The following is a 72089-nucleotide window of genomic DNA, read 5'->3' as shown; positions in this document are numbered from 1 at the left end:
ACCCCTTTCTGTCTCCTTAGAAAACAAACAAGCATCTAGGGAACAATAATAAAATATAATACAATAAAACAGAAACAAACATCACATTGAACAAAACAAACAAAAAACAGTCAAAAGGAAAAAAGCACAGGAAACAGATAACAGAGACACATATATTCACACACTCGGGAATCTCATGAAAACACAAAACCCGAAGCCATCATGTGTATGCATAGGACCTATGAGGTTAAAAAAAAGTTTTGACTCTGTGTTATGAAACAACCTCCAAAGATGCCATCTAGTTCATGTCGTCTGCTGCTGGGTGTGGGCCCTACCCGGAAGAGTGGTTCCTTTCCCCTGTGAGGCTACGTTTTGGAGAAAACTTGTTTCTCCTTTGTAAGTGTTAATCGGGTAGAGGTAGCTTTTGGGGTTAGGGATGGGAGCCTGTGCACACCACCTCTGGGCTTCAGGAACCTCTGTTGCAGACCTGGGCAGGCCTGGGCATGCTTTCCACCTCCTTCTCACAGGGCTCACTGAGCCCTGAGGGAAACGGTTTCATGGAGACGCCTCATTTAACACTGGGTGTTAACGGAGTGTCTCACTGCATGTTGTCTGGCTGTGAGTCTCTGAACTTTTCCCCATATACTTCAAGAGGAAGCTTCTCTGATAATGGCTGAACAAGGTATTGATCTTGATATCAGTCATTGGGTGTCATTGGTGTTCTGTTGCTGAAGCTTGCCTCTGAGTTTCCTGCTGGAGTTTCAGTTATCCCTCAGCTTGGGTTTTCTATATTTCTATATTCTTTATTTCTCCATCTGTTATGATTAAAAAATCTTATTTTCAACTTTCATGTCTTGAAAAGTTTTTATTTATTTATTTATTTATTCTATGTATGTAAGTACATTGTAGTTCTCTTCAGACACACCAGAAGAGGGCACCAGATCTCACCACAGATGGTTGTGAGCCACCATGTGGTTGCTGGGAATTGAACTCAGGACCTCTGGAAGAGCAGTCAGTGCTCTTACCCACTGAGCCATCTCTCCAGCCCCCGGAAAAGTTTTTTTTTTTTTTTCATTTTATTCCACTGTTTGTGTTTCATTTATTTGTTAATGGGTTTATTCATTTCCTTTTAAAGGACCTCTAACATATACAGACTATTTCAAAGTCTTTGTCTTGTGTGTCAGCTATATTGTATTTCTCAGGACCATCTATGATAGGGTTGCTGGGCTGTAGAGGAGATAGACAGTCCTGGCTGTTACTGTTTCTACACTGGTGTCCAGGCATTTGGGTTTGGGATAGTTGTACTTCTAGATGCTGATATCTGATCTTGTCTTTGTTGGGTTGGTGCTCAGTTCCTTGGTTTCTGTGGCCACTGGGGGTTTGAGGTAGAAACTGTTTCTCAGTATTGGGAGCTGACACTTAGAATGAGGAGCTGAGGGTGTCCACAGAAGGGAGGAAAGCAGAGTGTGCCCTGGATCTACTTAGTCCCCTGGGAATGGGGCTGAGAGAAAGGAAAGGCCACCACAGTTCATCTGCTCCAGAGCTGGAGATGAGACTCGGGGCTTGGATTGGAGGTGAGGAGAGAGGCTGAAGGCTGAAGGTTGCCGACTTGCGACCGTGGTGGGCTCAGGGCTCCCAGGGAGTGGCCCTGGGAGTCGGGTCTGAGAAGAAGAGCAGCAGTAATTATTTAGCACTGCGGCATTTTCTGTGCTCTTCCGCCTCACTTTAGTTTGGAAGGTCTTGTTTTGTTTTTTTCCAGGACTGGTTTAAATTGCAGAAGCAGAGTGATCTACAGGTCGATTCTGGGGCATGTAGCTACATACAGTGGAGTCCCTGCCACCTTGAGTAATACATTAAACAAAATCCATGTGACTCATACTATTTTAATTGGATATTTCAAGATTATTCTGTAATTATTGTATTTGTGAATTTTTTTCTGATATTCAAAGTTTTCCAGAAGAATTATCCAAATAAAAATTTTAATTAACCCATACAGTCATTAGGAAAGCTTAACTATAATTCACATTCAAAGCCACAAGAAATTTAATTTGGGGGGATTTATTTAATAGAAATCAGTATAATCATAAACATTAGACCCCTAAAAGAATACAACGTCATTCTATACAAAATCCCCTCTAGGCCAAAGGCTAGCGTTTTAATGCTTTTAATTACGGAGAAAAGTAAATTGCACTCAAAATATTAGTGTTTTCATAAATTATTGTGTATTATTAATACATTTTATTTTCTTTGAAGACACTCTTTAGCTTACCTAATGAGTTGTATCTTTAGAGACAGGAATTAAAGGAATTAATTTTGTATAGTTAGAATGCTGTCCTGCTAGAGGACAGAAAATGATAGTGTAGCTCTCTACCACTGAGATATAGCCTCCAAACCCAGAGAAAAATGCACTCAAGTGTTTATTTTGATAATGTCTGAAAATTAAGATTTATTTGGGGTGATTTTGGTTTTCCGTTTCTCTATGTTCTTGTGTTTTCCAGGCTTTGTCAAAAAATTTTTTTTAATTTTAGAATTGGAAAGAAAATTAGTATAATGACTTAAGATTTCTGCAAGTATTTGTAGCTTAATTTTTTTCTTTGTTTTATTTAGGGGAAGATGGCTTTACTGGCCTCAAATAGCTGCTTTATTAGATGTAATGAAGCAGGCGATATAGAAGCAAAGAATAAAACAGCAGGGGAAGAAGAAATGATAAAGGTAAACACCTCTACAGACAGCAGGTGATGTCTGTGTAGCCTGGGATAGCCACGGACTGCCACTCTCCAGATCCGATCCGGGCGTGCTTTCATTTTCATCATAAATCCAGTGTATCTTAGAAATCAAAGTGTAAATTGTTTCCTGGCTTTTATCCTTAGAGGCAGTGCTGCATCACATGACTGAATTTGCAAAAGCAAAATTTTATTAACTACTTTAACACCCATGACAGTAGTCACTAATAAGCATAAGTCTTAGTAGACCTATTAGGTCTTTGGTTCTCAGAGTTTGCCCTCTTTATGAATGCATGTCCTCTGTCCATGAGAAGAAGCAAGAAACACATAAAGCAGTTGTTTGTTCTCCTTTGCTGTAAGTCACTAACTGGAAGGGAAAGCCCTTCTTTGAGGCAGAGTTCCTTAATGCAGCTCGTTATTTTACTTAATTATAAAAGTTATACAGATACATTTATATCACGGTAAAGTTCTCAATAAACTCACAAGACTGTCAGGTAGCTAACTGCAATCTGATGGAGCCTTGTTTCAGCTGACATACAGTTCCAGCACTTTCTATAAATGATACGTGTATGAAATAAAAATCACACACCACTTTTCTGAGCTTGTCTTTTCCTAAATCTAATTGGTGAGTTAATTGTTTTCTTGGTTTGCATGAGAAAGCACTTAGAGTGCTCTTGCTTAGCAAGTGGGGAGAGGATGATGAATGTGTGACCTGTTGGGTTCCCTCACTATCCAGATCAGATCCTGTGCAGAAAGAGAAACCAAGAAAAAGGATGACATCCCAGAAGAAGACAAGGGAAGTGTGAAGCAGTGTGAGATCAACTATGTGTATGTACTCTATTCTAGCCTCACTCTGACACTCTGGGCTGCTCAGGACAGGAAAGAACCTGAAGGACCACAACAACCGATAATGAAAACTCAGGAAACAGAGCATTGAGCTCAGTGCTTTTCTTAGGGCCTCAGTTTTCCCAGTTATTTTTCCAGTGCTTAAAGCTAAAGGCACTTGGGTTAGTCAGCTCTCCCTTTAATAGAGTTGCTGTCACACTACCCAGGGGCTGTTTATGTTCCAGACATGAGGGCTTCAACTCACCAACATTCCTAGGAGAAGGAGGCTTTGCAATGCTACCTAAATGGCAGCCCTCTTGATGAATCATAAAAAAAATCACCTTTGTTGCAGAAAAACTATCAATTTTTTTAAAGAAATACAATTAGGTTTATTAAACAAGTATGTTGGAAAAACTTTTAATAGTATTTGGAATTTGATAAGGAAACACAGTAAAAGTTTGAGATTTTTTTTTCAATGAGAGATCTTTCTTTACAGAAAGAAATTTCAGAGCTTCCAAGACCACAAACTCAAAATAAGCAAAGAAGATAGTAAAATTCTTAAAAAGGCTCGGAAAGATGGATTTTTACATGAGACGCTTCTGGACAGGTAATTGTATATTTACATAATTACAGCAGTTTTCAAAAGCAGTGTGTTCTTATATCGAGTCTGGGGAAAGCATGCTGAAAACAAATTTCTAAGTTACAACTAGAGTGTAAATACATGCATTCTTTTAGCTTTTCAGGTTTCATTGAAACTTTCATAAATGTACTGAGCCACCACCAGGACATTTCTATGGTTAACAGTTACCAATGTTTGCCTCACATAAATTCGCTTCCCTTAAGAATTAGGAACAGGGCTAGAAAGTTGTTTGAGTAATATTAAGATTCTGTGTATTCCATTAGAGTAGTAGAGGCTACTAAAACGGGGGGGGGGGGGGGGGGGGGGATGTTTCATGGATTTGTATCCAGACCAAAAGTTTAGTAAGGGAAATCAAACCTGTTTTAGTAAGCTTAGACTCAGCAGTGTACAAGATACTTATCATATAGCACATTATTGATATTTGTTCCAATTTATTTCTATTTCAATAAATAACAGGCTACAGCTACCACATGAAAAAGCAGGCAAGGAAGTTAGCTGCTGCTTAATGCAGTCAGTCAGAAGATGCAAATTACTCCTAATCCTTTCCATTATCTGATAAAATATACGTAATTATATACTTTCTGTTAACTGGTTTATAGAGTTAGTAAAGTGAAATCCACTAATGGGAGAATATTTTTCAACCTGAAAAATTAATATATTTAATTATGTGGTTCTAAAAAGTCAGAAAAGGACATAAAATATAGGTAGACTGTGAACTCTAAAATAGAGTAATCTGTGAATGTAGCAACTTTAAAACAGGTTTTTAAAAAACACACCATTGCTGCCCAGTAGAAACTTAGACTTAAACTTACTTAACTCATAAATAACTATCATATCTCTTATGAACTGAAAAAGCCCTTAAGCCACCTTTGTGAAATACTACAAAATATGTTTCATAAGACTAGAATCAGTTTTATATAAAAAAGAAAACTGAAGGGTAAAATTTTAATAAAATCTTTACTATGAATGCTTAATAGTTATGAAAATAGAACAATTTTCAAGAATGAATTTTCTTTGTTTTAGCAATTGACTCTGTATGGTATTTTACATCTATGGTTCTTTGTCTTAAACAGGAGAGCCAAATTGAAAGCTGACCGATACTGCAAGTGACATGAACATTATGTTTTGCTTTTGGGTTTTTCATTTTTTTCTTTTTCTTTTTTTTTTTTTTTTTTTTTTTTTCTGAATAAATATATTCTGAATAAGTGCTTTTACAAAGAGTTCTCGAGTCCTCTTGAAATTATTGCTAAATTTAGTAACTGGTTTGACCTGACTGGTCAAGGTTAGCCCTGGTACTTCAAGGGATTTACTTTTCAGGTAAGCGTCTCCTCTTAAAGGACTACAGGACTCTTCATTCTCCAAATTCCCTGTCATGTTACTCCTGGACACATGTTCCCGATGCTGAGGACTGACTGTTGCTGTGTGCCTCTTTTCTCAGTCCATGCTTGATCTGTACAAAGTTAGAAACCTAAAGTGAGTAAAGCTTTGACACTCTTCCCTTTTTCTTTTTCTTTTTCTTTTTCTTTTTCTTTTTCTTTTTCTTTTTCTCTTTCTCTTTCTCTTTTTCTTTTATTTTCCTTGTATTTTTGCTTGCTTGTTTGTTTTGTGGTCTGGTATCATAACAAGTATTGTCCTGTTGTGTAGAAGGACATTTCAAGGCCAGTCTGGGGTGCATAAGACCCTGTTAACACCCCCCCCCCCCCAAAAAAAAAGTGTTTTAGGCAGAGTCTCTTGAGGAAGAACACCAAGGAGAGAGAGGGAGGGGGTATGGGGAAGAAGAAGAAAGGGAGAGAAAATCACTGTATTAAATGAACTTCATCATGATGATGGCCATATCACTCCTGACTGGGTGCCTCAATTGGAGTAAGTGCCAAAATAGCCATGTCTCTCTGAGGTGATGACTCACAGTAACTCATTTCACAAGTTGAGTTGCCACAGGAGTTCCAGTCTGTCACCGGAAGCCCAGGGAATTCTCATAGAGCCTGTGTTCATTCCCTGTTCAGCGATGGAGGCTTGGTGAGGCTGCTGATGGTGAAGGAACCAGTAGTGTGAATCAACGCAGTTCAAGAGGGAGAGCCAAGTGACAAGAGAGTAACCCTCCCCCTGAACTAGACTTTTAACTGGGCTGCTACCTAGAGGTGCTGCCCACAGTCAGGGTGGGCCTTCCCACATCAGTCAGGGAAATCAGGACAGTTCTCCAGGTAAGGCTCTATTCAGATGATTATAATTTGTGGCAAGTTAACATTAAAATCAACCATAATAGAAAATATTTGCTAACCTGCTAAACCTGGCCTACTCCTATAGTTTATGTTCCATACTCTTAAAATCAAGACAGTGTTCTGTCTGTAAGCACAGTACCTAGTGTCCACTTTACACAGGAGCCCTTGCAGGGATGTAGCCCACCTATCTCTCTCACCACAACTGGGAATTGCCTCACACTGTTCTCCCACATCTGAGCTATAGACTGGGAACCAGATCTTACACTCAATCCAGGCTTGGCTTTGTAAGGGACATGTTTCAGTATCTCAGACAGCAGGAAGAGGGCAAGGGTGCTAATAAACATATTTCCCACACAGTGGCAGTCTGCCACAACCAGAAATCATCAAACCTAAAATGCCTACATTTCAAGGCTGTGAAAATCTGCAAGCTGACATGATCATTTGGGCTTTTCCTCCTCAGCACCACGAACAAAGCAGTAGCTCAAAGTTACAGACTAAAATGACCTAGCCCACCTGTGGTCTTCAGTATAGATTCCCAGGAACTATCCTTAGATGCAGGGCTTAGCAAATCTAGTATTAGACCCCAATTTTGCATGTTAAGAAATTCCAAACAAGCCGGGCGGTGGTGGTGCACGCCTTTAATCCCAGCACTTGGGAGGCAGAGGCAGGCGGATTTCTTGAGTTCGAGGCCAGCCTGGTCTACAGAGTGAGTTCCAGGACAGCCAGGGCTACACAGAGAAACCCTGTCTCAAAAAAAAAAAAAAAAAAAAAAAAAAAAAGAAAGAAATTCCAAACAAGTGTTAGAAAGTACATTGGTAGAGGGAGAAGATATTAAAAGATAGAAAGATTTCTCATGTTGAAGAATTAGCAGAATTGATGCTATAAAAAGTAGTTGTATTACCCCATGCAATCTAGGAAGTCAATACTATCCTCATAAAAATCCCTGTGATATTCTTCACAAAATTAGAAAACAACAGTCACTAATTTGTATGAAGGCATAAAAGATGAGTATAATGCAGTCCTTGGCAGTATCACAATACCCAGCCTCATACTGCAGAGCCATAGTAACAGAACAACACAGTCCAAACACACCGAAAGACTTCGCCAACAGAGAACGGAGCACTGAGAATTAATTCATGTACATATAGCCACCTACTTTTGACAAAGTTTTTTAAAACACTTGGAAAAAATACCGCCTCTTTAATGATTCTGGGGAAACTGGGTTTCCCACACTTAGAACAAAAGTAGATTAATGTAATTTTCACTACATAAAGGTAAAAAGTGAACTGAAGCTCAAAGACTGAAACCAATGGGGGAAAACACTTTAAAATTTTTTTGAAAAGGATTCCAGTACCACAGGAAACAATCCCAAGAACTGATAAATGGAATTACATGAAATACAAAATTCTGCACAGCAAAGGAACAATCACCTGTCCCTGTGAAGAGAGCTTACTGCATGAGGGGAAAACCAAAAGAACACAGCTGGCCATATACATCAGACAGGGTTAATTGCTAGAGTAATAAACTTCAAAAATTGTACAAGTCATATGTTCAATAAATGGAATAAATATCTAAATAGTTCTCAGAAGAAGACGGCAAGTGGCCAATAAATACTTGGAAAACATTTCAACATCCTGAACTAAAGGGGAAATGCAAATTACAACTACTTTTGAGATTTCATCTCTAGTGAAGCTTATCATCAGGAAAGCAGGCTCCAGATGAGGCAAGAAGAACCCTTATACACGGACGTGTATGCAGACTGACGAAACCACTAAAAAGTCATATGGAGGAGCTGGAGGGATTAGTGGGTAAATGCACCTGTTGCCCTTGCACAGGACCTGGGTTTAATCTCCAGCGGCCACATGTTGGCTAATGACAATCTGTAACTCCAGTTACAGAAGATCGGATACTTGGCCACACCTAAAGTACAGGCGGGCATGCAAGCAAAACACCCATATATGTAAAAATGCACCATGCTGGGTGTGGTGGCATACACTACCAGTAAAGGCAGAGGCTGGAGGATTTCTGAGTTCTATGCCAGCTTGGTTTACAGAGCGAGTTCCAGCACAGCCAGGACTATAGAGAGAAACCCTATCTCAAAAACAAAAGTAATAATAAACTCTTTAAAACACTAGTATGGCAGTTCCTCAAGAAACTGAAAGTATAACTACGATGACTTAGCCATACCACTGAGTATATACATATATACCAACAACTATGCAACATGCCATAGAAATAGATACCTTCACACCCATGCTCATTGCTTCATTATTCACAGTAGCCAGGAAACTGAACCAGCCTATGTACTCATCAGTAGGTCAGGAGATAAAATGTGGTGCAAAAACAATATGGAATTTTAAACAGCCATACAAGAAAGTGAAGTCATGGCATTTGCAAAAAAATGGATCCGAATGGAAATCCATTGAAGTTTTGAAATGAGCATTTGCACAGATACATGTTTTATAATGCTAGAATTAAATTTAGAATTTGTTTATGTGTTTGAAGGAGGGTGTCATGAAACAAAGATGATCATGAAATGAGAGGATGAGAACGTAAGGGAAGTGGGAAGTTAATGGGATACTTCTAAGAGGAAAGCAGAAAGTGGAGACCAATAGGAGGAAGTACAAAGTGTAATAATATGTATGAAAATGCCGAGGTCAAACTGATTCCTGAGCTAACCTAAAAATTAATTGTAAAAAAGAAAACCGTTTTGAAAACTACTACCATCAATACATCAAAAGACAGACTCTGATTTCAAATACTTGCTTGGTATTCAAGACTGCCTGTGGCTGGTTTTCCTAGAATAAACATTCCATCTGTTTGCACTTCTGTATATAAATAGTGTGTTCAAAAAAAAAAAAAAGTGTGTTCCCAGGCCCTTTGACAGCCTTGTGGTCTCCATTTTCCTGCCCTTATTACAATAAGTAGATCTAATAACAGGTTCTGAGAAGATAAAAATTCATAGTGTATTAGAGAGGAAATATACCAGTGAGTGTGGGCAACAAATGTAGATAAGACGTGCCTGGTTATCTATATCAGTGCTCCTATTTTTTTTTTTTTTTTTTTTTTTTTTTTTTTTTTTTTTTTTTTTTTTTTGGTTTTTCGAGATAGGGTTTCTCTGTGTAGTCCTGGCTGTCCTGGAACTCACTCTGTAGACCAGGCTAGCCTCGAACTCAGAAATCCGCCTGCCTCTGCCTCCCAAGTTATATCAGTGCTCCTAGAATAGCAAAGTCAGTCTGGGAGAGTGGCATAGGTTAAATCAACTGTCATAGAGCACCAGCCTATCACACCCAAGGTCCAAGATTCAGCCCCTACTTGTAGTGTGGAATAAAGGCATCTAAGTGTTCCCCTTTCTACATCTCACATCTCAGGTTATTGTGAGAGATTCTGTTTAAAGCATTACAGAAATCCCCGACTAATATTTCTCTGATTTAGCAGTGCAGTAACCGTATCAGAAATAAGATAAAAACACTGACCTGAGAAACAGTGCCCACCTTTTTCAAATGAGGATATTTCTAATCTAAATTTCTAGAAGTTCGTTTGGGGTATAAAGACTTATTTCTTAGAGGAAATATATTTGTAATGTAAAATATTTCTATTGAAAATAATACTTTATGTACTCTGAAATCTTTATAACTACTAAGTATTACATGTTTAAAAACTAGTAACTTGCCAGGTACCATGGTACATACCTATAATCCCAGCATTTGAGAGGTTGAGCCAGAAGGATTGGAGTCCAGTCTGGGTTATAGGAGACTCTTATCTCAAACAAAACAATCAAATATTTAGTAACTTACTGAGTTTTTTTTTTTTTTTTCTTTTAACCGTTTAGTGTCTGGACAAGGTCTCAAATAACTCAGGCTGAACTCAAGCTTGCTATTTAGCTAAGGTTGGTCTTGAATTCCTGCTTCTGCTTCCCAAGTACTGGAGTCGCAGTCACGTGCCATCATGCCTGGCTTCCAGCATCTAAAAGTTAACCTGAAACCATTGAAACTGAAGATGTGAGTTAGTGAGGAGGGAAAGAGTTAGGCCTCAGGTTGGAGTGGGGCTGCCGAAGAGCATTGCTGTGGCGATGGGTGTGTGTGGAATCCATCCTGACAGACAGGGACAGTAAGGTGTTTCAAAACCAGTATTTGGAACCCTACATGATTCTCTAACTTTGAGTACATAGGAATGAAATTTGAACTCAACACTAGAAACAAATCAGAAGGCATTATGTAGAGGGGACAGAGAGAAATGGTTTTCCAAAGGATTTCTTTGGGAAATTTATAATATTCTATTTGTTCTCCAGTCCAGCTTAGAACTCCTGGAAAAAGATTATTCTTCCTGCCTGTTTTCCGTGTAGCTGGCATCAGAGGTCTAAAGGCATATTTATTCTTCCTTTTGTGGTCTGTCCCTACTCCTCTGTAACTGCTGTACTCAGGAGCTGAGAGGAATCATACTCATAAACCCTCTGTTTCATTGCTTAGTGTCACGCACTAGTATTAAATGCAGTGGCATTTTCTTTTCGGGGATTCCCATGTCAAATCAAACTCCAGAGATAAGAAAGCTTTCACAACCCGGTCTTCCATCCCCAGCAATATGGTAGATTTCATACTATGTATGACACTGTGCTGGCTAGTTTTATGTCAACTTGATACAAGTTAGAGTCCCTGGAAAAGAAGGCTCCTCAATTGAGAAAATGCCTCTATGAGATCAGGCTGTAAGACTCTTTCTTAATTTCTGATGGGGGCTGGAAGAGACCGCTCATTGTGAGTGGTCCTGGTTTCTATAAGAAAGCAGGCTGAGCAAGCCAGTAAGCAGCACTCCTTCATGGTCTCTGCATCTGCTCCTGCCTCCAAGTTCCTGCCCTGATTAAATTCCTGGTCTGACTTCCTTCAGTAATGAACAATGATGTGGAAGTATAAACCAAGTGAATCTTTTCCTCCCCAAGTTGCTTTTGGTCATGGTGTTTCACAGCAATGATAGCCCTAACTAAGACACACTTCTTGTTGAAACAAGTAGTCTATTTGGATTAAGTGTTAAAGCACAGAATGTATAGAACCCAGAAAGATAGCAGGAATCCTTAGGGATGAATTAATACTAATCAAGATTATACCTGAAAGCCTCAACCAAACCTAGGATACCTGCAACTTTGAAAAAAAAAATGCCAGAGATAATTCTATTTTCCCCCACCCTTCTCTTCTCCTTCTCGATCCAGCCCTGCTGCCTCTGGCCCACAGGTTTTTATTTATTTATCATATGTAAGTACACTGTAGCTGTCTTCAGATACCCCATAAGAGGGCATCAGATCTCATTACAGATGGTTGTGAGCCAGAGAATCTGAGTACAATGGCTACATTTCTGGGAAACTGTAAATAGGATAAGCTCCATACGAATCCATAAGCAACTCAATCATGAGAAATAGGCAGGCATGTTAGCATATGCCTAAACCAAGTCCCAGTACTTAAGAGGCTGAAAAGAGAGTTCATGAACCTACAACATGAGCCTGAGGACCACAGTGATATATTGTCAACAAAAACAAAGAAAAGAAAGAACATTTAAAATTTCCTGGCTTAAGCTAAGAATATGACTCAGTGGGAGATCATGTGATGATTTCTAAGCCAAAGAAGCATGGAGAACATAATGAGAATGCCTAATATATATTCAGTTAACGTATGAGAGAATAGATATAAAAGAAACCATAGAGATAGCAACTGAGAAATTAAAAAAAAAAAAAACAAATCTTGGCATACCAGAGAAATCCAAATACAAACATCACATATATACATTATGGGGAAACTATTATTTGAATTTTTTAAGGCCAGAAAATTATAATATAGGAAAGTTTAGCAGTTTAGGTGACTGTTGGATTTTTGCCAAGAGCCATGACTCTAAAAGACATCAAAAGAGTGTCTTCTGTAAGTTGAGAGAAAACAGTTGTCAAGCCAAGTGTCTCCACTTTATGAGACTGTTTTCCATTTTCCAGGAAAAGACTGAAATGATCCACACGAGATGGTTACTGACACACAACCATGCTGATTAAGTCAATTCAGATTTCCCAGTCCTCTATTAATGTCCAGAGCAGAGCAGGCTCATACCTCTGGAAAGTCTCTTCATGCCTAAGCTCAGGGGTACACTGTTTTTAAGGACAAACCATAATTACATCAGTGCTGGGGATGAATGCAGTCCATAGTGGGGATCTAGAGTTGCCTAGTGACTTCTACTTTCTTTGCAAGGCTCAGTGATATCTTCCAGACTTTCCGTAATATGTGTGGACCATGATCAAGATCATGGACAGTCCCAGAAGTATGGCCAAAGTGGCTGTGGCATTGGGGGTGGAAGACTGAGAAGTGATCAGGCAGGCACAAAATAATGTTGGGACAAGATGTCTTATTATTCCAATATTTAAAAAAAAGAGTTAAAGCAAAAAGAGAGAGGAAAAAGGGATGTAAAAAGAAAAATTATCGATTGGTTGAAATTATGGGCTAGGAGTATGCTGGGGGTTGGGGAAATGTCATAGATTGGAGCAGCGGACCAACCAGAGTTACGTAATGAGTTCCAGGTCAGCTGCAGGTACATAGTAAAACTCGATCTCAATATACCAAGAAGAAAAGAGAAAAGACAAAGAAATAATAAATAAAGCCTAGGATTCTCTAGGATTCCCTAAAATCAAATAGCATTTTACATACCCCCATCATACAATGGCACAGTACATATTTTCATGCCAAAAAAGAAGAATGGGGCCACAGAAAGGAAAGATTGGGTCAAAGCAATTCCAAAACACAGCAAGGCAAACATCAGATCCTACACTCTATAGTCTGGCATCTCAGGATCTTGGTGGCATCATCTGGGCTCCCACGGCCCTGAGTACCATGAGCCCATCAGTTATGCCACACACGCAGCCTTTCTTGAGCCAGCTCTACTATGTCTTCACCACTTTCTTCACCAGGGTCACCACAGTCCCAGCATTTCCAGCATCCTGGGGTCTGTACCATAACTTGTGCTTTACTTTCACATTTTTACACAGTAACCCTCTCAAGGACTCCTTTTATGGAATTTGAGCCTGACACACATCGCCTGGTCTTCGAACCCTCACTAGAATTACCCATTAAGCACAATTCTTGGGACCCACTTGTCAGAAGAGAGCCAACTCTCATAAGTTGTCCTATACATATACATCTACAGACCACATATTACACACACACACACACACACACACACACACACACACACACCATGTAATTTTAAATATTTTATTATATGTGTGGATCTTTTACCTGCATGTATGTCTGTGCACCAGTTCATGCCTATTACCATAGAGTCCAAACAGGGCATCTGACCCACTGGAATTGGAGTTATAATCATGTGACCCGTCATGTAGTTGCAGGAAATTGAACCCCAGTCCTTTGGACTGCTCTTAAATGTTGAGTTATCTCTTCAGCCTCCAATTAAAAACAAACATGATACAAATGTCCAGAAGTAAACTCTTGCACAGCTAACTGCTCTTTGACTATACAATTGTAGGAAATAGTTTGTTCATAGATAGTGCTATGAAAGCTGATTATCTACATGCACAACATGTCCCTGTATCTCAGCCATGCATGGACACAAGTCTGTTTATGAAAATAATTATGTAACAACAGTACAACTAATAATGAAATCTTGCATAATTGTAGTGTGGCTGAACCTAGAAGATATTATGCCAAGTTAAATAAGCCATATACAGAAAGACAAATGACACGTGATGTCATTCACATAATGATGAATAGAGAAATGTCGAGGTCATACAAGCAGGGGAGAATGGTGGCTGCCAGAGGCTGGGAGAAATGGTAGTCATCAAACATTCGGGAAAGTATTCTCAAAAGTACAAAGTTCCAATCGTATACAGCAAACAATGTTCAGTTAAGAATACTTCATTATATACTTTTGCTAGGAAGGTCAACTTTAATTATTTTTAACACAAACACACACACAAATAACACTTCAAGAAAAAACAAGAATGAAGGAAAGGTTCATTTTGTAGTAATAGTTATTATTTTTATGAGTTATCTCTGAACTCACTAAGTTGTATATATCAATTATGTATGGCTTTTTCTGTGTACATACAAAATATTTCAAGATTTTTTTTTCTTAAAGATAAGCTAAATTAGGGCTGGTGAGATGGCTCAGAGGTTAAGAGCACTGACTACTCTTCTGGAGATCATGAGTTTAAATCCCAGCGACCACATGATGGCTGACAACTACCCATAATGAGATCTGATGTCCTCTTATAGGGTGTCTGAAGACAGCTACAGTATACTTACATATAATAAATAAATAAAAACCTATGGGCCAGAGCTAGAGGGAGAAGGAAAGAGAGAAAAGAAGAAATCAAGATAAACTAAATTAGAGAAGATAACAGAAGGTGTGTATTTCTGATACATTGGTACTAGTCAGTTTTCTGTTATTATAATAAACTATCAACTGCTGGGTACTTTAAAAGGAGTTTCTTGGCTGGGGAGATGGCTCAGCAGTTAAGAGCACTGACTGTCCTTATTGAAGAACCAGGTTCAAATCCCACATGGAAGCTCACAATTGTCTATAACTCCAAGGTCTGATGCCCTCACACAGACATACATGCTGGGAAAACACCAATGCACATAAAATAAGAATTAAATAAATTTTTTTAAAAAGGAGTTTCTTTAGCTTTTAGTTCTGGAAGGTCTGAAGACACTTGGCTCTGATGATGGACATGTGAATGGCATCAGAAGACTAAGAATGTGAAAAGAGGAAAGAATACACTGCTATTCCAGAAGCCAGAAAGACTGGAGTACCATGACATCCATGTTAATCCCTTCTGACCCCCAATGACCTAGTGACCTAGTACCCATCCATTAAATGTCCTTTCACCTCTGAACATTATCATAAATATAAAATCCCCAACACATGAGTCCTTGGGGAGTCATACTTAAAACATACACAAACCATAACAAGATATCAGTGGGTAAGGAATAATATTTATGACTTTGTGACACAGAGAATGACAATCAAGACGTTTTCAAAAAGCTCATTTTTAAAAAATAGACAAAAGACCAGAGGAAAACTCTAGCTTACAGTGTTTGCTCATTTCTTCAAGATAATGATCACAGACTGCTCAGGGTGCCCCTGGGATAGGACTTACCACAACTGACTCATAAGAGCCCACGAGAAGCAGACTCTAGTGGCCCACATTTGTAATCCCAGAACCACAAACAAAACTGTCATGAGACAGCATGTCTAGCAATCAGACTAATGAGAATGAAAAGCCCAATTAACATAGCATTAACAAGAACACCAACAGTGGGAACCTTTATCTGCTTTTGCAGTAGAATCACTTTAGTTAACTATGGGAGTATTTCACAATTCACATATTTCTCTCCTTGAGATCTTTGTGTTGAAGATATACACTCACCATCAGTGTCTAAGGGTGGCTTTTGCCATTTCTGACATGATTCTGAACAAGTGACATATACAATTGTGGTAGGTTTGGTCATGTGTGTGTGTGTGTGTGTGTGTGTGTGTGTGTGTGTGTGTGTGTGTGTGTTATAAATCCAAAAACAAACCCAAAAATGTAGCCTTAGAGCTTAGAGAACAGAAAAAAAAAATTCAAAAGCCAGATTCTAAGATAAAAATCAGATCCTCAAGGCATTATTCATAATCGATAGTTCTTCCAAGGCCCAACACAAATTGAAGTTTCCAAATATGGGCTAAACAGTGTTATTATCATATCTACCTCTGTGAAGAAAATAAGACACAGAAAGTAAGAAATGAAGCAAGTGATCGTGGTTGAAGAAAGAGAAAGGGGTAGGTGTATAGAACCCAGGTTAATGTTTGACTACGTTTGCCCAGGAAATTTTGTTGTTTGGACAGCTTAGTTTCTTCGGCTCTGTAAGTAGTCAAGTGATCGTGATGTGGCTCTTATGCATCTTTACTATGTCAGGCATTTTGTTTGATGTTGCAAATATGGTGAAACATCAAACAATTAAATGATCATTCAATAAGTAAACTGTGCAAAATAAGGAAAAGTACAGGATATTTGGGAAATGACTAACAGAAGGAGCAAATGTGGTAAAGAGATGTAGGTCAGGGAAGGCTTCCATGAGGACGTATGTTCAGATGAACTCTGGGGGATGAATAGAAATTATACACATAATGACTGGCATGGGAGAAAATATGCCATGTGTAGAAACCTTGTGAGCATTCAGGACACTTGAGATAGGATGGAACAGTGTTTTTAGAGAATTGTTTTTTGACTGTAAGAGAATGAATCAGGGACAATCAAAAGAAAGGAAGCCAGAGAGGAAGCCAGAGGCAATGTAGCTTCTGATATGAGTCTTGACAGACATGTTGAAATTCTGGACTTGTCTGTCCAGTTATTGGGAGACTATTGAACATCAGACAGTGTGCCCTCCCCCCAGCCTTGAGCAGGCCTGAAAGACCTTGTTTACCACCATAGACCAAATAATAGGACCTAGGTGGAGTTACTCACCTTGGCTGCATGTACAGCCTACTACAGGAACTTAGAAGAATAAACTGCCCGATGAGCTTGCCTTGAGACATCGGCTGTGATTAAGGATGGGTTCCCCAACCCATCTCCGGCTGAAACAAGAAGGGGTTCAGTGGGGCTTTCCCTTTAAATTAAGAGCTGAACATTAAACTTCGAGCCTATCAGAGAACTTTGTCTTGGCTTTATCTTTCTCTCACCCTCTGTCCCTTTCTTCATTTCCAGCCTCGCTTTCAGGAGAACCCGGTTGGTCCATGGCCGCAGGTGGCTACAAGGTAGTAATATCACATTTTCATTTTAAAAAGATTATTCTGACAAGGTGAAATGATGTACCCTCAGGAAAATTCTAGCACTTGGGAGGCCAAGACAGGAAGACTTCTGTAAGTTCCAGGCCAGCCTAGTCTACATAGTAAAGTTTCAGATCAGCCAGGGCTACACAGTGAGACCCTGTCTCAACAAAGAAGCAAACACAAAAAGAGAGCTTATTCTGTCTGCATTTTAGAGTCTATGGCCATTCTACTGTGAATGTGCCTAATCTTGTCGTCTGTTTACATTTTAGAGTATATTTTGAAGAGGAAAGTCCCAGTAGGAATTTATCATAGTGGTAGAGGCCAGAATTAGGGCAGCCTGGACTACAGTATTGGCAATGAGAAGCAATGACATTGTTTAAATATGACCAGTTACCTTAGTCCTTATGATTAAATGCAAGAGATCAAGAAAAGACAAGTCAGGGCAACTATGAAATTCCCAGAAGCAGTAGCATTGATTTGGTAAAAGAAGATTTGAAAAGTGGAAGGAAACTGATGAGTGCAATTTTGTCTTGTCATAAATTATATATGAAATAGCATTTGGAGAGAACAGAATCTAGACACAGAAGATATGGGAGGGGATGAGATCAACTTGAAGAACATAGTAAGACATGTAGACAGAATAGATGCCTTGGATTTGTAACATGGTACGTAGCTTACCATGGAAATGAGGTCAAAGAATGATACAAAAACCAGCAGAAAAACAAAAGCCATAAAAGGCTGAAGAAAGAGGGTATAGCTCATTTTGCCTTGATATACTAAAAGACCTTCTAAAATAAAAATGGTCTTTTGTGCTACAGAGCTCATGGGTACCCTAGTGAGGGTATTTTTGGTAAAGTAATTGGTTTGGTACCCAGATAAGGAAGTACTGATGGGTGGGCAAGAGGTGAGAAAATAGTTGTAATGTTGATGCTACACTTTTAATTTATAAGAGCAAAAGTAAATGCAAAATGATTTTGTATTATCTTGACAAGATTAGCAAACTTTTATTTTTCTAATTGAAAATATTTTAAATTCTATCAATATCACTTTATTTAAAAAGACCAAATAAGAATAATAAAACAATAAAAAGTTATTGGAGAAGACAATTGGTATTCTTCATCTGACATCTGACATATTGACCTATAATATTATATGTGGGTAGACATGGACAATATTAGGTTTTTTTTTTAGAAAAAAATACACTTTTATTTTTTCTTAGGGAAAAAGCTGGTATATGCCATCCACAGAAATCACAGCAGTGGTGATAAATACAATAATTAATAGGTAACATTTTAAACATCTGGAAAACTCTTCCTGGGAACAAAGTTGTTCTAGGTAATGCTCCCTTTCCTCTCCTTGCTCTCTCTCAAAGAGAAATTTCTCATTGAGGAATCTGAAACACATGAACAAATCAGTACTCAAGCAGAGTGGTACCTCCTTTCTTCTTTGTGTTAGGAGAACAACTTGTCAGTAGAAAAAGGGAGGGTCAACTTTTCTTATTTTTTTGTTGGATATTTTATTTACATTTCAGATGTTATCTCCTTACCCCATCACCCCCCAAGAACCCCCTATCCCATCCCTCCTCCTGCTTCTATGAGGATGTGCCCTCACCTACCCTCCACTCCCACCTCCCCACCCTGGAATTCCCCCACACTCGGCGTCCAGCCTTCATGGAACCAAGGATCTCCTCTCCCACCTATGCCTCTCCTACATATACAGCTGAAGCCATGGGTTCCTCCCTATGTGCTCCCAGGCTGGTGGTTTAGACCCTGAGAGCTCTGGTTGGTTGGTAATGTTGCTCTCCTCATGGGGCTGCAAACCCTTTCAACTCCTTCAGCTCCTTCTCTCTAACTCCTCCATTGAGAACTCCTTGATCAGTTCAATAGTTAGCTGTGAGCATCTTCCTCTGAATATGTCAGGCTGGCAGACCTCTAAGGAGACATCTATATCAGGCTCCTGTCAGCATGCACTTCCTTACATCCACATCAGCATCTACCTTTGGTGACTGCACATTGGGTGGATACCCAGGTGAAATGGTCTCCAGATGGCTCCTCTTTCAGTTTCTGTCCCACACTTTGTCTCCATATTTGCTCCCTTGAGTATTTTGTTACTCCTTCTAAGAAGGACTGAAGCACCCACACTTGGTCTTCATTCTTCATGAGCTTCATGTGGTCTGTGAGTTGTATCTTGGGTATTGTGAGCTTCTGGGCTAGTATCCAATTATCAGTGAGTGAATACCTTGTGTGTTCTTTTGTGATTGGGTTACCTCACTCAGGATGATATTTTCTAGTTTCATCCATTTACCTAAGAATTTCTCAAATTCATTGTTTTTAATAGCTGAGTAATATTCCATTGTATAAATGTACCACATTTTCTGTATCCATTCCTCTGTTGAAGAACATCTGGGTTCTTTCCAGCTTCTGGCTATTATAAATAAGGCTGCTATGAATATAGTGGAGCATATGTCCTTGTTATATGTTGGAACATATTCTGTGTATATGCCCAGGAATGGTATAGCTAGGTCCTCAGGTAATGATATGTCCAACTTTCTGAGGAACTGCCAGACTGATTTCCAGAGTGGTTGCACCAGTTTACAATCCCACCAACAATGGAGGAGTGTTCCTCTTTCTCCACATCCTCACCAGTGTCTGCCGTCATTTGAGTTTTTGATCTTAGCCATTCTGACGGGTGTCAGGTGGAGTCTCAGGGTTGTTTTGATTTGCATTTCCCTGATAACTAATGATGTTGAATATTTCTTGAGGTGCTTCTTGGCCATTTGAGTTTCCTCAGTTGAGAATTCTTTGTTTAGCTCTTTAACCCATTTTTAATAGGGTTATTTGGTTGTCTGGAGTCTAATTTCTTGAGTTCGTTGTATGTATTGGATATTAGCCCTCTATCAGATGTAGGATTGGTAAAGATTTCTTCCTAATCTGTTGGTTGCTATTTTGTCCTATTGCCAGTGTCCTTTGCCTTACAGAAGATTTGCAATTTTATGAGGTCCCATTTGTCAATTCTTGATCTTAGAGCATAAGCCATTGGTGTTCTGTTCAGGAACTATTTCCCTGTGCCCAAGTATTGAAGGTTCTTCCCCACCTTCTCTTCTATTAGTTTCAGTGTATCTGGTTTTATGTGAAGGTCCTTTATCCACTTGGACTTGAACTTTCTACAAGGAAATAAGAATGGACCGATTTGCATTCTTCTACATGTTGTCCTCCAGTTGAACCAGCACCATTTGTTGAAAATGCTGTCCTTTTTTTGAAAATGCTGGACAGTCTTAGCTCCTTTGTCAAAGATCAAGTGACCATAGGTGTGTGAGTTCATTTCTGGGTCTTCAATTCTATTCCATTGATCCTCCTGCCTGTCTCTGTACCAATACCATGCAGGGATGGTGATTCCTCCAGAAGTTCTTTTATTGTTGAGAATAGTTTTCACTATCCTGGGTTTTTTGTTATTCCACATGAATTTGGGAGTTTCTTTTTCTAACTCTGTGAAGAATTGAGTTGGAATTTTAATGGGGATTGCATTGAATCTATAGATTGCTTTTAGCAAGATGGCCATTTTTACTACATTAATCCTGCCAATCCATGAGCATGGGAGATTTTTGCATCTTCTGAGCTCTTCAATATCTTTCTTCAGAGACTTGAGGTTCTTGTCATATAGATCTTTCACTTGCTTGGTTAGATTCACACCGAGGTATTTTATATTATCTGTGACTATTGTGAAGGGTGTCATTTTCCTAATTTCTTTCTCAGCCTGTTTATTTCTCCAGTAGAGGAAGGCTACTGATTTGTTTGAGTTTATTTTATATCCAGCCACTTTGCTGAAGTTTTTTTTTTTTTTTTTTTAAATCAGGGTTAGGAGTTCTCTGGTGGAAGTTTTGGGAGTTACTTAAGTATACTATTATATCATCTGCAAATAGTGATATTTTGACTTCTTCCTTTCCCATTTGTATTCGTTTGACTTCTTTTTGTTGTCTAATTGCTCTAGCTAGGACTTCCAGTACTATATTGAATAGGTAGGGAGAGAGTGGGAAGCCTTGTCTAGTTCCTGATCTTAGTGGGATTGCTTCAAGTTTCTCTCCATTTAGTTTGATGTTGGCTACTGGTTTGCTGTACATTGCTTTTACTATGTTTAGGTATGGGCCTTGAATTCCTGATCTTTCCAAGACTTTTACCATAAAGGGATGTTGAATTTTGTCAAATGCTTTCTCAGCATCTAATGAGATGATCATGTGTTTTTTTCTTTGAGTTTTTTATATAGTGGATTACATTGATGAATTTCCAAATACTGAACCATCCCTGCATTCCTGGGATAAAACCTACTTGACCATGATGGATGATTGTTTTGATGTGTTCTGGGATTTGGTTTGCCAGAATTTTATTGACTATTTTTGCATTGATATTCATAAGAGAGATTGTTCTGAAGTTCTCTTTCTTTGTTAGGTCTTTGTGCGGTTTAGGTATGAGTGTGATTGTAGCTTCATGGAATGAATTGGGCAGTATTCCTTCTGTTTCTATTTTATGGAATAGTTTGAAGAGAATTGGTATTAGGTCTTCCTTGAAGGTCTGATAGAATTCTGCACTAAAACCATCTGGTCCTGGGCTTTTTTGGATGGGGAAACTTTAAATGAATGCTGCTATTTCTTTAGGGGTTATGGGACTGTTTAGATGGTTTATTTGCTCCCGATTTAACTTTGGTATCTGGTGTCTGTCTAGAAAATTGTCCATTTCATCCAGATTTTCCAGTTTTGTTGAATATAGGTCTTTGTAGTAGAATCTGATGATTTTTTAAATTTCCTCAGTTTCTGTTGTTATGTCTCTCTTTTCAGTTGTGATTTTATTAATTTGGATACTGTCTCTGCCCTCTGATTAGTCTGGCTAAGGGTTTACCTATTTTGTTGATTTTCTCAAAGAACCAGCTCCTGGTTTTTGTTGATATTTTGTATAGTTCTTTCTGTTTCAACTTGGTTGATTTCAGCCCTGAGTTTGATTATTTCCTGCTTTCTACTTCTCTTGGGTGTATTTGCTTCTTTTTGTTCTAGAGCTTTCAGGTGTGCTGTCAAGTTGTTAGTGTATGCTCTCTCCAGTTTCTTTTTGTAGGCACTTAGAGATATAAGTTTTCCTCTTAGCACTGCTTTCATGAAGTCCCACAAGTTTTGGTATGATGTGTCCTCATTTTCATTAAATTCTATAAAGTCTTTAATTCCTTTCTTTATTTCTTCCTTGACCAAGTCATCATTGAGTAGAGGATTGTTCAGTTTCCACATGTATGTGAGCTTTCCATTGTTTTTTTCATTATTAAAGACCAGCCATAGTCTGTGGTGATCTGATAGGATGCAAGGGATTATTTCAATCTTTTTGTATCTGTTGAGGCCTGTTTTGTGACTAATTATATGGTCTATTTTGGAGAAGGTACCATGAGGTGCTGAGAAAAAGGTATATTCTTTTGTTTTAGGATGAAATGTTCTATAGATATCTGTTAAATCCATTTGGTTCATAACTTCTGTTAATTTCACTGTATCTCTGCTTAGTTTCTGTTTCCATGATCTGTCCATTGCTGAGAGTGGGGTGTTGAAATCCCCCACTATTATTGTGTGAGGTGCAATGTGTACTTTGAGCTTTAGTAAAGTTTCTTTTATGTATGTGGATGCCCTTGCATTTGGAGCATAGATGTTCAGAATTGAGAGTTCATCTTGGTAGATTTTCCTTTGATAAGTATGAAGTGTCCTTCCTTATCTTTTTTTATTACTTTTGGTTGAAAGTCGATTTTATTTGATATTAGAATGGCTACTCCAGCTTGTTTCTTGGGACCATTTGCTTGGAAAATTGTTTTCCATCCTATTACTCTGAGGTAGTGTCTGTCTTTGTCACTGAGGTGTGTTTCCTGTATGCAGCAAAATTCTGGGTCTTGTTTATGTATCCAGTCTGATAGTCTATGTCTTTTTATTGGAGAATTGATGTTAAGAAATATTAAGGAAAGAAGATTGTTGCTTCCTGTTATTTTTGTTATGGGAGGTGGAATTATGTTTGTGTAGCTATCTTCTTTTAGGGTTGTTGAAAGATTACTTTCTTGCTTTTTCTAGGTTGTAGTTTTTTACCTCCTTGTGTTAGACTTTTCCATGAATTATACTTTGAAGTGCTGGATTTGTGGTAAGATATTGTGTAAATTTGGTTTTGTCATGGAATATCTTGGTTTCTCCCTCTATAGTGATTGAGAGATTTGCTGGGTATAGTAGTCTGGGCTAGCATTTGTGGTCTCTTAGGGTCTGTATGATATCAGTCCAACATCTTCTGGCTTTTATAGTCTCTGGTGAGAAGTCTGGTGTAATTCTTATAGGTCTACCTTTATATGTTACTTTACCTTTTTCCCTTACTGTTTTTAGTATTTTTCTCTGTTTTGTGTATTTGATGTTTTGATTATGTGACAGGAGGAATTTCTTTTCTGGTCTAGTCTATTTGGAGTTCTGTAGGCTTCTTCTTCTTTTTTTTGGGGGGGGGGGTTTCGAGACAGGGTTTCTCTGTATAGCCCGGGCTGTCCTGGAACTCACTCTGTAAACCAGGCTGGCCTCGAACTCAGAAATCCGCCTGCCTCTGCCTCCCAAGTGCTGGGATTAAAGTCGTGCGCCACCACTGCCCGGCCTGTAGGCTTCTTGTATGTTCATGGACATCTCTTCCTTTAGGTTAGGGAAGTTTTCCTCTATAATTTTGATGAAGATATTTACTGGCCCTTTAAGTTGGGAATCTTCACTTTCATCTATACCTATTATCCTTAAGTTTGGTCTTCTCATTTTGTCCTGGGTTTCCTGAATGTTTTGGGTTTAGAGCTTTTTGCATTTTGCATTTTCTTTGACAGTTGTGTTAATGTTTTCCATGGTACCTTCTGCACATGAGATTCTCTCTTCTATCTCTTGTATTCTGTTAGTGGTGCTTGCATCTACGACTCCTGATTTCTTTCCTAGGTTTTCTATCTTCAGGGTAGTCTCACTTTGATATTTCTTTATTGTTTTTACTTCCATTTTTAGATCCTGGATGGTTTTAATTCCTTCACCTTTTTGGTTTTATTTTTTGCAGTTCTTTAAGGGATTTTTGTGTTTCCTCTTTAAGGGCATCTACCTGTTTATCTGTGTTCTCCTGTACTTCTTTAAGGGAGTTATTTATGTCCCTCTTAAAGTTCTCTATCATCATCATGAGAAGTGATTTTAATTCTGAATCCTGCTTTTTTGGTGTGATGGAGTGTCCAGGGCTTGCTATGATGGGAGAACTGGATCCTGATGAGGCCAAGCAACTTTGGTTTCTTTTGCTTATGTTCTTGTGCTTGCCTTTCTGCCATCTGGCTAACTCTGGTGCTACCTGCATTATCTTGCTTATGTCAGAACTCCTCAGAGTCCAGATGTCTCTGTGATCCTGGGTGATCCTGAGCTCCTGGGTAGAAGAACTGCTGGGACTCAGGTCACCTCTGGGACCCTGAAGTCCTGATGCTCTGAGTGTAGTGGCTCTTCTAGAATGGCTCAGGATATGGTGTCTTCACAGGAACAGATCAGCTAGGTGTCTGTCCTAGCCAAAAGGACCAAGCGAGGGGCAGGGTTTGGGTGGCTGATGGGTCCTTAGTGCCCCAGACTCCCAGTTGTAGCTCTGGTGGGTAGGGTAGTGGGAGGGTGTTCTTACCCACTGCTCTGAGTGCAGTGGCTCCTCTAGGATGTCTCAGGACATGGTGTCTTCACAGGAGCAGACCAGCTAGATGTCTGCCCCAGCCAAAAGGACCAAGTGAGGTGACAATGTTAGTTTATCTGTTTCTCCTCTTACAAGGGACATGTAAAAATCTCCTGGTGATCTGATACTAATTCATGGCTCAGCTCTTATCTCGCTCTCTTTTGACACACTAGATATTCATGGGAGAAAATATGGTTAACAATAAAATCCAGCAAGGACTGTTTTCTTAGCATCCGAGATTTTTGTTTATATTTTAATGCTACTGTTACAGCAGCAAAAGAAGAGTGGTTTCAGATAGATTGAAGAGAAATGGTCATAATTTACAGCAAGGTGTTCCTGAAAGGGTGCAGCCAAGAATCCAGAAGACAAGTAGGGGGAGTAGATTTAAATAGGAAAGACAATGCCATCTTCACTCTAGCAAGAAGGAGAAAAATATAAAAATAGAAATAGAATATGGCAAAGAATTGGGCACAGTATATCATGTCTGATTTTTTTAAAAAAATGTTATTTATTTCTATTTCATGTGCATTGCTGTTTTACCTGCATGTATGTCTTGTGTGAGGGTGTCAGATCCCATGTAACTAGAATGACAGACAGTTGTGAATTGCCATGTCAGGGCTGGGAATTGAACCCAGGTCCTCAGCAAGAGCAGCTAATGTTTTTATCCACTGAGCCATCTCTCCAGCTCCATCATGATTTTTTTAAACATATACATTTTATTTAATTTTAGACCATGTCTTAGTTAGGGGCTCTATTGCTATAATAAAATACCATGACCAAAAACAACTTGGGAAAGAAAGGGTTTATTTGGCTTACATTTCTACATCATTATCCATCATTGAAGAAAGTTAAGGAGAGAACTTAAGGATAATTACCTGGAGGCTGGAACTGAAATAGAAGCCATGAAGGATCACTGCTTATTGGCTTGCTTACCATGATTTGCATAGCCTACTTTCTTATAGCTCCTGGGACCACCAACCTAGGAGTGGCATTGCCCACAATGAGTTGGGCCCTCTCATATCAGACATCCCAGAGAAAATGCATCACAGACTTGCCTACAGGCAAATCTTATGGAGGTGTCTTCTCAACTGAGAGGCTCTCTTCCAAATGACTCAAGCTTGTGTCAAGCTGTCACAAAACTAGCCAGCACAGGCAAGATCTGGTGTAATGTTTCTCAGAACAGCCTTGATCTTCCTATATGATGACATTGAACATCTAATCCTCCTGACTCCATCTCCCAAGTGCCAGGGTTATAGGTATGCAGTATACCTGGTTTATGTGGTGCTTGGGATCAAACTTGGGGCTTTGTGTACATTAGGCAAGAACTTTACCAAGTGTGCTACATCACCAGATCACAAACTTTTAACAATATCTGATCTACTCAGTAGAACTCAGCAGCCCCAGTGCACATATGTAGAAGGTAAATATATCTGTGTTCATCAGATTGGAGTCTTACAGACTGGACAACAAAAAGACAGAAAACAAGAATGTTTAACATATTAGCAATGGAATGGTTGACTCCAGAATCTAAGCCTAAGAGAAGAAAATAGAAGACAGGCTTATGACCATAGAAAGGGCCATCCAAAAACAGGAATACCTGATAGTACAACGTAGAAATCTACAAAGTCTGTTTAAGCTTCAGTACAGTGGTTTGCATATGAGATGGTGTCTTCTGTTTTTGTCCTTTCCTATTATATATAACTTTGCATGGGAATTGTATGGCTTACATAAGGTTTTGTGATCTGGCCTGGCAATTTACTGTAGTAGCAAAGGGTATGTGCCTCAGAACTAGAAAAATTAGGCATAACCACTCAATATACAACTCATATTTGTCCCATAAGATAGAGATGACAGCACCTATTTCATATCTATATTGATCTCCAGTCAACTTAAAACCTGGAATGCAGTCTATAAGTAATCCATTATTTATTATGTTATTGTACCTACATTTGGTATATGATATGAACAGTTATTTTAGTTAATTAATTAAATAACTATTCAGAAACCACATGAAATATTTGGAAAGTATAACAATTCACACACATGTGCATGCATGCACGTGCACACACACACAACTAAGTCTATAACCTCATGGATCTTACATTCTGACTAGAGGGAGATAGGCATTGGTCACATAAGGAGGAAAATAGTAGGTAGTGATAACATTTAGAGTTAGTCTGTCAGTGCTGGGAAGCTGGGAAGCTAGGATATACCTATAGGGTGATTGCTATCTTATACATGACTGGATGGAACAATCCATTAGGAACAGTTATTTGAAAGTTTGAGTGAGCACATATATATGTCTAGGACAGAACATGCTTCAAGACTGAACAATAAGTGTTAAGTCGCCCACATGGACCATCCCTAGCATGTCTGATGCTCAGAAAGAAGGATGAGATGGCCGGAGTCCCATGAAAACAGGACAAGCTGTAGGGTGAAAGATCAGAGAAGTAGCAGCGGGCTAGCCAAATTATAAATGGTTTTATAGACTATGGTAAGAGCACTGGCTTTTATTCTGAATAACAAGTAATGGATGGTTTTGATCAAAGAAGAGCATGGTCTTTATTATATGCATGATGGGTGACAGCAGGAATAATTAAAGTAAGTGTAACCTGGACTGAGGGACTGTACAGAAATGTTAGATTCTGGATATCATACAGATCAAAGGTAAATCCAGTAAGATTTGCTGGTATAGTGAATGTGTAACAAGAAAGATAAAAGTTGAAGATGACCAGAAGATGTTTGTCCTAAGCATAACAGGACAGTTAAATTGCTCTTTACTAAGAAAAAAACTGGGTAAGTGATAATGTGTCACACCATAGTTTATTTGTGCTGCTGCTGCAACAACAACAAAACTACTCAGTACTGGTTAATGACGCTCAGCATTGTGGCACAGAGCTATAATCCCAGCACCAGAGAGGTAGAACTGGGTAAACTACCACAAGTTTAAGGCAAGCCTGGTCTATATAACAAGTTCCAGACCAGCCATACCTATATTTCAAGACCCTGTCTCAACATCTCAACACACCCCACCATACACACACAGAGTTTTATATATACATATAAATATACATATATGTGTGTATATGTATATGCACATTTATACATACACATACATACATATATACACACATACATACATATTATTTTGGGTTTTGTTTTTTGTTTTGTTTTTTTTTTTTTTTTTTTTTTTTTTTTTTTACTTTAGAGCTGAAAGGTCCACTATTAGAGCTCTAGCCTCAGACAAAGCCTCTTTTCTCGATCCTCACATAGTTAAAGGCAAAAGAGGTTAAAGGCTGTGTGAAGAGCTTCTTTGAAAAGACATTACCTACAAGCAGGACTGTGGTGGCCCAAGCCTTTAATCCCAAAACTCAAGGAGGCAGAGAAGGAGGATCTCTGGAGGTCAACCTGGTCTACAGATCAAGTTCCATGGACAGCCAGGCAACACAGAAAAACCCTGTCTAGAAAAAAAAAGAAACAAAAAATCAAAAAAGGAACCTACCTTCAAATGCTAGTTCAAATGTTCAATCTAATTAAAACAATGGAACATATGTAAAATGTTTAAATGGGAGTTAAGTGTGCATTATTTTCTTTTTAGTTGTAAGCTTGAGGTTTGGCATTAATGTATTACTGTGTGTATCTTTGATAGCACCCATAAATCTGTTTTGTACATATAGTCAATGATAACTCTTTACCCATATATTAGTGCCAAGACAGCTAAATTCCCCTGGGAACCTGCAACTGCAGCCAAGACAGATGTCTCTGTCCAGGTTGATCAGACCTGTTGTGGCAAATGTTCAAGGTCTGCTTAGCCTTCTCAAGGCCAGGAAGGGCCTGCTAGGAAGGCCACAGTTCCCCCTTTTTGTTTTTTAAAGATGAGCAGTACCAACTGCTGAATGGGGGCACAAGATTTAATTGTTTTCCATAATCCTGTCTAGGGTATAGAGTAGCTAGGCAACTGTGTCTGGCTTAGGTTGGTGTCTATATTGCTCCTACTTACCTGTCATGGAAACATACATAGCATTGATTGTATGGTCTGTCTTAGGTTGATAGGAGAACAAGAACACTCTTACCTGTCTTTGACTAACCAGTCCTCTATAGCACTCTTTCCCGATTAGACCAAAGCCACAAAGGACATATCAAAGCTGCATATACACTTAATGCATTTCTTCATAGCAATGAATAACTGTCATTGTGAATAGCTGAGCTTGCTGAAAGCAATCTTGTATGAAAGTAACCAATCTGTTTAAAAAACAAGGTCCAAAAGTTAAAAGCAACAAAATTATAATTAATGGTCCAAGAAGTGTAGAAATTAAAGTTATAAGCCATGGGGAAGTAGAAAACCAGGATTCAAACCATCCCTGATTCTGTTCTCTTTCTCTTTTCCTTTTGGCCAGTCCTTCTTGAACTTTAGCCATAGAATCCTTTACCACTCCTGAATGATCAATGTAAAAACAACACTCTTCATGGAGGTATGCACATAATCCTTCTGAGTATACAATGCCATGGAAACATTTCTGGATAAATCATATACAAAATGAGCTGTTTGAACACTTTGGGATAGGGCCATAGCAGCTGTAGTACCAGTGGCTATTAAAAGTAATCAAAGCTACAACACCTGTTATAATAAAAACAATCATGTGTTTAGGCCTGACCATTGCCTTTGTTAACTCTTCAATTACCTATAAACCCTTGTCATCAAACCAATCTTTAGAAATATTTACAGGAACCATCACAAAAGCAGGTTGTTGTAAAATCATTACAAAATGTTTAGAATAGGCTTTTAGAACACAATTAGTCAATTTACAGCCAACAAAAGACATAGTAAAAGTATTATTTTCAGAATGTAGAATAATGTAATATTTCCCAGTAATAGGACAAAATCGTGAGGTCAGTCCCATGAGGCTGATAAAGCACAGGCTTATTCCCCACACATCTTTTCTAGGAAATTGTGACATTTGTGCATTCCATCATCTGACAATGAGGAAAATGTTGTGATGCCTGGTATCCCTCAGCCTCTAGGCCAGTGGGTAAAGTTACTCGAATGCCATTTAAAGCATCTTTGCATGAGTCAAGATCTTTTCCCTGCAATGTAGTAGGAGATACTCTCAGATATTCAGCAGTGTTCCACTTTGAAAAGCATATGGAGATACCAGTTCCCAATCCTTGGTAATTAATTTCTCTACTAATAGTGAAATTTCCTCCAGGCATATCCATCAACTTAGTGTTGTTTACCACTACCACAAGTTCTGGGCCTTCCCATACCATTGGATGTAAAAAGGGGTGGATTAGAGGCATAGGCCCAATATAGCTTCCCTATCATCATTGTCAGGGCACCCTCCAAAATCATGATCCGCGTCATTCTTTGTCCCACGCTGGCAGTGAACACACTCCTTCAGCATCCTGCAGAAAAAACCACAAACATGCCCTCTTCCCCACACTCAGGGAGTTCCTTGAAATCTGAATTTTAAAATTTTAAAATAGGGAGCTCGAGAGATGGCTCAGCGGTTAAGAGAACTGACTGCTCTTCCAGAGGTCATGAGTTTAATTCCCAGCACCCACATGGTGGCTCACAACCATCTGTAACAGGATCCGATGCCCTCTTCTGGTGTGTGTCTGAAGACAGCTACAGTGTACTCATATAAATAAAATAAATAAATCTTAAAAAAATTTTAAAATAAAAGGCATGATTTAAATAATTTTGCAGTATACAGGAATATGATTTCCCCTTTTTTATTTTTTAAAGATATTGTTTTAAAGTTCCAAGGGCAATACATTGTTCTTGAGGATAATAAGGAATTGCAGTAATATGACTAATATTAAGTTGTTAACAAAACATCTCAAATGCCTGACTGCAATAACCAGTCCCATTATCTGTCTTAATCTGATTTGGAACACCCAGTATAGAAAAACAATGTAGGCAATGACTAATTTCATTTTTTAGTTGCTTCTCCTGTTAAAGCAGTTGCAACTAGAAAGCCTGAGAGGGTATCAATAGTCATATGTACATTTTTAAATTTTTCAAAATCAGAGTAACATCCATTTGCCATAATTGATTAGGTACAAGTCCACGAGGATAAACACCATTATGTGGTACATGAAAAAACTGAGGACACTGAGGATAAGTCTTTACCATTTGATGTGCATATTTTCTAGAAATAACAAATTGTCTCAAACTATTACTATTTTGATGCTGTAAAAAATGAGATTGTTTGGCTAATTGTACCTGTGTAAAGGCCATAATCTGCCTAGTATGCACACCTGCTGTGGCCTCATTAAGGGGTCTGGGCAATCTAGTGTGAGCTCTTAAATGTCCCATATCAGGAACAGTACATGCTTTTAAATTAAGCTGTATTTGTATGAATAACTGTAAAATTTGAGAATTAGCAATATCTTAAAAAGGTACAATTTCAAGCAATTGTAAGCCATGAGCTGTTTATTTTGCTCAGTCTAAAATTAAAAACCTTGATTTTTCAACATTTTAAAAGCAGTGGCTATAGTACATAATTCAATTATTTGTGAAGCAGGGGTAAAAGTCAAGAGAATAAACATGTGATCCAATTACATTTGTTTCTTTCCCATTAGATGAGCTGTCTCTAAATATAGTAAATGCATTCTCTATTGGCTGCATATGTAAATTTACAGGAAATACAAAAGTATGTATAGAGGCAAACGCTAACAACTTGTCTTTTGGATAATGATTATGAAATTTGTCTAAAAGTTGGCATATGTAATAGGCCAAATATCAGCATTCTGCAATAACCAATTTAATTCAAATTGCTATTTGAAATAAGGAATAAACTTTTCATCAGGTTCTTTCCCAAAATACTTTTGTGATTTTATCCTACAAGTCTGTATTAACATAGCAACCGCTTCATAATAGGGTGCTCAAACTTTATTTGGAGATGAAGAAAGATGAATCCATATTAATGGTCCCTTTTGTCAAAGGACTGCTGTGAAACAGCCAACAATTGGTCATAATCTATATAATGTATCTGTTGTTGGCTAATATCTTCCTCTACTTTCTGTAAAGCTATTCATTCCTCATTGGTTAATTGTCCAGGGGAAATTGGATTTGCATTCCTTGTGAAAAATAACAGAGTTTTAAGTTCTCCTATGGCAAACTTAAGGTGAGGTCTTAGCCAATTAACATTTCCTAAAAAGCTTTTGAAAATCATTTAAAATAAGTAAACTATCTTTTCTTATTTGAATTTTCTGTGCCACAATTTGTTCAAGATATGACTGATTGAAAAGGATATTGTCTTTGAATCTTTTCTTCCCCAAGATTTTAAAGCTCATTGTATCAGAACAAATGCTTGTAGAAAAACTCCTTCAAAGAGATCCGCTAATTAAATATCCATCTAATGAATAATATACACTGAAGAATTCAAAGCCCTAACCTCTTATGCTGAAACAAAAACTTTTTTTTTGACATAATGTAGGGCTATTGGCCATTCTTTGAGGCAAAACTTTCCAATTATATTGCTTCATAGGTTATTTAAAATTACAATCAGACACACTAAATGCAAACCTTTTACAATCATCAAGATGCAAAGGAAATCTATAATAATTTTATTCCTATTTTGGAACTGCAGCTGGAGTAGGTAAGGCAGGTTGTAATACCTCCATAAGTTCCCAGTTTCATTAACCTCTCATAAATCTTAAGTTTGAACTTTGTTTTGGATTAATGAAATAGTCAATCCCTTGGAGGTAAGTGAGTATATCAGCTCCAGTGTCTATTAATATTTCAAAACTTTTTCCTACAAGTAGTAATTTAAGGTTAGCTCTCTTCTTAGTAATATATTGGACCCAGTACACATCAGAGGAACCAAAGCAACCTTGTCCTCTCTCACTCTTAACAAATTTGGAGGGTAGCAGATGCAAGGAACTAAAATAAGTTGAGCAATTCTTTTGTTTGCAGGTACAGTTATAATGCCATGGGGAGAAGCAGCCATAATTTTTATTTCTCCTGTAGAGACATTATCTATAATTCCTGGGTAAATCTGTAGTCCTTTTATAATAATGCTGTTTTGGCCTAAAAAGTAACCCCCAGGTCCTTGGAGGCAAGGGCCCAAAAACTCCTGTAGGAAGTGTTTGAATTCCCATTTCTGGGGTTAGCACTGTGTAAGTGATAGAACTGAGGTCCAATTCTGCACTTCTTGGGGTTGCTCTGATAAGTTCAGAAATGGATTTCCCTAGCTAAGAAGCAGCTTCATGGCCCCATAAGCTGCTTGCTGTGGACGTCTGGGGGCCTGAGGCTGACCTCTCTGCTCATTTCCCAATAAGGGAAGGCCCTGATTATCTGTTTTAGATCTACACTCCCTGGCCCAATGATAACCCTTGTTGCACCAAGGACAAATTCCAGGGGAGTGATTCAGCTGCCTGTTGATGCCTCTACTTTTGGACAGTCTTTCCTAAAATGACCTATGCCCCCATACTTAAAACATTCTTTGTCACCTCTTTGTGAAAACATAGTTTGTACTATAGTCTCCTGCAAGGCAGCAGCCACAGCCAGACCCTGTTTGATGTTAGATAAACTCCCACTGAGATCTCCTTTCCAATCTTGGGGGATTAAATTTGCTTCTACCCTTGTATCCAATAAAGCTTGTGCAAAAGGGACAGTAGGCTGGTATTATGCTACAGCTGTTTTTAACTCTTTTATCACTCTTGCAATAATCTCCACTTGCTTGATTTTTTTCTTAATACAGGTGAGTTAAAAATCTTGAGCCTGTGATTAAATTGTAAACTGTAGCTAATGGAACATTGGCAGTATAACTATATTTTTAAGTTTCTTTTGCAATATTTGAGCATAACCATAATTTTGGAAAGCAAAACCCAGTTTTAAACAATCTATTCTCTTTAAAATCAATACCAAGAGCATTACTTTCAAGGTTGGCTCATGCCATATGTTGTTATTTAGAAAGACTCCAACCATGAGTTACCAGTTTTAAGCTATGTTACAAATTTTTAATCATACCCAATAACTTATAAGCCAATACTCTATAACCAAGACATGCAGAACATATTTATATTTTTAAAACCAATTAGAAACAAAAAATGAAGTGGCTACACACATCTTACATATTTAGACCAAACTTTTCTTACTTTTTCTAGCTGTAATTTCAAGAGAAAAAGCACCTTGTCACTTGCTGAACCCAATAAACACAATTACAGAGATTTTTCTAAGAAAAAAAACAGTTATCAGCTTCCTTACCAAGTATGTGGAGAAGCTGCTTGCCCCTTTAAGAGCAGCTTGTGTAGATAGCCCCTAGCAGGGCTTTTCCAGCTGTGCTTGACAGCCAGCAACAGTGCAGGGTAACATATCAGTTTCTGCTGTGCAAATTGAGACTGACTTTTAAACAAGTTAAACTAAATCAAGGGGTGGATAGCCAGCAGATAAAGGTGGGTTTTTTTGTTGTTGGGTTTTTTTTTTTTTTTTTTTTTACCATTTTTCTTATTTCAACATGGAAGGAACACAGAACAACAATCATTCAAATAACGAAGCAAAAACACAGACTTAACATAAAACAGTCAGTTTTGACAGACATGGACAGATTGGTGCGCCAAAGACAGACAATAGACAGAGAGGAAAGAGAACTAAATGTCCCAAAAGGATCCCAGATATCCTGCCTAAGAGACCCAGAACCAGAACTAAGGATATCTCCAGTAGGAGCCAGAGAGGGAACAGGGTGTCTCCTGACTTGCTCTTGTCTCTAGGAGAACTCTCATATATAGCTTATATCCATTTTCCTTCTCTTTTGCTAAAGCATCCTGGACAGGTGACAACTACTTTTCTGTAACCACTTTTCTCTCTGTCATATTCAAGGTCTAACTCTTCATCTCCTTCTTCTTCTGGGAATTCTGCCAGAGAAAGGAAAGGAGGCACATTGGCAGCTACTGATAGTTGCTCCCCAGTGCCCTGTTTTTTTTTTGTTTTTTTGTTTTTTTTTAACTTCCCCAATTCCCCCTCAAATTGTCTAATTAATTTTTTCATTTATATATTTACCATTCCTACTTCTGGGAAACAAGCACCACACACATCTACTTGAGCTAAGGATTTTTCTAACTTCTGTTTTTTAAACCCTGCTCCTCTTGCCTGAAGCAGCTCTTTTAGGCTGCAGACGAAGGCCTGTTTTGAATTCCCCTGCACCATTGTGCTGTCACCCCTAGGTAAAGTCGGTGTCAGCCTAGCTAGTATCCTTTTTCATTGCACTTATAACAACAGCCTCCAAGAGATAAACATTATAACTACTAGCACTAACATTAATGCTATTTGTTGCTTAGTGTGCAGGATACTGTTACTTTTCCTGTTTTCTGTGGAGCTCCACCCAAGACAGCATTTCTCAGCAGGTCCCCTGTTTTCAGGCCCCATATTGGATGTCATCTGTAGCCATCCAGCAGCCACAGAGAACTGGGTTTACCTGAAAATGGGAGGGGTGGGAGGGAGGGGGCCAGGAAATAAAAAAGGCAGGGGGTGGAGAAAAGAAAAGAATGAAGCCAAGATAAAGTTCTGAACAAGGCTCCAAGTTTAATGTTCAGCTCTGCATTTATAAAGGGAAAAACCACAAAACTCATCCCCTGCTACAGCTAGAGTATGTTCCCATGAGGACCTGCAGCTGCAGCCAAGGCAGATGTCTCTGTCCAGGTTGATAAGAGCTGTCCTGGCAAATGTTCAAGGCCTGCTTAGACTGCTCAAGTCTGGAAAGGGCCTGCTAGGAAGGCTACAACATCCTAGAACCACAGCCAATTTCTAAGATAAGAGGATGTGACGAGTGCAGGGTGAGGCTGGAGTTGGGTCAGTACCATCACCATCAGCACCCTGGTGTCACCATCAGCACCCTGGTGGCAAGGACTTATATAAGCTTCCCCTCCTGGACTACTTTCTCTACATGTCTTCAGAAGCGCTCCTTTCAAGGTGCTTTCTCTGGAATTTACAAGGCAGCATGTTACATTTTACATTTGTTACATGTTATATTTGTAAGATTCCTGAGAGATCTACTTATCTGGGAAAACATGGGAAAGACAGCAACCGTTGCTACTTTAGTTCTTGTCATCTAGGGCTATGTGCAGTGAGCATATTTCTGTGGAAGGTAGATGTGAATGAGAGAGCCAACAAAGGACCAGGTCATACATGTGCTATGACTCTTACAACTATCTGTCAATTGCATAAGTCACTCCTCCTTTAGAGACATGAATGGAAGAATTCTGAGGGGAAAGGTCAAGTTCTCTCCTCAAAATAGCTGATTTAGGTCCTAAGCTCATACAATTTGAGCAGTTCTTCCTGAAGAAAAGAATAATAAGATTAGAAGCATAAAAGTCAGTAGAAGGCCAGCAAGATTCCTGAGCCAGTACAGGAACTGAGATGCAGGCTGCCTGGCTGTAAGTAGTCCTCATGTGTTATTTACAAGGCGATACTTATTTCTCTGTGTACATCAGCTAGGTTACTCTGTACCACCGTGATTCAACTTGGAAGCAAAGCAACTGGAGCTTTGTGATAAGGAGTCATAGGCTTTGTAATAAGGTTGCAGTAATAAGGAGGAGAGTGGCCCATGGAAATATGGAGTCCAGCTGTCAGGCAGGCTTGGGGATTGGTTTATCTAACATCCTAACAATGCCACCGATGACCCAGTTTCTTTTAACCTTTCCACTGTGTTGTCCACTGTTATCTACTTCATCTTAGGTGGCTCCCTTCAGGTTTGTGTCATGACTGCCAACAGCATTGGACTATAAACTTCCTCTTGTCTGTCCAAACAGAGAAAGCAACTGCTTTGACTATACACCACAAGCCCTGGGCTTCAAATCACAGCTTGTTTGATACAAGTATCTGAGTTAAGACCTAAGCCAGGTACTTCAGCAAGAAGAGCAGAGTAATCCCAAAGGTCAGTAATGGCCCACTGTAAGGTTAGGTCTCATTCACATCCAGTAGATGTTACATGACAGGACTGGAACTGAGATCCGTGAAACATGGTCAATAGAAGCCGAAGAGAAGACTCCTCACGCTTGTATTGAGTGCTCAGTCTTTATTGAGAGAGTACATTTATTACAAATGCACTAGAAGCAATTTGCTGAAGCATCAAGTAGCTAGTTAAAATCACTTATGTAAAGTACAGTGTTATGCAAAGTTAGGATAGTTTAGTTATTGTAGGATTCAAGTTGAAAGAGCCTTCAGGACTAGGGGTGTAGTTCAATGGCCTATGTTTAAAATGTACGAGGCTCTAGCACACATGAAAAAATAAGTGAGTAATAACCCGGTCAAAAGTATATCTCATTTAAGAAAAAGTAAAATAGGACAGGATGGTTTTTGAAATGGTATTTCAAATATAACTTATATGAGTTGTCATTGATTCAATATAGCTTCACAGTGTTTCTCAAAGAAATAAAGATTTAGTAAAAAAAATACTTTAATTAAAATTAAATATTAATTTATCTGAGATCATGACAGAAAGTCTCACAGGCTTACTACAAAGCTATAGTCCTGAAGATTTTGGATTACAGGTGTGTAAAACATACCCAATTCCTCTAAACTTTTTTGCTTTTAGAAATATATACTTAAATGTGGTAAATTATTCTGTTAAACATTTATTTTTCAAACTGAAATATTATCTCCATATTTCTTACCTTCTACTACAAGCTGTTGTACTTAATCCTTATTAAATCAAGTCATACTTTCGAATACATGGTATATTTAAGGTGGTTACAATTATTTTAAATCAATGCTCCACCTGAGGAACACGGGAACTTTCACTAGGCGATTCAGCAGTCTGTGGCTTGTCAAGAACAAGAACGTCAGCTATCTAGATAAACCATTTCAATACTTCTGCTTACTTCCAAATACTAAACAGCTTATCCAATCCTCAAACTTGGTATGTCTTTGGAGAATTTAAATCACCCTTTTCTATACACATAATCATTCACAAATACATTTAAATATCATCTCTCTAAATATATCAATATGCTTAAACCCCTATAAAGTTTTCTATAACCACACATCTTGATTTGACTTTCTGTATACTTTTAGCATTGGTAATTGAGTAGATTTAAAAAAAAAATGGCTAAACCCCTGTAATATTAGCAACTTGAAAGACTGAGTAAATTCAGCCTTGCTTGCCTCAAAACATAAGAAGAAAGCGCTCGATCTCTCTCCCTCCCTCCCCCTCCTCTCTCTCTCTCTCTCTCTCTCTCTCTCTCTCTCTCTCTCTCTCTCTCTCTCTCTCACACACACACACACACACACACACACACTTACAGTCTTTTGCTTGCTATTTTACAACCTAGTGTTTGCTATTTCCCATCTGGTAAGTTTCATAAGGGAAGACCTTTGTGTCTTTTTGTTGCTTCCTCAAACCCTGCTGTCAGAGCCCTGGTATGTTCTGTTTTGTTTTATTTTGGAGATGAAATCTTGCTATTTGGTCTAGGCATGTTTGAAACCTCAGAGTCAGTGACTGAAGATAGCTCTCTGCCTCAGGTCCCTGAATACCACAGTCCTCAGTGTCCCCATTTCAAAAAGTAAGTATTTTCTGATCTTGCTTACCTAAGTAAGATTCTTAGTGTTTCTTAACCTGTGCTGTGTTTCAACATCTAAACTTCCTCAAAAAAAAAAAAAAAAAAAACTTATTTGTCATCTGCCTCCAAATTTAAGTGGTTTTACAGCAAAAAGGAGAAATACTCGGATCCCCAGCACAGGGGTGGGGTGAGGATCAAATGAATTTAAAGAAACATTAAAAAAAAAAAAAAAAAAAAAGCCCCCAAACTTCTTGAGATGTCCGTCATCGAAGCAGAAAATGTAAATCCAGAAGGCAATTTTTCCTGTTGGATTCTAGGTCACTCACTCTATTATGGAAAGTCTTGTCCAAGGATGGTGTGAAAGCCAAGCAAGTATTACACTTCTATCTGCTTTTCAAAGTAAACTATGAAGGTACCAAGTACCTGTCCTAGGTTTAGGTCAGCTAGACCAACCTGATTTCTCATGAGCTAAAGAAAAACAGGAGTTGAGTAATGCGACAAATACATCGATGAAGGTCCCACCCCTTCAATCTCTCCAACCCCGGACATAACAGCAAGAAATTAAAGTCTAAATCCTAGAATTTAGCAGTGCTTTATTTTAAGTACCTAGAGTACCGGCGAGATGAAACTTCCAGGTCCTGGCTCTGCCACTTGTCCACTCTGGTAATGATCCCTCGGGCAGGATGGATGGATTAGGTGACTCATTTGGGGCCAGCCTTCCCTAGAAGGCAAACTGGGTCTGACGTTATGCTCTGAGACTCTGTCCTTTTGGTGGGCTTAGGAACCTCGACGCCTAGAAGCCAGCCTCTCCCGAGCCAGTGGGTGTTGGGCCCCAGGAATCCTGGGCACCTTCCTCTAGTCGGGGATGCGGTGGGGGGCGGGGAGGGACCAGGCTTCAAGCGAGCGAAAGGCAGGAGGAAAGGTGGAAGCCCCGCCCCGGGGTGCGGCTAAGGCTGGACGAAACCACTGCCTGGCGTGCTGGGGGCACAGCCCCTCTTGGCCCTGGGCGCGGTCTCCGCTCTAGGGACTCGGCCCAGCGCCTCCATCTCTGGAGTGTCCCCTGCCGTGTATGGTGTGGCCCGGGGTCACTGGTCACGCGTCGGGGGGGCGCGGCCTGCTCCGGGCGGAGATGGTCCCTGCTGCAGCTGCTCCTGGAGTCCCTCAGAGCGGCGCTTGCAGCTGGGAAGATGCTGGGTCAAAGTCTCCTCACCTGGGTCCTGGCCGCGGCTGTCACCTGCGCCCAGGCACAGGAAGTGCCGCCGGTGGGTGAGCTCCAGTCGAGGCACAGATGGGGGTGCAGGTGCAGGCGCGGGCTCAGGGGAAGTTGGGCTCAGCTGTGGCGGGGTGGGCAAGGGACACCTGCTCGCGGGCTACATCTTCCGGGGCACTCTGGTTCGTATCCTCGGAGTATGGGTGCAAACGCGCCTCGTGAGCCCCGGGCGAAGTCGCTTTGGTGCTGTATGGACCGAGTACACATTTTAGAAAAGTTCTAGCCTTCATGAACGCCCGGGTTGGATTCACGCATTCTCCAGTCTTGGTGTTAATATTTGAACTACCAGCTACTGTAGGGGGAACTCTCCAGAGAAAAAGCTAACATGGTGGCTGTGGCATATTCTGCCTGGTTACCTAGTGCTTTCTCCTGAAGAAATCATCGCAGGAAGTTATGGGTCACATGCAGTCTTAACCCAGACGATGTGAACCTCCTCTACCCCCCCCCCCCCCGAAGGCTGTGCTGGCTGTGGCCTTCACGCCCTGGTATGGAATGCCTGTCTGTCCCGTGGTGCTGCGCGACTAAGTCACAAGGCCACAGACTTTATCGACAAGAGACAGTGAGGGACTAACATGACTCTTGTATTTAGTAGAAGAGGAAGTAACCCTGGAGTGAAAAATGTAGCCAGAGGTCACAACGTTGTTCACAGAAACGTTTCTAAGTTCAGCCTCTTGGCCACAGCCTGACAGCGACATTTCATAGATGGATTCTATAAAGGCTATAGCGTTGAAGACTGTTTGTTTTGTTGCCAGATTTGATAACTAGGAACCTGGATGCACCGTCCCTGAGCCTGCTGAAAAGAGGCGAGACATTGCGAATGCGAGCAGTAGGAGTTTCTTTAATTATTTTATTCCTAGAAGGAGAAATGCTTTTTGAATTTGTCTTTAAAAAGGCAGGACATTATCCAGCCACTAGAATAGATACTTAGTAGATAAAGGTAGAATGCACAGCAGGGCAGTGGTGGCACATGCCTTTAACCCCAGCACTTGGGAGGTAGAGGTAGGCGGATGTTCCAGGACAGCAATGGATACACAGAGAAACCCTGTCTCAAAAACACAACACGACAAAACAAAACAGAGTAGAATGCAGAATGGCGTACAGAGTAATTTCAGTGACCAAAACCCACATAGTATGCACAAAAGATTGAAAGAGCATAAGGAAAAACAAAGCGTTTGCTCTAGTGTAGAGAATTGATTTACCAAACTGAGTTGGGATTGTAAGAATTGTTGAAGAATTTCGTATTTTGATAGTCTGTGCCTTTTGTCCAAAGATTACAAAAGGACCCATAATGGTTGAGCAAATTAGGTCTAGTGTTTGATGTCAGAGACTGATACAAATCTTTGCAACCATGGGCTAAATAACAACAAATTCAAAACAAAATAATTGTTGGGGAATTTGAACTTAATCCGGGATTTGTTGGAGAGTAATTTTAGAAGCTGGAGCAATTCCTAGATAACAGGTAGCATAGTTTGACTTAGCAGAAGATGGGTGTCTTGTGTTTTGAGTTACACAGTACTCTTTTTCAGTGTGTAGACAAAATCATGATATAAGCTTGCTTTGTCTCATTTTAATGTCTCTGAGGAACTTAATTCCTGTTTGTGTCCAAAAGCAGAACACAAATCCCTGGGGTCCTATAGATCCTATAGGTCCTATAGGCATTAATGTGCAGCTGTGAACTCAGAGCAGTTTCAGGGAGTAAGAGTAGTTTTTGTTTGTTCGTTTGTTTGCTTTTATTTCTCAATACTTTGCTTTTAAACAAAGATATCTTGTTGTTTGTTTCTTTGTGGTATTTTTTTTCAGTGCTATAGAACCTTAAACATACTGGGCAAAGGCCTAACACTGAATTATATCACTAGCCCAAGCAAAATATTTCATTGTTTTCAAAATATGAAAAATTAATAACCCTTCACTTGTTTTAATAATTTTTACTCAGAACAATGAATAGCAGAATTTAGTCAGTCTACTGATATCTGATTGGAAAAAATGTTTGCATAGGTCTTAAGTGAAATGAGAAAAAAAAAGAGTAAAATAAAAATAGTAACTTTCCTTATATTTTCATTTTATGGCCATTTTATTGTCATTGAACTTTTCTCTCATTAAAAATGACAAAGTCAGGTGTTACATGGAAGGGATTTATTTTGTTTTAAAATCTTCACTTACAAAATAAAAACTGAGACCCTTTTTGTGTGGAGGCAGTGTTAAAATTTCTTCAAGTGATCTTGAAGATATTGGACCAAGTTTTCCAAAGGCCCTTTAAGAGCTGCCTGGAAGCCTGGTGACCTTATTCTCTGACAGAATGGAAGGCAGTTATTGGGGGGGGTGGGGTGGGGATTATTGACTTGTTTGTTTGTTTGGGTTTTTTTTTAGCTTGAACTATTATATGAATCATAAACTAAACTATGTGTAGCTTTGTGGTAACTAAACATATTTCAAAGTGACCTTTGATAAGTGTGGATAAGGACAAGTTTTAAATGACAAATGAGTTCTTTGGTCTGAAACATTGACTGGGTTTTTTAGTTTTATGTTGGAGGCTTTTTTCAGTATAGGTAATTGAAGGTTATCCTAAGTTACTCTTCACTGCCCCATCTATGATGAGTCCATTAGGGTATGCTGTGTAGAGAACAGATAGCTAGGAGAGAAAAGTCCAGAGAATGAGCCAGGATATTGGGGTCTAGGCGTATGAGAATCTTTGAAGCCATTGGAGCGGACAAGCTCTTCTATGAAAAGTATCAATGAGAAGATGAGAAGGAGCCAACAGCTAAGTGAGTTTCCTGTGTATGTGCCAAGAAAAGAAGAGCCCAGCAAAGTTAATGCCACAGCCCAAACGGGCAAGTTCCTGTGGCAGGACAGGCAAGGAAGGGAAGCAGATGGTTACTTGTTTGAAATACCATTGGGAGTGGAGTGTCCGTTCTGTTGGTGACTGGAAGCTACTGTCTATTGTAGGTGGTACAGGGACAGAAAAGGTGACGCAGCAGGATGAGGAGTGACTGGAAGGAAAGGACCTGCAGCGAGAGAAAGGACTGCTCTCAGTTAATGGACCCGAGCAGGCCCAGAACGTGTGTGACTGGGAACATATGACTGAGTGATGAATCGCTAAAACCAGCTGATTGTCAGCTCCAGATGTGTGTGGTGAAATTGTTGGCATTAGCAGTGACTTTCACAAAGCTTTCGTTAATCTCATAAGTCATAGATGATTTTGTCCATGTTGCTGAACTACAAAGGAAAGAATACACAGGCATAATCTGTCCTTTTAACTAAGTGCCCGTGCCAGAGTCCTTCCCAAATACTGGCATTGAGTCAGCCAACAAGATAAACTAGGCTGCTGTCCTCTTGGGTGGTTGATTCACCTATCTATTTAAATATCAATAGCTCACTAGTGTGCATGTAGTTAAAGACCAGAAGACATGAGAGCAACCCTGTCTTCATCTGGATTGCGTTTGTGAGAAACATGCCCTTATCTTCTAAGTGTCCATCATGTAGCCCTGCCTGGCCTCCAACTTGAGATCCTTCTTCTAACAGTCTTCCTGGTACTCGGCTTACAGGCACACACTACGGAGTCAGATTTAAAATTTTGTGTAAATTATTAGAATCATACATTTCATTGAGAGTCTCACTACTTTTGTAGGATTCAAATATTTAAAGGGCAACGTTTGCTACGGTTTAAGAATGTGTAGCGTTCACCGATTCCTTCATGAAACAATTTTCACTTGGTATGTTATTTGTATTTTTTTAAACCATTTTAAAAATCTTAATTATTCTATGTGTGTGTGAGGAGAAGGTCAGAGGGGTATCAGATCACCTAGAACTGGAGTCACAGGCATCTGTGAGCTGCCTGGTTGTGAATACTGAGGATCAAACTGAGGTCCTCTGCAAGAACAGTGTGTGCTCTTAACTATCAACGACTGAGCCATCTCTCCTGCCCTGCTATGTTATTTTTATACGTGTGTTATATTCAGTAACTAAACGTTTCCTAATGAGTATGAAGGACATAAAGACTGATCATTTCCAGTAGATTCAAGTTCTATCAAATAAGAAGAAATCTTGAAAAGCCATTTCTAAGCTGAGGCAAGAAACTGCACAGCCAGCTGGACGCTTGGTGGACGTTTTTCCTTTCTTTTTTTCCCCCCAATTTAAAAAGCATTGAAACATTGTTTTTCTTTGCCTTAGATAGCAACTTAAAAAGGGTCTTTCTGGAGGTGGGGATGGGGAGAAGTGATACATTAAGATCTATCCCCCACCACCACCCCACCACCCCCGAAATAAGGTCTCTTTGCATAGCCCTGGCTGTCTTAGAACTCGATTTATGGGTCTAAACCACCAGCCTGGGAGCACATAGGGAAGGATCCATGGCTCCAGCTATGTATGTAGGGGAGGACGCCCTTGTTGGGCATAGGTGGGAGAGGAGGTCCTTGGTCCTGTGAAAGCTGGACACCCCGGTGTGGGGGAATTTGAGGGTGGGTAGGTGGGAGTGGGTGGGTGGGTTAGGGCACATTCTCATAGAAGCAGGAGGAGGGGGGATGGGATGGGGGTTTCTGGGTGGGGAAAAATGGGGAAAGGCAATAACATCTGCAATGTAAATAAAATATCCAATTAAAAAAACAAACAAAACCAAAAAACAAAAACAAACAAACAAACAAACCAAAACAACAACAACAAAAGAACTCGCTTTATAGAGGAGGCTGGCTTTGAACTCAGAGATCCACCTCCCAAGCGCTAGTATTAAAGCCATGAGCCACTACCTGGCTTGGGAATCTAAATTTCATTTTTTTCTCCCTGTGACAAGGTAGCATAATATAATGACAGACTACTTATACTCTACTTGCCAATCATCTATTTAACATTTCCCGCCCTGATAAGCTTGTGTGTTATTAAAACCATCCCTAGTTAAATTTGGGAATAGTCAGAGACCTTAAACAGCAAATGAGATGATTACGGTTCTGTGTCAGTGCTGGGCACAAGTCTTAAGAGTGGTGTGCCCTTAAAGAAGCCTGCCTTGAGGCTGAGGAACTGCCTCTGTTTTCATCCTAGTCCCGGAAGTAGCCTTCTGTTCAAATGACTTCCAGGTGGGGCCTTGTGAGGGACTGAGATACCAAGGTCTGTGGCTGGTGCCTTCACTTTCTTTTTTTTTTTTTTTTAAACTTTTGTTCCTGTTTTATTCTTACGGCCATACTCTAGCTTCCCTTCAAGTTGTATAAATCTTTGGCTCTCTGTCTTGGGAGCCAGATTGTATGTTATTTTCATGGTGATTTCAGCAGCCCACATTACTGTAGTCTCAGCTGTGACTCCCACATGTAAGACGGCCAGGTTGCTTTTCAGTTCTTACCACTTGGACAGGTCACCTTATTTTCTAAACACCGGACTGAGCACGTTCAGTTTCTCTCACAGGTGTCCAATAAGAGATTGTGTGTGTGTGTAGTTTGGTTTTATTTCAGCTTAGGACCCTATGTCACGCAAATGTAATGAGGAAGTGACCGAAGTCATTATGTTTTTATTATTTACTTAATTGAGTCTGGATACTGAGGAAAGATCTGAACTCTATGCAGATGATTCTGTTAAGGATCAAAGTGAAGCAGTGTGTGCACACGCACGCGTGTGGAGTCCAAAGGTTAACGTTATGCCTCACCTATTGTTTTCACCGTCCTTAAGACAAACTGTTCCCTGAGCCTTTTGGCCGTGTTGGCCAGGAAGCCCTCAGGTATGTACTCTTCCTATGAACTGTTGGCCTTGAGATAACAGATGTGTGTCACCATGCCTGTTTCTCTTGGTGTGAGCTGGAGATTCAAACCCAGCTCTCAAGCCTGAGCCGCAAGCACTTTCACCAAGCCACCCCCCCACCCCCAATCCCTAAAGCACAGCTTTTATGGTTGTCCCATAGGAAACTGAGTGGGTGAAGCCTTGGACTCTGATTCTGTCCATCACTGATGGGGCTCAGCCCAGCACTCGGAACGTTTCCATACAAGTCCCAGTAACTTGAAACTGAGCAAAAGGACAGAACGGGGATGTTTGCATATCAAGTCATACTTTTTAATATGTATTTCTATTTATGTGTATATGCCATACAAGTGAGGATGCCCTCAGAGCCCAGAAGAGGGTCTTAGACACCCTGGAGGCTCAGCTACAGGTGGTTGTGAGTCACCTAACATGGGTTCAGGGAAGTAAAGTTGGGTCTTCTACAGGAGCATTGTGCACGAGTAACTCCCAAGGTATCCAGTTCTCAGGTCCTAGTGTAATCCTAACCAAGTTTGGATAGTTAGAACAAACTTATGTTGTTCATGTTAATAGAAGTAAGCATTGCACTGGTAAAGCTAGTAGTCATTCACCTTACTAAATGATTTGCTTTTATTTTGGGATATTTTATGTGGGTGGGTGGTTTGTCTGCATATGTGTTTGTGTGCCACATGTGTGTAGTGCTCACAGAAGCCGGAAGAGTATGTCAGATAATTGAACTGGAGTTACAGATGGTGGTGAGCTGCCATGAGGGTGCTGGGTTCTCTGGAAGAACAGGCTCTCTACCTCTGAGCCATCCCTCCAGCCCCCACTAAATGATGTTTTGAAAATTCAGATTTGTGGTTGAAGACTTTCCTGAATGTAGTACCTACTTTTATAGTTACCAACCTCAATCTTATTAAACAATAACTAGTGAATTTGGAGCACATATCCTTCACTGTAGTAACAATCTCTCTCTCTCTCTCTCTCTCTCTCTCTCTCTCTCTCTCTCTCTCTCTCTCTCTCTGCATTTGTATGTTTAAATGTGGGCACATGTGTGCCACCACTTATGCAGAAGTCAGAGGACAGCCTTGGTTGTGGGTCCTTACATCTTGAGACTGGATCACTTTGATATCTTTCCACTGCATATCCCTCCTAGCAGCTCAGACACTTCCAGGGATCTTCCTGCTTTTGTCTCCCATCTCCCTGTAGAAGTGCTGGGGTTGCAGCCTCTTGTGCTGTGTGCTCTGCTTCGCATGAGGGTTCTGGGAATTCTTACTCAGGTTCTCACAGTTGTGTTCTCAGATGGTCCTTTCACTCACTGAGTTGTCTCCCCTAGCTCCCCTCCCTTCGTTCTGTGACTTGAAACAGGGGCTCATAGCCAGCTGGCTTTGAACTCGGCATGTTCTGAGGATGACCTTAAACCCCTGGTCTTCCTGCCTACACCTCCCAAATGCTGGAAGTGCATGTGTGCACCATCTTGCCCTGCTTGCAGGAGCCCTTACTGCTTTAGAATAATTTCAGGTAATTGAAAAATTTTAAAATGCCAGAGTCAGTCTCATTCTCTGAAAGTTCTCCGTGCGTTGTGAAGTAAAATCATACAAGCAAAAGAATTAATATTTGGAAATATCTATCAGGTATACATGGGTAAAGAAAATGGAGTCATATGGACAGGCTCTTAGTCCATTCCTTCTCCAGTCCCCTCCCCAACATCAGCCCCCTGCAGTTATTTCTGCCCTTACTGAAATAGATGATCACATACTTAAGAATCAGTTCACTCATCACCAGTTTCTCTTGGCACAGGAATTGTTTACAGCTGAGCTTCTTTAATTGATACATGGGGCACTAAAAGTTAATGTTATCTCTCTATATATAAATTGATATTGATGACGTAGTATATACTATAAATGTCTAAATTAATTAGGTTCAGGTGTTGCCTATCTCACTGTAGTGATGGATAAAGAGCTTACTTTAAACACCCTTCCCACTGTCATTGTCTTCCTAATTGCTCTGTGGAGATATACCTCATGAAACACAGCTCACCATTAAAAGTATCCAATTGGGAGGACTGAGGGAATGGCTCAGTGATTAAGCACTGAGTTAAGCAGTGGTTAAGGACCAGAGTTCGGGACTCCAGAAATCCATGCAAATGCTAAATGGGTAAGATAACCATCCTGCTGAGTTTTCAGTCTCTGAAAGTGGAGATGGGGCTGGGGAAATAGCTTGGTGGGTAGGAACACTCACTGTAAAAACATGAGGACTAGAACGCAGATCCCCAGAACCCATGTGAAAAGACAGGTGTGACTATGTGCAGGCAGAATCCCACCACTCGGTGGAGACAGGAGGATTGCTGGGCCAAGCCAGCTCAGCCAAAACACAGCATTCCAGGTTTACAAAGGACCTTTTCTCAAAGGAGTGTGATACAATAGGACATATAGTGTCCTCCTCTGGCCTTCACAGTGGACGTATGTGTGTGCAGACACACACATACACACAGATGTGAACATGTGTGTATTACACACACACACAATACAGTAGATTCAGCATAGTCACAGAATTGTATGGTCATTACTGCTATCCAGTTGACCATATTCCTTTCCTGCTCCCACTAAGCATCCACTAACAGACCCTCTCTTGATAGACTTAAACTGTTCTGCCCATTTCAGAAGGCACTATCTGTCATGGCTCTTTGTGCCTGGCATCTTCTACTGGTTCTTCCTTCTTATAGCTTCTATCAGTTCGTCACGTCTTCTTGCCAAGGAAGATTCCATCACAAAACATACCTCATTTTGTTTATCCATTCTGCAGTTGGTAGACATTTTGAGCTCTCCCACTTTCTGGTGCATGAGTAACACTCCTGAAAAATATCACGTTTTTTGCGGGGGTTTATGTCATCCTATATCTTGGGATATACGTAGGATCAGGATTGCTGGGTTTGATGTCACTGTTTACCTGTTAAGGAGCTGCCAGATGGTTTTGAAAAGCAGGTGCTGTTTTGTACCTTGCTGGCAGCATGAGAGATCCATCTGAGTGATCCCTTGTGCTGGCAGCATGAGTAATAACAACACTTGCTATTGCTGTGTCTCATCACAGTAGGGAATGATGCTGGGCATCTCTCCTTTGCTTATGGCCGTTTGCATATCTCCTGAAAAACAAAAAAAGGGCCTATTTGGATCTTCTATCCATATTTAAAATCGAGCTGCCTTTTTTATTACCAAGTTATAAGTTTTTAAAAATAAAAGGTGTGTACTGTCAGACATTGTATTATTTTAAAAATAAAAGGTGTGTACTGTCAGGCATTGTAGATGTGGACTTATTTTTGAACTCCTGGATATATTCCATTGTTTTTATGTATCTATATCCATGGCAGCACCCACTGTTTGCCAATGTGTGCAAGACTTATTGTTACTATGATTGCCGTAAGGTTTACACTTCTCGTTTAAGCAGAACCCCCTCCCCCTCCCTCTTTCCACTGATCCTTTTCATCTCTCAGAGTCCCTGTCTGCTTTCATGTTCTCTCTGTGTGTGTGTATAAGTGTGTCTAAGTGAGTGTATGTGTTTATGAATGTGTGTGAGTGTGTGTGTGAGTGAGTGTGTTTGTGTGTATGTGTATGTGAGTGTGTGTATGAGTGAGTTTGTGCTTGTTTGTATGTGTGACTGTGAGTGTGTATGAGTGAGTGTGTGTATGTATATGTAACTTACTACATTTATTACTGTAGTCAAATTTTACCTTCATTTTAAACTAGTATTTTACCAGTCACACAAAATAGTAGATTTCTTTATGACATTTTCATACATGTGTAGCATGCCCTCTGTTCCTATTTGTACCCCAGCACTTTTGCTTGTCTCCCTTCCCCTCCCCCTCCCTTCCCCTCCCCTCCCCTCCCCCTCCCCCTCCCTCTTTCCACTGATCCTTTTCATCTCTCAGAGTCCCCGTCTGCTTTCATGTTCTCTGTGTGTGTGTGTATAAGTGTGTCTAAGTGAGTGTATGTGTTTATGAATGTGTGTGAGTGTGTGTGTGAGTGAGTGTGTGCTTGTTTGTATGTGTGACTGTGAGTGTGTATGAGTGAGTGTGTGTATGTATGAGTGTATGTATGTGTGACTGTGAGTGTGTATGAGTGAGTGTGTGTATGTATGAGTGTGTGTATGTGTGACTGAGTGTGTGTATGTATGAGTGTGTGTATGTGTGACTGAGTGTGTGTATGTATGAGTGTGTGTATGTGTGAGTGTGTGTATGTGTAACTTAGTGTGTATGTATGAGTGTGTGTGTGACTGAGTGTGAGTGTGTATGAGTGTGTGTGTATGTGTGTGAGTATGTGTATGTGAATGTGTGTATGAGTGAGTGTGTGTATGAGTGAGTGTGTGTGTGGTTCAGTGACACATGATACCTGCCTTTCTCCTTTCTCTTCCATCTCCTATTCTGTCCAGCTGCTCTGGACCCTGCCCTCTCTCGCATAGCCCCATTTCTTATAGGAAGTTTTAAATCTGAGTCCTCTAACTTTGCTCCTTTCTGAGATGATTTTAGCCATTCTTTATGCTGAAACCTGTGCATTAATTTTAGGAATCTGATCATTTTAACAGAATCAAATCTTCTGCCCCACTAACATGACACCTTTTATTTACTTATGTTAGTCTTTAATCTTGCTGGACAGTATTCTATAGTTTTAGGTATATTAAGTTTTTTTTGCTTTTGTGTTTGTTTTGTGTTTTTATCTTTGTCATAGCCCAGACTGGCTTGAGCTTATGATCCTCCTGCCTCAGCCTGTGGAGAAATGGGATTGTACGTGTGTACTTTGTCTGTAGCTGTTGTTCTGATGCTATTGTAGGTGGTATTGTCTTCTTTTAAGTTAGCTTTTCTTTAAATGGATACATGATTGTTAATTTGGTATATTGATCCAGTGTCCTGTAATCTTATACTTAATATTTCTAGTAAGTTTTCAGTAGATTCTTTTGGATTTTCATATACAGCATTACATTGCCTCTTTTCTATTTCAGATGCTGTTTATTTCATTTTGTTGCCCTGTTTCCTTGGGTGGCACCCAGACATCTTGTCTCTTCTGTGTTCTTCTATTTCCTTTTTCAGATCTTTCATTGTTGTTATTTTTCACTCTTATTTAGTAAATTTTGACAGGATTATTGTAATTATAACTTTATTTCTCATTTTAAAGCAGTAAAAATGGAAATAGTAAACCGTTTTATTTGTCAATATCAGCCATTGCCCCATATACTTTGATTTTATTTCTTAATCTATAGTTCTGAACTCCTCTACCAGTTGTCCAGAATCACGTGACTTTGTTAGTTTGGGGCATTGCTGGTGTTGCATGCAGAGCCTGGTGCATGCTACGTAAGCAGGCACCACTGTTCTATGACCCCAGCAGCACCTGAGTTTTACTCATAATTAATTTGTGCCTTACCTTTGTAAGCTTGTCCCCTGGAGTTGACCATTGCTCGCTTGCTCGCTTGCTTGCTTGCTTCCTTCCTTCCTTCTTCCCTCCCTCCCTTCCTTTCTTCCTTCCTTCCTTCCTTCTCTCCTTCCTTCCTTCCGTCCTTCTTTCCTTCCTTCCTCTTCTTCCTCCTTCTTCTTTTTTTTTTGTTTGCTAGAAGAACCCATGCCGTTGCCATCCCTGTATCCCCACTATATTCTGAAGTTCAATATCTTTCATCGATTCTTCCTGAAATCTACTGAATTACTTTTGGAGTGATCACCATGTTAATATTTGCATCATTTCTCAATGCCATTTTACATGTCCCCAACATGCACATTAACAATAAATAAACATAAAAAGCAATTTTTAAAAAATCTGAGCAAAAACATTTTTTTAGGAAAATTTATAAAACCTAAAAGAAAATGCAGTGTATCACTGGGTGTGGTGGCGCATGCCTTCAATCCTAGCATTTAAGAGGCAGCGACAAAGGAATGCCCAGGAGTTTGAGGCCAGCATATACTACATTGTGAGTTACAGGCTATCTAGGCTACACAGTAGGATTCTGTTTCACACAAATTGTTCTGTATTTACTATAAGCTGTTGTCATTTGCAGTTTTCATTGTCAGGCTTGTAGACTGTGAACTTTTGCTAGAAGCAGAAGCAGAGATCCTGACTCTTCAGTATAACAGCATATAGACCTCTGGGTAGCACGAAAGTTTTGTACATTTTCTTTTGAGGTCCTAGCTGAAACATTTTTGAGCAAGAACTTTTACGATCAGTATTATTTAACACAAAGGACTTTTTGCTACAGACTTCTTAATACTGTATCTTAAGGAACTCACTGGAAACATACTTAGACAAGAAACATATCCATTTTGGCAAGAGTGAAATGACTTTAAGTACTCGCCATGCTGACAAAAGTCAAGTGTGAGATTTCCATTGCTGCACAGTGCTCGGCAGGTAGACAGTCTAAACTCCACCTGTATGCCAGGGGTTTCCCACACCTCTCTACCTCCTCTTACTGCAGATCTGGGCTTTTTACATTAGTTTCCCAGTCTAAGGGCACTAGAGGCCAGGAGATAAACATACTTGCTACGTGAAAGAAGTAACGAGATTCATAAAGTGGCTTGAACTTTTTTGGATGATCTTGTTAGGAGAAAATTCAATTTTGCCACTAAGAACAGTTATCCCTAATGCAGCCTCATTCATCCATTGTCCCCAACAGTGACCTCAGTGTGGGGACTGCCCTCCTATCAGGGAACACAATGTGGCATTGAGAAGGCACAGGCAATTAATTAATTAATTACAACGTGATATTCTAATGAAGATGTGTGTAAATATGGAACTGCATAGGAGGGGATGACTTTATATAGGAGGTCGATGAGACTTCGCAAAAAGAGCGGCAAGGAAGGAGAGGGGAAGCAAGTATCTGGATTGGGTTTTAGTCAACCACACCAGGTCAGAGTGTGGGAGTTCTGGGCAGAAGATGCTGCATATGTACAGGATGGAAGCATGGGAGGATTAGGAAGTGTTTGCTTATACCCATGCTATTAAGAGTATCTGCAGCAGGACTAGGATGGTCGGTTATGGCCAGATTATTAAATGCCTTATGCACCATGCCTTGCAAATCTGGTTTGAGATGCCAGTCTCAGGTCAAGTCGTAATAGAGTTGCCTCAGAGATTAAGGTAAAGCTACCTCCTGTCAAGCCATTGACTTTGGGTAACATGCTGTGGTATCACATAAAAATATTTTCCATCTCCTTTCTCATTTCTTTACTCAACATAATTGGGAAAAAAATATAACACCTAGCCTTTGTGTAAACTGAATTGAAACAGTAATGATTTGGGGATTTGAGAGGTGAGACTTTTCTTAAGTGGTGTTGAATGCGGTGCTGGAGAGATAGCACAGAAGTTAAGAGTACCTACTTCTCTCACAGAAGATCTGGGTTCAGTTCCCAGCACCCATATGGTGGCTCATAACCGTTTGTAGCTCCAAGTCTTAGGGATTCCCACACCCTCTTCTGGTCTCCTCAAGTACCAGGCATGCATGAGGTATACATACGCATTCAGACAAAACTCTAAAACATATGAAATAAAAGTAAACAAATCTTTTTAAAAGGTATTGAATTCCAGTTGTTGTCACATGTACCTGTAATTTCAGTGCTCAGTAAACCCAGGCAGGAGGATTATGATTTTTGAGTTCAGCGTGGGTGAGTTACATAGTGATAAATGTGAAGCCAGCCTGAACTATATAGGGAGGGAGACTCTATCTCAAGCAAAAATAGTGAAATGGCCTTAAAAGGATGGTTTTGTCTTAATAAATAATACTTTTTAAAAAGGGTTTCTTCAGCTGGAAAGCATTTATAATTTTCTGAAATGTTTATTTTTCTTTGTTTTTTAGTGGACAGAAGACTGCAGAAAATCAACTTATCCTCCTTCTGGACCAACGTGAGTGAACCCAGATGTTCAAGCGATTGTCCCTGTGCACATCCTGTGTTCTTTATAGTAGTCTTCTAGAAATAATAGCGGTAAAAGAGACCTAAGCCATATCTTCCACCTGGAGACAAGATTTGGTTTCCTTATGTGTGTGTCTTACGTATATGGCTAAGGCAGATATGAAGGTAATCTGATTAAAATGTCTACTTCTTGCCCACGAATCTCCTGTGCATCAGCAGACTACTCTGTCTCCTGAGGAGCATTTTTTGCTCTATGACAAACAGCTTGTATCACACCCACTGAGCTATGATACTGTGTGGTGCCTGGATAGAAGCCCTCAGACTGCATTGGAGTGTATAGAGGAACCTGGGTATGAAAGAGTCAAGAAATAAACCTTGACTTGATAAAGTTTTCAGGCAAAAGAAGATCAAAAACCCTAAGACAAGTACATTTTATTTTAGTCTAACATTTTTAGTTCACATTTTCATCTTTCCAAATCTTAGTGATGGAGTACGCCTCAGAAATACGTGCTTCTAGGCGAGGGGCCCAGAGGGAACAGCACACAGGAAGGAGGAAGGAAAGGTGCAGGGAATCGCTGTCTTTGGCCCCTGGCCTTCCCTCTTTCTGCAAGTTCACTGCTGGGGCGGAAGAAGCAGAGCGCAGCTGAGACTTTCCGGTTTTGTAATGTTACAAGTTCCAACCGGCCCTTTTCGTAATTACATGTATTAGGAATACGTGTAACTCTGCTGGTACCCTGGGAGACTGGAGTGTTGCCCCGTGTTGATCCCTGTAAGCATTCTTGATGCTCACTGATTGCTTGTGTCTGTTGTGTTGTTTGTTCATGTGTGTGTCCCATCCTTTGGATTAGATTGTAAACCACCTTGGAGCCATGTAGGCTTAGGCAGTATGGTCACTGCGATGGTCTGAGCATAGGGAATACTAAGTTTCGAATGATGGCGTGATATTTTTTGTAGCAAAGTAGAAAATTACACTCTGCCAATTCCCAATGATAGAGCATCAGTGTCGGTTAAGAGGAACTGTGATTACCCAACTTACCTCTATTCACTGCCCTTGTGTGAAGATTTAGGAGTCCAGCTTCAGGAAAAGAGCTTCTCCATCACTACTGATGCCATCCTGGCCTTCACTGCCTTCCTGATTGTGACTCCTGGCTGGTCTTACTGCCCAATTCACTGAACATTTAATAAGTACTTTCTGTACTAAAGGCATTTTTCCCTATTGTCTTTTAAATGTATTTTATATATATCTGGAACTATATTTCATTATGAACTGTAAACCTTCCCTGACTAAACATAATAGAGTTTGTTACTCTGTGTGTGCATGCATGTGCATGTCCATACCTAGATGCTGTGTTTTTTCTCTTTGCTTGCTATTTCTACTGTCATTTCTTCCTGTTTCACTATCTCCTTCTTCCACACTGAAATCCTCTGCCTTATTCCTAACCTTTTTTTTTTTTTTTTTTTCTGAACTGTACAGCAACAACTCTTGACATCTGGGAAATAAGAATGACATTCCTGTACCTTTAATTACTGAGTGTCTTCACAGTTCTATGAGGTCATCCTTTTCAACCAAATACATGGTTCTTGGTGGCATGCAGCAGCAAATGTGAGGGAGGAAAGAGGCGAGGGACACCTGTTCATCTGGCCTGACCAGTCACATCAATGCAGATGTCCAGGAACTGACAGCGACATCACCCTGCAGCCACTGGGATCCCATTAAGCATTTCTTTTGCTGCTCATTAGCTGCTTTGCACCTGCTCTCTATTTGTGCACATGCGCACTGTGTCACTGGGACTAGTTTACAAGCCACCTGGAAAGCCAGGAGGGTTCCGATATCATTACGATTGCAGTGGCTGGGCTTAGCAAATGTTGAGTCTCAAATCAACATGATAGTTAAACACTGTTTATGATAAAGTAGCAAAACCTCTTATGGAAATCTTGATTCTAATGCTAAGGACTTTCTACATATTTCATGTAATCTTCACTGCCCTCATAACGTAGACACCTTTTGTGTCTATAGGACATAGAGATACAGTTCTTTTTGTTTGTTTGTTTGTCTTTTGAGACAGGGTTTCTCTGTATAGCCCTGGCTGTCCTGGAACTCACTCTGTAGACCAGGCCGGACTTGAACTCAGAAATTCTCCTGCCTCTGCCTCCCAAGTGCTGGGATTGAAGGCATGCGCCGCCACTGCCTGGCAGAGGTACAGTTCTTAAATAAAAGAATCTCTTAGAAAAGATATTTTATGTGAGAGAAAAGATAAGATCAAATTAAGCTTTAATTAATAGAACAACTTTCTTAATCAGATTAACCAGTTCTCAAAAAATTCTGATTAGGGGAGGTTTTATTATCACGGTTTCCTGTCTTTCTAGTCCCACAAAAGTTTGATCCTCTCTGATAATGATCTTCTTACCCCTCTGTCTCCTCTGTCAAATGCTTCGGCCTGTCCGATACTCAACTGAAACAGACTCAGGAATTGATGGGAGACGCTCAGCCTTCACTGGTTCTGTCAGACACTGAGAAGGGAGGGTCTGGTTGGAATTCATAGGTAAAGCACTAGTAACCAACACGCACAGCTCCAAGAGCTTAGCTTCATTACTGCAGCTAACGTGGAAATCCAAATGCCCAGCTTGGAGGAAGGAAAGCTGTAACTCCATCAGTCCATAAGTGGGGTGCCGTATTACTAAACTGTGGGATACAATTTTGCATGAAGAATATGATTAGTTTTTTAAAAAGAGAAGGATGATGAAGAAGAAGAATTGTTATAATGAAAAGGTCCCCCACCCACCCCAAAGACTATAGTCTTCATGTAGGTATCAACTTCTAAGGAACTGAAGAGCTTGAAAAGAACAAAAGAACAACGAAATTCATTCATTGTTTAAGTGTATATTTCCAAACTTGAGTGCATTTTTCTCTGCATCTAAATCATAACACAGACGGGTGCTGGCTAACAGTTTCATAAAACCTTACACATATCCCTGGGTCCCAAGCTCAGCAACATTATTTAAAGAACCACATATCATAGTAGTAAAGTATCCAGAGTGTCCCAGTAAATGGCTATCAGGAAATAACCCATCCCTGGCTATAACTATAAGATTAGATGGTCTGTTAAGAGCCAGGTCACACTGCAGCACACACCAGGATGTACTCTATAATTTTCTCAGAGTTATAAATGGTTCAAGTGATAGATGTTTTTCAATTTAGTATTTAATAAATCACTGAATACCACACCCCTGAAATCTATTTCAGTTTGTTTAAACATATGAGAAAAGGACCTGGTGTAGTGGCACATGCCTGTGGTCCCAGCACTTAGTCAGAGCCAGGAGGATTTGAGGTTCCTGAATTCAAGGTTATCCTTGACCTACATAGTAAGATGAAGGCCAACTTAGGCTACATGAGATCTTGTCTCAAACCCAGCTCCCAAAATGGGACAGAAAATGAAGTTGCTGTAGTAACAGAAGCAGCTGTAGAGTTTGTACACCAGAAGTGTGGCCACCCATTAATAATGGGTAGACATTGCTTCACCCCCATAGCAGAGATTGCTGAGTGTGTGCGTAGGAAATTGAGAATGTTCATGACAGAATAGACAGCCAGGAATGCACAGGAGCACTGGGAAAGATGAATTTGCCTTGGAGAATCAGAGGCCATCATGGGAAGCTTGTATTGTTACCACTCTGGGCTTACAAGGGGACCTCACTGAAGCTATAAAATTTGGCAGTGGTGTTAGACTAACTGACAAAGCATTCCAGACTAGAAAACCAAGTGTCTAGAAGGTCTACTGTTCTGGGCCTAAATTAAATTGTTACAGATATTTAGGAAAAAAACAAAAGTATGTACTTTCTGTTATCAGTATTTTAAGTTGTGGCCCCTGAGCCACAATTGACTCACATATCAGCAAGTCATATTAACCTTTCAGACCTAGTAGGTATAATCATTTTTTTGTTTGTTTGTTTAGTTGGTTTGGTTTTTGTGGCAGGGGTGGGGTTGGAGCCAGGGTCTCACAGTATAGCCCAGCATCCTGAGTACTGGGATTCCTATGGCAGGCTGAGAATGTAGGATTCTATTCTGTGATTTCTGAGTCTTATTTCAAATTGTATGTGCAAAAAAAAAAAAAAAGGGCTGAAGCATGGGTGCAAACTCTAATTTCTTTGCAGATTTTGCTTTGAGTAACCATCGTTGCTATGACTATGTAGCTATTCTCTCCTTTCAGCTCTTTCACCCTCTTCCTAAAAGTCACTTCTGCATTTCAAGATGGTGCCCTCTCATTGCAGCTATAGAGGACCAGTTTCGTGGTACACCATAAATCTTGATTTACCACCCTACAAAAGATGGCATGAATTATTGGCTCAAAAGGCACCAATGGTATGTCATGTGTTAACCCTTCTTATTCTGACTTTATGCAATATAATTCTGCTTTTTAAAAACAACTTTATAAGTTGCATATGGAAGCCCACACCCATAATCCCACTTGGGAAGGCTGTGGCAGGTCAAGTGTTAGGAGTTTAGGGACCAGCCTGGTCTACATAATGAGCTCCAAGCCAGCCTCGGCTATTTTGAAACCCTGTTTCAAAAATGCTACTAAGGGAGATAGAAAGGTGTTTGTCATTTGAGAGCACTCGAGGGCACCCAGGATCAGTTCACAGCACCATAGGGTGGCTCCCAATCACCTGTAACTCGAGTTCAGTGGACGTTGATGCCCTCTTGGCCTTTGTTGGAATGAGGTATGCACATGGTAATATAAAATAAAAATAATCTTCTTTAAAGTTTACTACTGAAAGTTAAAGGTATATATTTGATTCTCTTCCACTATGTATAGTAATTGATAGAGGAAAATACGTCATTTCCCTATAGCTTTTTGTAACTTTGGGGCGTAGAATGTGTCTCTCCTTCCCTTTGTACTATCTTCCTTCATCTGAATGATTGAGAAGCAATGCTACTTTAAAGGGAAAATTGTGCTCATAAACTCATTGAAATACTTTGAGACTGTGCTGTTTTGTTACATATTTTGAATAAATCAGATCTACATTGTATTTATGACAGCAATGTGGATCTTAAATCTCAGTACTTTATGTAGTTTTAGTGTTTTATTTATTTTTCAGTTGAGGACTTTAGTGAATTCCATAACGGACTTAGTGAATGCATTTGTGCCAAGTGGAAAAATAATGCAGATGGTGGATCAAAAGTTGGTAAGAAACATTTTCTTCAATTAATTTTAAAGATACATATATACATATGTATACATGGACATAGAGAGTTAAAAAAATGTGCTTGGGTGGAGAAACATTGAAGCAGCAACCACCACGGGGCCACCTAGGTCTATACTAGGTCCTCACAGCCATGGGAACATACACAGATTTCATCAGGAGCATGGCATTCTGAGCTCTTATAGTTTGATATACAGTTTCACTTCTGAAAACCTAGTTTTCTTCCCCTTGAGAGTATGGTTCAATGGTTACAGCACCATCATAAATATCTTGGAAGCCCCAGATTTGATCCCAGCATGAGAAAGAAAAAGTTTAGGCCTTAAATTAGCTCAAGTTACAAATAATTCGAGAAACTCAGAGATTTCTCTAAATAAAGATAAAATGACATGTTCAGCCTAACTCTGTATTCTATGGAGTCCATTGGTATCTGTGACTCTTGAAACTAAATTGTGTTGAATGTTTCTTGTAGCTAGGCAACCAGCAAATCCTTTCCTTCCCTGACCCCCAGTCCTACAGGAAGACTACATTTCTCGATACCTGTTAAACATAGGTGATGCCCTAGTGGAAAACCTTTTTCCTAAGACTGAATAAGCAAAGCAGGCCCTGCTTCTAGCCAGCAAGCCTGTTGGGTCATGCTTACATTCTCACCTCTTTACCAAAGTTATCAAATGCATTCAACGTGCAGAGTCACCCAGAATAAAAGTTGGTAGGAAGTAAAGGGAAGTGAGTCCTCACGGGTCCAGTACCTAAACCCTCCTCTATTCTAAATGTTAGTAGGGAGGTAGCAGGGCAGCTTATGATGCCGTGGTTTAAGATCCACACTGCAAGTTTTGATGCCTTGAAATCACTGCATTTTAAGGATGCATCAGCCATGTACCTATGAAGCCTTAGTTTTCTGATTTGGAAGGATACTAATTTACTAATGATATTTATTCCATATGGTGTCTGTGAGGACTATGGCACATCACTCTCTGTAAAGTGTCATGCTTAACATTTGTCACTAAGTCATAGTTGTTAAATTGGCTGAAACACTTCATTCCTACTGCCTTCAGTTCACAGGGAAACAAACAGTACGCTTACTGAGGTCACCTTGTGCAGACGGTGAAAACAGGTTATTGGAGCACCGAGATAGCTCAGTGCCAAGCCAGATGACCTGAGGTCCATCTGCAGAACCTTCATAGTGGAAGGAGCAAAGCAGCACCTGCAGGTTGTCCTCTACACCTCATGTCCACCTCTGTATGTCCACACACCTTATGACATGTGTGTGCATATAACCCATTCACAAAATAAGTAAGCACATGAAGTAAGAAGAGGACTTTTTAACCACGTTGTCTTAGTGAGAGAATATAAACTGTGCTCCCAGCATTTGTGCTTAGCTGAGCTGAGAAAAAGATACAGTGCCCATCATTGAAGTTGCTCATGGGTTGTGTGCTCGTTAAATCGAACTGTGCCACTTCAGGCCAGTGACTAGCAGTGACAGACAGTTCTGTGAAGCGGTAGAACACTAGTCGCTGCTGAGTGTTGCCAGTTGCTAAAGACTGGAGAAGTGAAACTTGGCTCATTGTGTTGATCGAGATAGAGGGTCACTTTAAGTCACACAGGTAGAATGACTCTAGCCCCCTTCTCTCTGGGGACTGGGCCAAAGATCAGGAGGAAAATAAAATGTAAGAATCACGGGTTTTGTAGGAGCCCAACACCAAGCATTCTAGAGAATCTTTTAGGGATACATGACGTAAGTGATTTAAAAATAACTTACTGCCTGAAAGTTCTAGTCAACGAACCAGACTGCAAAGCTTGTGTCTAAGTTCAGTGTTCCTTGGTTCCTTTCTTTTCAGCCTGGTCTGATTGGCAGTCTTCCTGGCCCTTTTGGAGAGGAAATGAAGGGAATTGCAGATGTCACTGGGATTCCTCTAGGTAAAGTTTACTTTGCAATGCTTAGCGCATTTAATAAAACCCTGTGACATGATTGTGTTGAAGTGGGATGCGAATGCACCACATATAATGAAATGCACAAACACTAAATATAAACAGCTCATTGAAGGTTTACACATGCGTCCATGCATGGATGTTCCACTCAGAAGGTGAAAGAAATTCCAGTCCTCCAAAATGCTTCTTCATCTGCCCGCTCACAGACAATGCTGCCTCCACGAGTAACCCTCGTCTGCTTTCCCCATGTTAACAATAAAACTGAGCATTTGAATTGCGGTATTCTCTTAACCCTGTCACTCCAGGTTCTTGACTATGTGGTTGCTTTGCAGACTTTGCTTATTAACAGTTGGGCCGTTATTGATGTGTGTGTGCATGCACATATTTCTTTAATAGATATATACACTAATTTCTCTTGAACAGCACTTTTGAGTCACAGGATAGCTAGCAATGTATTCAGCCTTGTAAATTCTTCAAGGCAGTTTCCTAAAATGAACAGAATTATTGACAGCATTGCATGAGAAATTAAATTTTCTTACATTAACACTACATTTTCCTGACGAGTTACTGACTTTCAGTTTGACTTTTTTTATATTCTTCAATTTGGGGGAAGGGCAAAACACTGGTCAAGCTTTCTTCATGTATTTCTAATTGACAAGTCACTGCTATGTAACAAGGCTGGCCTCAGTTTGGGGGTCCTGCTCCTGCTTGTGGGGCAGTGGGATTCTAGGCATGCAGGGCCTCGCTCAGATCTTCAAAGTTTTGACTTTCAGTTTTTTAGTTTATATCATTTATTTGAAAAGGTTTTGCTCACTAATCTAAAAATCAATCAAAGCAATCAAGTCAGCATTTTATGTAACCAGCAGTGCTTTTCACAAGAGAACTGATGGAAATTTTCTGTTGGCTAGTTGCTTTTAGTTAGCAGAGTTGGCAAGTGCTTTTGTTTGTGTTTGTTTGTTTTGCTGCACTAAACAGTGTGTTTTAAGGGGCAGCAAGATGGATCACCAAGCACAGGGAGTGTTGATCAACCTTATAACTGAGTTCTACATTCCTGGCAGGGACACACATTTTCCTTCTCACAAGTTGCACAGTGGCAAACTTACACGCACAAACACATGTATGTGCACACATGAATAAATGCACATTTAAATAGACACAAAATATTGCAACTGCTGGGTAGTGGTAGCTAGCACACACTTTTAGTCCCAGTACTTGGGAGGCAGAGGAAGCAGATCTCTGAGTTTGAGCTAGCCTGGTTTACAGAGTGAGTTAGTTCCAGGGCAGCCAGGGCTACACAGAAAACCCTGTCTCAAAAAAAAAAAAAAAAAAAAAAAAAAAAACAAAAACAAAAACAAAACAAACCCCCTCAAAAAACAACAGCAAACCCTAACCAAAAAACAATTTTAAAACATAGCATACTGGAAATATATACTTGTCATCTACGTGAGAACAAAGTCTTATTATATACAGACCTATCACAGTTAATTACTAAATATAAATAACTCTAGAGAAAAAATAGATTAATAGTTCATGATAAGACTGCGATTCATCGAAACAGAAGTAAACAGAAAATAAACTAGGCTGAGGTAAAAATGCACACTAAGCACAGAATGCTAGCATTTAACAAGACAGAGAGAAGCATGCTGCAGACCTTTAGATTAAAAGGTGAGTGTCGCTTTCCTTTAATGTCATGGTTGTTGACATTAGCAAAACACTTCCTTGTTTTTGTCCCCACAGGAGAGATTATTTCATTCAACATTTTCTATGAATTGTTTACCATGTGTACATCAATCATAACTGAAGACGAGAAAGGTAATCTGCAGAGCGCATCATGCAATGTATTTTTTTAGAATAAGTTGTAACGTGTGCTAACTAAGCCTGCTATTTCAATTGTGTGTCTGGTGTATATCGTTTAGTATATCCTGGTAAATTCCTATAAGTGCATTGAAAATTAGCCTTATTTTAAGACTACTAATAATGCTTATTAAACGTTAAATAGATGTGTGGAAAATGTGAAAGAAGTGTTCTAGACTCGAAACATTCTTCTTACAAAAGATCATTCTAAGTGTATGAGTGTTTGCTTAAACGTGTTGTATGTGTACCCCGTGCAAACTCCTGGAGGCTGCAGAGGTCATGAAATCCCTCACAACCGCAGTTGCAGACACTTATAAACTGCCATGTGGGTGCTGGGAACTAAACCTGTGCTGTTACCAAGAGCAGTGCGTGCTCTTAACCACTGAGCCACCCCTCCAGCCCCACAGAAACATTCACGTTTCTCCATAGTACATTTATCCCCACCTGTATAATAAATAGAAGTCCTCACAAGGGTCCTCTGTTACCTGTGCAGAGGCAGTGTCTCAGTCACTACTGCTGTGAAGAGGCCATGACCAAGATAGCTCTTATAAAATAAATATTTAATTGGGACTTGTTTTCACTTTCAGAAGCTTAGTCCGTTATCATCATCGAGCTTGTCAGCAGGCACAGCAGGCAGGAAAACATGGTGCTGGAGAAATAGCTGAGAACTTCACATACTGATCTCCAGGCAGAGAGAGAGAGAGAGGGAGAGGGAGGAGGGAGGAGGGAGGAGGGAGAGAGAGAGAGAGAGAGAGAGAGAGAGAGAGAGAGAGAGAGAGAGAGAGAGAGAGAACAAACTCGAACCTGGCCCTGGTGTGGGCTCTTTGAAAACTCAAAGCCCATCCCCAGTGACACACTTCCTCCAACAAGGTCACACCTAATTCTTCTCAAATAGTGCCACTCCCTGATGACTAAGCATCCAAATACATGGGGCTGTGGAGGCCATTCTTATTCAAGCCACCACAGACAGTGATAGATGTTTTTCTGGAGACCCAGAACAAACACTGTCTCATAATTTCCCTGCCAACAAGCACTGTGTATGAGAGCTTCACTTTCCTATATTTTTCTTCTGGCTGGACACCAAGACACATGGCACAAGGTGACTTGCCCTTCATTCACCCTGACTATTGACTTAACACCTAATACTTGAGCTGTCCACCTATAAGTGGCAATCAAGGGTAAGTCACACTTCGAGGTTATACCCTGGTAGAATTACTGTGTAGTCCAAGGAATAACCATTGACTTGTTTCCATACTTCATCTTATCGAGAGTCCTCTAACCTCAGATATTAGATCCTGTGATATTCACCGTGTGATAGGAATACAAGTCTGAACTTGTTAAGGCTTTTTCTGGCTGCCAGGCTTCTTAATTATTATACATTGCTTGGTAAAACAGTTGTGAATGTAAATATTCATATCTGCCTGCATCCATCTGTATTAAGAATCCATTGTATTTTATCTTAACTGTGGATGCACGTCTCGGTTGCTTTCTTTTTAATAGGCCATTTACTACATGGAAGAAACATGGATTTTGGAATATTTCTGGGGTAAGCAAGCAACTTGACATACTTTACTACATAAGAAGCATAGACTGTAGTATTGCCTTGATGAAAAGTAAGTGCCCCTCATGTGCAGAAGATGACCATGAGTAAAGATGACTGGATTCCTTAGTGTTAGAAAGGCAGGCACACGGGGTACACTTCTCAGGCACTTAGGAGGTGTATCTCAGACGTTGCACCTAGTGAACAGAAATTTGGACCATGCTTGAAGGCCACAGATGCGTATTTTCAGTTATTGCTTTAGAGAAGTCTGTCATCTTGACTTTAATGAAAAAAAAAAATGATGGCTTTTTAACTAGAGATCTTCATTTGAATCGTGGGCTCATTATTTATGTGACCAGGGTTAATCAGTTTTTCTGAGCGTCAAGTTTTACCCCCTGGAAAAAGGAAGGAATCACCTTGTTTTGTATGAAGAAAAGTTTATTCTGGCTTATGATTCATAAGTTTCAGTCCATGGTCAACTGGTTATTCTATTTCTAAGGCTAATAAGACCTTAGAGCATGTTGGTTGGAGCAGGTATCAGAGGAGTCTGCTCACCTCATCAAATGAGGAATGTAGTAAAGACAGTGTAGCCTCCAAGGGTATACATAAAGGACCCTGCTTTCTTCATACAGGACCCATCCTAACTTGGTGCTGTATCCTAACAATCCCTTAGCTTATTAACCCATCAGTGGGTTTATTCTAATGACTCCCTAAAGCCTTACCTCTGAGCATCAGTGCACTGAGGACTGGGCCTGTAGCGTTTCAAATCCTAACCACAGCACACTCGTAAGGGTCTTGTTAAGGTTGATCCTAAGTGACCAGGGAGAAAGAGCACCTGGAAACCTCCAGGCCTGCAACTCCAGCCCTTGGAAGGTTGAGGCAGGAGGATTACAAGTTTGAAGCCATCTTAGATTCCATACCAAGCCTCAGCGACAAACATGCAGCATCTATGTAATGCTGGACTTTCACCTTTGTCTTTGTCTTTAATGTCAACAACATTTGTCTTTTTTAGGTGGAATATAAATAATAACACTTGGGTTGTCACAGAAGATTTAAAGGCCTTAACAGTGAATTTGGACTTCCAAAGAAACAATAAGACTGTTTTCAAGGCTACAAGTTTTGCTGGATATGTGGGCATGTTGACAGGAATCAAACCAGTAAGAAATATGTAACTTTATAAACAGTTTTGTGTCCTGGTTTTACTCTCTGGGAGTCAAAAAAAAAAAAAAAAAAAAAAAAAAAAGAGGACATAAAAGAATATGCAGGTAGGCATGATGGCACGCTTCTTCAATCCTAAAACTTTGGAGGGAAATGTCGGTGAGTTCAAGGCCACTCTGGTCCACATAGTGATGTCCAGACCAGCGGGGGCTACACACTGAGACCTGTATCAGCAAAGAGTTTGAAGCCCTTGTCCTTCTCACTTGATTCCCTTGTCCTTATCACTTTTGTAACTATGAGACTCCACGCCACAGAAAAGTAGAAAGGATCTGGTGTCTGTGCTCATTTGAAGATAAAAAAAGCATGTGACTGACTCTCAGGGTCTCAGAGTAAAAGTGGGTATCAGGCTTGGGTCTCTGTTCACTTAGACAAGTCACAATCAGTTCATGAGTTTTTGCTCTTCATTTTTTTAATAAAATGTATAGCCGTTAATTTCCTAACTCATATCCCATTCCCCAGTAGACAGTTCAGATCGTTGTATACTACAGAGATGGTGCCTTTCAGAGCCCATTGACATTTCTGACTGCATTGTTTTGTCTTTTTCTCAGGGACTGTTTAGTCTTACACTTAATGAACGTTTCAGTATAAATGGTGGTTATCTAGGTGAGTGGAAGGTCTGGAAATGCAAATGGGAATCTCGGTCTTTGTCAGGGAGGGAAGTAATCCAACCTCCTCAGGCCTGTGACACTGTCTGCATTTCTTCTCTTCCAGGTATCCTAGAATGGATGTTCGGAAAGAAAAATGCCCAGTGGGTAGGGTTTATCACTAGATCAGTTCTGGAAAACAGTACAAGGTGAAGTCACTTGTTGCCTTATTATCACATATCTGTTATATAACTTATTAAAATATAAAAATATTTGCCAAGTCCCAGTTTCACATCCATTGAGGAACTGTTGTGCATTTCTTAGGTGAGTCTTTGACAGTTACATGGAATTATTCCTGTTTTCTGTGTACTCTGTGCTCTCTTACCAAAGCAATGAAGTGGATTCCTTTAGAAGTATTAGAAATATCAACACTAGGGAAGATATCTAAAAAATTTATTCCAAAGAATTATACCATGTGCATTGGAAATGCTATTCAGTAAAATCTTAATATAGATGGCAATACATTGTGCTAAAGACAATCTGGTATTATACAACACATCAACAGACTGCAACTTCTAGGTTATTGTGTACTACAATTTATATATTACTTTTTCCAGGACAAGAAACAATGTAATGTGTGTGTGTGTGTGTGTGTGTGTGTGTGTGTGTGTGTGTGTGTGTATGTGTACTTTTGTTGTTTTCTTGAGGCAGGATGTAATTTATTCTGACCTGGTCTCAAACTCATTGTACAGTTGATGATGACCTTGACCTCCTGATCCTTAGGCCTCTATTTCCTGAGTGCTAGGATTAACAGATAAACCACCATAGCCTCGTTTATGTGATGCTATAGAGGGAGCCCAGAGTTCTGTGCATGCTAGACAAGTATTCTGCCAACCGAGCTACCGCCCCAGCCCCACCCCAGCCCCGCCCCAGCCCCTCCCCAGCTCTGTAATTATATTTCCCTTTCTTTTGTTGTTGAATAAAATGCATGGATAGAAAGCTAAAGCCTGACTCCTGACATCTCCTTCAGATTAGGGGTCCTCCTAAAAACACTGTTCACCACCCATCTCTAAAACATAGACAGCTGCTTCCTCAGTGTTTCCCATGATGCTCCCTTTTATCTAAAAATGCTTTATTTGTATCCAAGTATATAGGTATGTAAAATATGTATAAATATCAGACTTACTGTAGCATAATATCAAATAGTTACTGTAAATAAGTGTACTTTAAAACAGTTCTTTGGTATACATAGTATTTTACCATTCATTAAAGACAAAAGCAAATGTGCATACTAATGACGTGGATATATCTTTTATTTTATAAGAAGAATTAAATCCTGACTGAATATTTGTTGCCATAGGATGTAGAGCATCTTCATCTGAATTGATTGTCAGTGTTCAGAATGCCATTTTGGAAGTTCATAATCCCTAGCCAAATTTCATTTCACATTTTATTAAACTCATCAGCAACTCAAATAGTAAGTTTTAAAACTAGAGGCTGGAACAAAGGCTCAGTGGTTAAGGGAACTTGTTCTTGTAGAGGTCCCAGCTCTGGTTCCCACCACCCATATGACAGCTCACAGCCACCTGCAGCTCCAGTTCCATGAGCCTTATGCCTTCTTCCATGGCTGCTACACATGTGCACATACACACATGCAGGTGCACACATGTACACAGGAGAGTATTTTTTAAATCTCTAAGGAAATTCAACTCAAGGGTAAACTAGTCTTATACTTCCAATTGAGGAATAACAGTAGCAATCTATTAAAAGGGCTTGTTTTCATAATTAAGCCATTGTTTACATATGAGCAGAAAACCTAAGAGGTCCAGTAATTCATAACAGCGCATCTTATTCCAACTGCTCTCCTGGGTTTGAGCTGAGGTGTGGGCCAGAGCAGAGCACAGTAGACATTCAGAAGCAAGGCAGCAGGTAGGCTGCACATGCAACTCAGGAGAGCACTCCCAGAAATGCTTCACATTTAGTTCACTTGGATGTGATTTAGAACTAATTTTTGGTCACATTTGGAAAGTCTGCACATTCAGAAAACTTTTAACTGTTGCTGTGTGTGTATGTGTGTGTGTGTGTGTGTCCCCACATTCAGCTAAATAACTCCATAAGGAGCCTTAGATACCTGTTTCCCTTTAGTTTCTACAACTAAAACACAGCACTCAAAATGAAATAAAAATGCTCACTTTAAAAAACATTTCTATATAGTTATGAAGAAGCCAAGAACACACTGACCAAGAGCAAGATAACGGCCCCAGCGTATTTTATCCTGGGAGGCAACCGGTCCGGAGAGGGCTGTGTGATTACACGAGACAGAAAAGAGGCCTTGGATGTCTATGAGTAAGTATATTTGATACAGCAAGCGAAGTAAAACCAAGAGCCCAGGCCTAAGAGGGAATCTCTCTTTTTGTATGCAGACTTGATCCTAAGCATGGCAGATGGTATGTGGTACAAACCAATTATGACCGGTGGAAAAACACCTTATTTCTTGATGACCGCAGAACACCGGCAAAGAAGTGTCTAAATCATACGACACAGAAGGTACATTTGCATTGTCATATATAGAAGGACGCTGTCCCATTAAGGATTATCTTGGTTCTGGTGTTTCTCTTTGATCTATCGCTATCTCTTGATACCTTATGGAGCTTTTGCTAGAAAACTTAAGGAATGGATTTTGGCTGCAATTGTCCTTCCTTACACTAACGTCAGGTACCATTCTTTAAAGTTAAATTTTAAAGCCGGGGGGGGGGGGAGAGAGAGAGAGAGAGAGAGAGAGAGAGAGAGAGAGAGAGAGAGAGAGAGAGAGAAAAGATACATTAGAACTGTAACCTGTGTTTCCAGCAGTGACTCCAAAGGAGATGGCTTTGGAAGACTGAAAAATGTTTTAATTTTTAATGACCCGTTTGTATGTGTAAATGCTACCGAAGGTCTGTGTTTAACCCACTGAACACAATTGTTTTTGTATCTTAGAATCTCTCATTTGCCACCATCTATGATGTCCTATCAACAAAACCTGTCCTCAACAAGGTATTTATATACACACAGAAACACATGTACAGCTTTCAGAAAAGAGTTTGCATGTTTTGTTTTTCTCTTTTACCTTGGATCATTTTGAGCATATTAGTTATGTCCAACTTCAGGTTTATCATTTGTTTATTCATCAACTCATGTTTTGAGATAAGAGTCCCCGAATCCCAAAGTCAAGCCTTGAACTCACTTTGTAGCCCAGGCTGGCCTCAGACGTCCTTCTGCATTAGCCTCCTGAGTGCTGGGATTGCAGACAGGCACCATTCCTCCCAGCTTTAAGGTCCGTTTTTTTTTTTTTTTTTTTTTTAAAAACGATTTCGAGTGCCTGAAACCACAACCTTAGGAACGCAGTTAGGACGCTGCTCACTTGACAATCCTGTCAGTGTCGTCTCAACTTTGCTTGCATGGCATTGGATTAAGTCTAGTTTGACTTCTCTGTGTGTCAGAAATTATACACTGTATTGCTTGACTCGACAGAGTGTGAGGTTCATTTTCAGGTAGAGCCAGCCCTACGTCTTATCAGGGTGGGGCGTCTGTATTACTTTATGTCCTTTTATCTTTCCCTGAACTATAACTGAGAAACCAGTTCAGCCCAATTGCTTCTAGTCATTCTCTGTGCAGAGATCATTGCTGGATACATTGCCCTTGACTAGCCCATTTTCTTTGTTCTTGCCTGAGTCCCCCTAAAATAAACAGGCTATATTACCTCTGCCTTCTACAGCAGAGTCCTCTTCCCTTTAGCAGTCCCAGCCAACCAGGGACTGCTCTTCTGATTCCTTCAGAATCAGGCCACCAAGCTTTGCACAGTATTTCCACATGGCATCACGGTGGGGTGCACTGGAAGGTCTGCCTGAGCAGGAGGCGTGGGTGGATGTGCTTGGTCCCATGTGCCTACAGGGTTGTTTACTGTAATGGAAATGGGTTGAGGAGAAGCATAGCCAAAGTCAGATTGTTCTGCTCCACAGTGTATTCTTGGGCTTTACATGACTGCCAGTTACACACTGGAGAGAGTTAAATGAATCTTAAAAGTGTTCACTGATTACTATTAAATATCATTATAAAGCAGATTCTTTGAGGGGGCACAAATGCTTAATATGTACAAGAGAATCTTAGACTTGAAAATATCTTTAAAATGAAAATAACTTTTTTTTTTCAGCTGACTGTATTCACAACCTTGATGGATGTTACCAAAGATCAATTTGAAAGTTACCTTCGAGATTGCCCAGACCCTTGTATAGGCTGGTGAGCACACATCAGTCAGCCTATGGGACGTACTGAGACCTGAAGATGTGTTCTGTGGCGTGCCTGGGCTCCTTCCACAGGCTAAGGCTCGAGGCCTCTCGTCTTTAGTCAGGACTGTCCTCACATGTTTCTGTTGTTTACAGACGGTTTGGTTTTTGTTTGTTCTAATCATCATCATCATCACTTTGACTCACAGGTAAACTCTTTAAGGGACGCCATGTAGAAATTGCCAGTTCATTTCACTTTGACACTGGGAAGGGGTAACCAAGACCTCTGTGGAACCCATCCAGGTTCTCTGATAGTGTTTAATCCAGTGCCCTGTGTGTAATGTCAAAGTCATTCACCTTTTCTTTTTTATCTACATATTTATGTTTTTCTGTAAACCAGTAGTTTTCTTCTTTCCTGGTTCTCTCTCAGAACCAACACCTTTCATTCCCCTTTGCTGTTAGTGACAGCAGTGCAATACCACTGTGTTTGGCTGGAGTTCCTCAGATGGATATTTAATACTTATTTTAATGGGCAATCAATAGACCTCTGACTCTGGAAACAGTATTTTGGAGGACTATAACTATTATACAAACAGTATTTCTTTTAAAAAAGAATAAGTGATCTCTTTTTCCTGATTATTCTGCCTGCCAGTAACTCCAGGAAGTTTCCCAGCTTCAAACACTTGAGTTCAAGAACTTAACACAAACTCGTGATTTTAAATTCTTATATGTATAATCAATGTAATTTTTTCCTTCTAATCATATTTTTTTAGATTTTCATATAATATAGTATTAACAATATTTTTCAGAAGTCAATGTATTTATGAAAACTGCGACCAGAACTTGTTCATCTTTCTAACCTTCACAATTGACAGTGAAATGTATTTTGTGGCAGACTGTATCCAACTAGTTTTGGACAGTCTCAGCTGTGTTGTGATGTTCAATAAACAGTCACTGTGAGCCATGTCAGCAGTCATGCATGCTGACTGGGTGTGTGCTTATGCTGGTTTGAGGGTGCGGGGTTATTATCAAGAGATACAAGCTGAACATATCTAGATTAAACAACACGGGTTATGCAAGTAGGTTACTAAACATATGACTTAAATGGTCACAATCTGCCATGACTAATACTTACCTCTTAACCCAGTAGTGTCGACCCAGTTTGCAGGTATGCAAAGGCAGCTTTTCCCCTAGAGACTGCACACAGGTGCTTCTGCAGGGCCAGCATCACCAAGATTGTTTTAGAGAAGGAACCGGAATTCACGAAAGGTTTTGAATGAATGCAAGATACTAGACGAGGTGATACATGACTAAAATCTGAATTTGAGAGGTGTCAGCAGAAGAATCAGAAGTTCAAGGCCAGCCTGGGATACATGAGATAGTCTTCAAAAACCGAAATAATAAAAATAGAATAAGATTCAATTAAAAAAAAAAAAAAAAAACCTTCCAATCTTGACCCTCTCATAAGAATGAAATGAGGCAGAGCTGATTGATGACATGCAGTAGGCCTTGATAGCATCTGACATTCTGATTGCTACTTAGCAGTAAGTCAATAACTTGGAGTGACATTAGCACTGTTTATAGGTGAAACAGTTTGTAGACAGTATATGTAGTCCAAGCTTATATATACAGGTGCTTTGATACAGGTGCTTATATACAACTAGATTAAAAAGTGATGACCAGAAAAGATGGTAGCCAAAATGTTGACAGTTGGTTAATGGTCAAGGGATATTAAGACTCAGATTGGACCCAAAGCATAGAAAATAAGTTACCTGCTAATGATTGGGTTTTGTTTTGAAACCTTGGCTGGCCTCAAACTTGTAATCCTCCTGCCTCAGTCTCCAGAGTGCTGATACTCAGGTATGAACCATCAAACTGGGTTTAGGAGTATGATTTGAAATGGAGTCCCACACTTAAATCAGGTAAATCAGGTACTCATCAGGCCCTGGGTTCAATCCGTAATACCGTAAATAAACAAACAAATAAGAGGCTGGAGAGATGGCTTAGTTATTAAGAGCATTTATTGCTCTTGCATAGGACTCAGGACTATGACCTAGTACCTAAACAGTGGCTTACAACTGTTTGTAACTCCAATTTTAGGGGATCCAACACCCTCTCTGGCTTTCACCAGGACCAGGCCCTCATGTAGTACATATACATACACATACGCAGAGGAAAATATATACAAGTAGTATTTCCCTGGAAATAAAATAGAGCTGTAGGATAGCTCATCTTGGTAACAGGCTGAGTACCAGG

At 39.9% G+C, this 72089-nt stretch overlaps 2 protein-coding genes across 4 annotated transcripts in view; both read left to right on the top strand.

Moving 5' to 3' along the window:
• Positions 1-5866, top strand: part of Frg1 (FSHD region gene 1) — a 13081-nt gene extending 7215 nt beyond the window's left edge. The window contains exons 6-9 of the mRNA XM_034520512.3: positions 2587-2691; positions 3439-3530; positions 4024-4134; positions 5241-5866. Coding sequence (XP_034376403.1) covers positions 2587-2691; positions 3439-3530; positions 4024-4134; positions 5241-5277 — 345 coding nt within the window. The 3' untranslated portion in view covers positions 5278-5866. The remainder of the gene's footprint in view (positions 1-2586; positions 2692-3438; positions 3531-4023; positions 4135-5240) is intronic.
• Positions 5867-39295: 33429 nt separating this feature from the next.
• Positions 39296-70797, top strand: Asah1 (N-acylsphingosine amidohydrolase 1). 3 transcript variants are annotated; one of them, XM_076914056.1, is made up of 15 exons: positions 39515-39654; positions 43288-43372; positions 53196-53242; positions 57517-57607; positions 58345-58431; positions 60285-60363; positions 62113-62187; positions 63730-63775; positions 64782-64926; positions 65536-65590; positions 65699-65780; positions 67786-67917; positions 67995-68118; positions 68548-68604; positions 69761-70797. In XM_076914056.1, the coding sequence occupies exons 4-15, from the start codon at positions 57605-57607 to the stop codon at positions 69848-69850; spliced, it is 975 nt and encodes a 324-aa protein (XP_076770171.1). In that variant the 5' UTR covers positions 39515-39654; positions 43288-43372; positions 53196-53242; positions 57517-57604; the 3' UTR covers positions 69851-70797. The 3 variants fall into 3 exon arrangements, with proteins under 3 accessions (XP_034376145.1, XP_076770171.1, XP_034376146.1); XM_034520254.2 differs by lacking the exon at positions 43288-43372 and having other exon boundaries at positions 39296-39654; XM_034520255.2 differs by lacking the exon at positions 43288-43372 and having other exon boundaries at positions 39552-39692.
• Positions 70798-72089: the final 1292 nt, after the last annotated feature.

The sequence above is a fragment of the Arvicanthis niloticus genome, chromosome 16 (genome assembly GCF_011762505.2).
Source record: "Arvicanthis niloticus isolate mArvNil1 chromosome 16, mArvNil1.pat.X, whole genome shotgun sequence".
Classification (NCBI taxonomy): domain Eukaryota; kingdom Metazoa; phylum Chordata; class Mammalia; order Rodentia; family Muridae; genus Arvicanthis; species Arvicanthis niloticus.
This window is presented reverse-complemented; position numbering and strand designations above follow the sequence as displayed.

Coding starts and splice junctions, on each gene's coding strand:
- Asah1 (XM_034520254.2), top strand. CDS start 39,580: ATGCTGGGTCAAAGTCTCCTCACCTGGGTCCTGGCCGCGGCTGTCACC. Junction 62,188..63,729: donor CATAACTGAAGACGAGAAAG/GTAATCTGCAGA, acceptor TCTTTTTAATAG/GCCATTTACTACATGGAAGA. Junction 64,927..65,535: donor TGTTGACAGGAATCAAACCA/GTAAGAAATATG, acceptor TCTTTTTCTCAG/GGACTGTTTAGTCTTACACT.